The sequence below is a fragment of the Salmo salar genome, chromosome ssa28, assembly GCF_905237065.1.
Source record: "Salmo salar chromosome ssa28, Ssal_v3.1, whole genome shotgun sequence".
NCBI classification, from domain to species: domain Eukaryota; kingdom Metazoa; phylum Chordata; class Actinopteri; order Salmoniformes; family Salmonidae; genus Salmo; species Salmo salar.
Window position 1 is genome coordinate 1,225,121 of NC_059469.1, and position 72,089 is coordinate 1,297,209.

Genomic DNA, 72,089 nt, shown 5'->3' on the forward strand with positions numbered 1-72,089 from the left:
AGTTGTGGATCAGACCTGCACAACAATCAGGAGGAATTTTGGACCATTCCTCTTTACAAAACTGTTTCAGTTCAGCAATATTCTTGGGATGTCTAGTGTGAACTGCTCTCTTGAGGTCATGCCACAGAATCTCAATCGGGTTGAGGTCAGGACTCTGACTGGGCCACTACAGAAGGTGTATTTTCTTCTGTTGAAGCCATTCTGTTGTTGATTTACTTCTGTCTTTTGTGTCGTTGTCCTGTTGCATCACCCAACTTCTGTTGAGCTTCAATTGGCAGACAGATAGCCTAACATTCTCCTGCAAAATGTCTTGATAAACTTGGGAATTCATTTTTACTTCAATGATAGCAGCTGTCCAGGACCTGAGGCAGCCCCAAACCATGATGGTCCCTCCACCATACTTTACAGTTGGGATGAGGTTGATCTTGGTGTGTTGTGCCTTTTTTTCTCTACACAGTGTTTTGTGTTCGTTCCAAACAACTCAACTGTAGTTTCATCTGTCCACAGAATATTTTGCCAGAAGCGCTGTGGAACATCCAGATCCACTTTTGCAAACTTCAGATGTGCAGCAATGTTTTTTTTTTGGACAGCAGTGGCTTATTCCGTGGTGTCCTCCCATGAACACCAATCTTGTTTAGTGTTTTACATATCGTAGACTCGTCAACAGAGATGTTAGCATGTTCCAGAGATTTCTCGAAATCTTTAGCTGACACTAGGATTCTTCCTAACCTCATAGAGCATTCTGCGCTGTGCTCTTGCAGTCATCTTTGTAAGACGGCCACTCATAGGAAGAGTAGCAACGGTGCTGAACTTTCTCCATTTGTAGACAATTTGTCTTACCGTGGATCTATTTAGAGATACTTTTGTAACCCTTTCCAGCTTTATGCAAGTCAACAATTCAAGAGGCAATGCTTCTTGTGAATAGCACTCAAATTTTGTGAGTGTTTTTTTTATAAGGCAAGGCAGCTCTAACCAACATCTCCAATCTCATCTCATTGATTGGACTCCTGGTTAGCTGATTCCTGACTCCAATTAGCTTTGGAGAAGTCATTAGCCTAGGGGTTCACATACTTCTCCCAACCACCCCTGTGAATTTTTAAATTATGTATTCAATATAGACAAGAAAAATACAATAATTTCTGTGTTATTAGTTTAAGCACACTGTGTGTGTCTATTGTTGTGACTTAGATGAAGGTCAGATCAAATTTGATGACCAATTTATGCAGAAATCCAGGTAATTCCAAAGGGTTCACATACTTTTGTATTTACTTATTTTTAAATTGCAAAAAATATTAAAACATGTTTTCACTTTGTCATTATGGGGTATTATGTGTAGATGGGTGAGAGACATTTTTTAAATGTAATCCATTTTGAATTTGTATGCCAAGGCAGCGGCTACTCTTCCTGGGGTCCAAACACATCAAAGTACCCACATTACATGTAAAACAAAAGATAAAACAGTGAACCATGTTTGTACTGAATGAGCTAAAGATAAAACAGTACATCATATAACATCCCTACACCACCACATATCCACAACACAAAATGTTCAATACCACCATACAACAATATCACAGTATGCATGTGTCTGTACCTTTGTGTGTGTCTCTTCACAGTCCCTGTTTGTGGTGTTACGCGTTAATAACATTTAGACTACGTTACCCAGCAGGCTATGCGGGAAGCAGATGGTTAAAGAATGCCTTGCATGGCTAAACTTGGAGTTTAACTTGGAGTTTAGCTGAAGTATATGTTCATTAAAAGTAGTTAAACTTACGCCCCGGTTTGTCATTATATAAGGAATAAACATAACATGGTGTCAGATTGGTAGTCGCTATGACGAGACAGAGAAAATAAAGGAGTAACTCTGCAAATTTCCGCGACGAAAATTGAACATTCTACCAGAAGTCAAGTGAAGTGAGTAGTCGAAGATGCTAGCTTGCAAGAGCGAGGGCAACGAGCCGCAGCAGCGAGAGTGACAGCAGCGAGAGCGAGGCTGCATTGCAATCTGTCGACGAGCAAGTTGATGAGCAACATACTGAAGTAAAAGGAATTGACACTGTTCCTGTTCTCCGTCATGGATAGGCTTAGTCCTCCTACTCCTATGCAGTTAACAGGCAATCTAGCTGACAGTTGGAAACGTTTCAAGCAGAGATTCAATATCTACCTAGCAGCCAGTGGTGCAGGGGGACAAATTGAAAGCTTCCATTTTTCTGCATGTTATTGGAGAAGATGCATTGGACATTTACAATAGCTTTCAGCAAGACGAGGCAAACTTGACATTGACTGTGCTAATGGCTAAATTTGAGGAGTACTTTTCTACCAAGCCAGAACGTCACGTTTGACAGATACAAGTTTTTCTCTCATGATCAGAAACAGGTAGTCAGTTTACCAGTATTTGGCTGAGCTGAACACACTGAGCAAAACGTGTGAATTTGAAAATCTGAAAGACTCACTAGTGAAAGACAGGATTGTCTGTGGCGTACTTGATAATGGACTCAAGGAGAGATTGCTGCGTGAGCAAGATTTAACTGTGGATAAAGCAGTGAATGTGTTGAGCAGCTGAAACCACCAGAACACAAGCTAAAGAGCTGTGCAGGGATGAGACGTCAGCGTATGCAATAAAAAGGGAGGAGCACCACACACAACGCCTTACAAAACAAAAACAAGCAAAAGAGAGAAATCACAACACTACATGTGGAAAATGTGGATTTATCCACAAGCCAAAAAAATCCCCTGCATATGGCAAATCATGTAAATCATGTCACAACGGTGGGAAAAATAATCATTTCTCAAAATGCTGCAAAGCTGAGGCTACAAAGAAAAAGGTTCACGCAGTCGAGGAGATGGAAGAATTCTTTTTTGATTCTGTGGAAATATGCAATACAGTAAATGCTGAATATTGACAGTTGTTTTGTGTTTCTTCCATTTGTGAATAATCGCACAAAATGTTGTCACCTTCTCACCAAGCTGCTTGGCGATGGTCTTGTAGCCCATTCCAGCCTTGTGTAGGTCTACAATCTTGTCCCTGACATCCTTGGAGAGCTCTTTGGTCTTGGCCATGGTGGAGAGTTTGGAATCTGATTGATTGCTTCTGTGGACAGGTGTCTTTTTTTTACAGGTAACAAGCTGCGGTTAGGAGCACTCCCTTTAAGAGTGTGCTCCTAATCTCAGCTCGTTACCTGTATAAAAGACACCTGGGAGCCAGAAATCTTTCTGATTGAGAGGGGGTGAAATACTTATTTCCCTCATTAAAATGCAAATCAATTTATAACATTTTTGACATGCGTTTTTCTGGATATTTTTGTTGTTATTCTGTCTCTCACTGTTCAAATAAACCTACCATTAAAGTTATAGACGGATCCTTTCTTTGTCAGTGGGCAAATGTACAAAATCAGCAGGGGATCAAATACTTTTTTCCCCCACTGTATTATCCTGACCAACTTGCCCTCCAAATTCACCTCTGCTGTTTTCAATCCGGATCTCAGCGATCACTGCCTCGTTGCATGCATCCGCTATCGGTCCGCGGTCAAACGACCACCCCTCATCACTGTCAAACGCTCCCTAAAACACTTCTGCGAGCAGGCCTTTCTAATCGACCTGGCCCGGGTATCCTGGAAGGATATTGACCTCATCCCATCAGTTGAGGATGCCTGGTCGTTCTTTAAAAAAAAAAACATGTAAAAATGTCAAAAGTAATTTCCTCACCATCTTAAATAAGCATGCCCCTTTCAAAAAATGTACAACTAAGAACAGATATAGCCCTTGGTTCACTCCAGACCTGACTGCCCTTGACCAGCACAAAAACATCCTGTGGCGGACTGCACTAGCATCGAATAGTCCCCGCGATATGCAACTTTTCAGGGAAATCAGGAACCAATACACGCAGTCAGTCAGGAAAGCAAAGGCTAGCTTTTTCAAACAGAAATTTGCATCCTGTAGCTCTAACTCCAAAAACTTTTGGGACACTGTAAAGTCCATGGAGAATAAGAGCACCTCCTCCCAGCTGCCCACTGCACTGAGGCTAGGTAACACTGTCACCACCGATAAATCCACGATAATCGAGAATTTCAATAAGCATTTCTCTACGGCTGGCCACCCCAACCCCGGCCAACAGCCCCGCAACCCCCGCAGCTACTTGCCCAAGCCTCCCCAGCTTCTCCTTCACCCAAATCCAGATAGCAGATGTTCTGAAAGAGCTGCAAAACCTGGACCCCTACAAATCAGCTGGGCTTGACAATCTGGACCCTCTCTTTCTAAAATTATCCACCGCCATTGTTGCAAACCATATTACCAGTCTGTTCAACCTCTTTCGTATCGTCCGAGATCCCTAAAGATTGGAAAGCTGCCGCGGTCATCCCTCTCTTCAAAGGGGGTGACACTCTAGACCCAAACTGTTAAAGACCTATATCCATCCTGCCCTGCCTTTCTAAAGTCTTCAAAAGCCAAGTTAATAAACAGATCATTGACCATTTCGAATCCCACCGTACCCTCTCCGCTGTGCAATCCGGTTTCCGAGCTGGTCACGGGTGCACCTCAGCCACGCTCAAGGTACTAAACAATATCATAACCGCCATCGATAAAAGACACTACTGTGCAGCCGTCTTCATCGACCTGGCCAAGGCTTTCGACTCTGTCAATCCCCGTATCCTTATCGTCAGACTCTACAGCCTTGGTTTCTCAAATGACTGCCTCGCCTGGTTCACCAACTACTTCTCAGACAGAGTTCAGTGTGTCAAATCGGAGGGCCTGTTGTCTGGGCCTCTGGCAGTCTCTATGGGGTACCACAGGGTTCAATTCTCGGGCCAACTCTTTTCTCTGTATATATCAACGATGTCGCTCTTGCTGCGGGTGATTCCCTGATCCACCTCTACGCAAACGACACCATTCTGTATACATCTGGCTCTTCTTTGGACACTGTGTTAACTAACCTCCAAACGAGCTTCAATGCCATACAACACTCTTCCGTGGCCTCCAACTGCTCTTAAACGCTAGTAAAACCAAATGCATGCTTTTCAACCGCTCGCTGCCCGCACCCGCCCGCCAAACTAGCATCACTACTCTGGATGGTTCTGTAAATGTGGACAACTACAAATACCTAGGTGTCTGGCTAGACTGTAAACTCTCCTTCCAGATTCATATTAAACATCTCCAATCCAAAATTAAATCTAGAGTCGGCTTCCTATTTCGCAATAAAGCCTCCTTCACTCACGCCGCCAAACATACCCTCGTACAACTGACTATCCTACCGATCCTCGACTTCGGCGATGTAATTTACAAAATAGCTTCCAATAGTCTCCTCAGCAAACTGGATGCAGTCTATCACAGTGCTATCCGTTTTGTCACCAAAGCCCCTTATACCACCCACCACTGCGACCTGTATGCTCTAGTCGGCTGGCCCTCGCTACATATTCGTTGCCAGACCCACTGGCTCCAGGTCATCTATAAGTCTATGCTAGGTAAAGCTCCGCCTTATCTCAGCTCACTGGTCATGATAACAACACCCACCCGTAGCACGCGCTCCAGCAGGTATATCTCACTGGTCGTCCCCATAGCCAACACCTCCTTTGGCCGCCTTTCCTTCCAGTTCTCTGCTGCCAATGACTGGAACGAATTGAAAACAAATCGCTGAAACTGGAGACTTATATTTCCCTCACTAACTTTAAACATCAGCTATCTGAGCAGCTAACCGATCGCTGCAGCTGTACATAGCCCATCTGTAAATAGCCCACCCAATCTACTTACCTCATCCCCATATTGTTTTTAATTACTTTTCTGCTCTTTTGCACACCAGTATTTCTACTTGCACATCATCTGCTCATCTATCACTCCAGTATACATTTTCTAAACTGTAATTACTTCGCTACTATGACCTATTTATTGCCTTACCTCCTCACACCATTTGCACACACTGTATATAGACTTTCATTTTTTTTTTGTGTGTTATTTACTGTACGCTTGTTTATTCCATGTGTAACTCTGTGAGGTTGTTTGTGTCGCATTGCTTTGCTTTATCTTGGTCAGGTCGCAGTTGTAAATGAGAACTTGTTCTCAACTAGCATACCTGGTGAAATAATATATATTTTTTAAATAATGTGTAATAATATGGTCCAATAATGCACATATAAAATTGTATTGCCAAACCCTGTATTGCTTCAATCAACACAAGAAATACATGTTATAGCCTAACTTACAATAGGTGTAACTTCAAAGCTCACTGACTTTGAAAATTGAAAATAAGTGGGTCAAGATGAAGGATCAAAGGCCTACAGTTGCGTAGTTGCCTGGCGACTCATCCTAAATTTAATTCCGCTGCTATATCAATCGCTCCGTACATCGTGGAGAATTGTTATTATTAATAGTAGATGGTCATTTTCCATGATGAAAGACTGTATGACTTGCTTCATCTCTTTAAAATTAGCCTGAATATGTGAAAGTTGGTTTGGTGTCTCTAGCTTGAACAGTTCAAGAGTTACTGTTGATGGGTTATTTTATGATAATTTATATAGCTATAGTTTATAAACGTTTTAAAGAATGTTAAGTTAGAATAGCCTGAACATGTCAAAGTTGGTTTGGTGTCTCTAGCTTGAAGAGTTCAGCAGTTAATGTTGGTGGGTTATGTTATGCTAATTTCTGCTCATTTGTTTAGGCCAAGGGGCAGGACCATTTTGAATAGCTACCTCTGGGGCCGTAGGTTGCCTAGCAGTTAAGAGTGTTGGGCCAGTAACCGATAGGCTACTGTCTCGAATCCTCGAGCTGACTAGGTGAAAAATATGTTGATGTTCTGTTGTAAGTCCCTCTGGATAAGAGCATCTGCTGAGTGACAAAAATTTGTAAAAATGTATTCTTATGGATTTCTTTCAAAATCATGTTAATTTATGCAAATGTTAAGTGGTTATAGTTAAAAAAGTATATACAGTCCATTCGGAAACTACTCAGACCCCTTGACTTTTTTCACATTTTGTTACGTTACAGCCATATTCTAAAATGGATTAAATTGTTTTTTCCCCTCATCAATCTACACACAATACCCCATAATGACAAAGCAAAAACTGCTTTTTGGCTGAAACCATGGTATATCAGATTGTATACCATGGGTATGACAAAAAATGTATTTTTACTGGTTTGGTTATGTTGGTAAGCAGTTTATAATAACAATAATACACCTTTGGGGTTTGTGGTATATGGCCAATATACCACGGCTAAGGGCTGTATCCAGGCTCTCTGCTTTGCGTCGTGCTTAAGAACAGCCCTTAGCCGTAGTATATTGGCCATATACCACACCTTATCAGGCCTTATTGCTTAATTATACATTAGTTGCTTCAACACAGCGCACCCTATCAGTCCTCTAGTATATATATAAATCATTGGATGTAGATGGGTAGCCAGGCAACTAGCCCAAAGTAGGCTTTTATCATAATCTCTCCATAGCATTGCTATGTATGTATGTACTGGCTATGTACAGTAGTGCTGATGCCCCCCTACTAGCAATATGGCTTACAGACCGAAAAGGGACCTGAGGAAGCGAGGAAGTTTCAGTGATCGTTTTTTGGTTGGTGTTTTCTCATAAATATAGGATAATTAACATTTGGTCGGAAGACACGTGAAACTATTCAGCAATTTAGTTACTGATTGAAAAAGCTGCAATTACTTTGTCTCCATTGCGTAGTATAGCGAACATCTCTTATTTTACGTGGAGATCCAGCAGCTCGCGCGCCAAATTATCATCTGACCTGTGCTGCACCAGGTGTAGATAACCTCCACTGCAGGTAGGCCAAACAGATTGTATCATGTCATATCCAGACATAGCGATTTCTGGGTAACAATGTGTTGTATTGAGCACTAGTAACCTACACATTAGCCTACAGTACAGTGTTTGGTGGAGGGATGTCCACTCAGCAGGCCTATAGTAGGCCTAAACAATGTTGGATAAGACATTCCATCGGAAACATAGAGACATATTTCTACATTTGATGTAGGGTAGCCTATTTACTCTATGAAAATAATCTCTGCAATCTCTGTAGAATTTATTATCCACGTATTTTACTCATGTTATGAGCATGCATTAATCTCAGTTAGTTGAAGAGTAGACCTGAGCAATGAAATAGAGTCAACTGTTACCAAAACATCACCAGTTATCTATAGCCTGAGTGTCAGTCTTTCTCTTTTAGCCAAGTCCTTTATTGTGGTCCAGAAAACAAGGTGTATGTATGACAATAACAAAGGAGTTGGCTAAACCAGATTCTTCCACCCATGCTACCCGGTATCACCATATTAACTGGACTCTAATAGACATTCTTGAGGTTGGATGCATACAACCAGAGACTTTGAATAAGCTGATGTGACATATGATATAACAACTGAAGAACACTATTCAAAGGAAGCTTTAGTCACCTCATGCTCCGCCCCATTTTTGTAAATATGGCTTTGCATTAGATGCACACACGGAAATAGTTTTGGTTTGAGAATAGTACGGTACAGGTGCTGTGTGAGTGTATGAATGTAGTGTGTAAGTATTCACAGTCTTTCATTTCAAGCAGTGAGCTGTTACAGTATGACAGGGGTCAGGTCTACACAGATACTATAACCTTTCACTAAAGTATAGCTCTGATTTACTGTATCAAAATTACAATTGTCTGAAAATTCTTCTGGAACTTTGAGAGAAGGATGGGGACAGTCTCTGATGACATTAGGAGGCTTTTGGAGGGTAATGTTATTTATATATATATATATATATACAGTATATATTGTCTGTTTATTTTAAGCAGTGTGATGTAATGTACTATTATTGTCATAAAGATGTAGTACTCAATCATATACTTAGTGAGCTTTTCGATATCTTTGACATTCTTACGTATAACTAGAAACATTGCTCATAAGAGCAGTGGTGGAAAAAGTACCAATTTTCATACTTGAGTAAAAGTAAAGATACCTTAAAAGAAAATGACTCAAGTAAAAGTAAATGTCACCCAGCAAAATACTACTTGAGTAAAAGTCTGAAAGTATTTGGTTTTAAATGTACATAAATATCAGAAGTACAAGTATAAATAATTTAAAATGTCTTATATTAAGCGAACCGGAAGACATGATTTTCTTGTTCTTAAAATTTACGGATAGCCAGGGTCACACTGACATAATTTACAAACGAAGTATTTGTGTTTAGTGAGTCTGCCAGATCAGAAGCAGTAGAGATGACCAGGGATGTTCTCTTGATAAGTGTGTGAATTAGACATTTTTCCTGTCCTGCTAAGCATTCAAAATTTAACGAGTACTTTTGGGTGTCAGGGAAAATGTAAGGAGTTAAAAGTACATTACTTTCTTTAGGAATGTAGTGGGGTAAAACGAAAAGTTGTCAAAAATATAAATAGTTAAGTAGATACCCCCAAAAATTACTTAAGTAAAAATACTTTTAAGTACTACTTAAGTACTTTACACCACTGCATAAGAGGACATATTGTATAACATTGCTGCTATATGTAGGCCTACTGAGTGTTTTGAATTGTTAAAACAATGCCTGTTAACATTATGATGTGCTGCAGAATTCAGTGATCTGTGTTAAAACTCATCAAACTGTCTGGATTTATATTACACTATTATCTACAGTGGCGCTGTGAACTACTATTTGTGTGCCTTACTGTATTTCACATTCTATGGTCTTTATGACAAAAGAATGTTGCAAGTTCCTTATGGTTAGCCGTCATAGATTTCAATCTGATTCACCCTGTAGTGACAACTGTCAATGTTCCCAAACAGGAATACTGGCATTTGTCAAATTTGCATGTACTAGCAACCAGAGCAACCTGACTTGGCCCTCTGATCAACATTTGCATATGTAAACGCCTTTATGTAATATTACAATTAAAGGAATAAAGAAATCTGAAGTTCAACTTGTTTTTCCTGTGTGAACATGAAAGAGAACATTATTTCTGATATGCTCGTGACTTGGAATACAGTTTGTGATTAAATGTGCCGGTGGAAATTGTAACAGAAAATGGTGTACATTTTCGGAAGAGTTAGATGCTCTAGGTAATGAGACACAAAATATCTGAATTGGCTACTTAGATTATGATGATCTTTTATATAATGTATTTTCAGGATCGTGATGTACAGATAAAACATCTTTCCTCCTCTTATTAAATGTGTGACTTGCCTGACTTGTCTTTCAGACTGTGAGCTCTTTGTATCAGATATCCTACAGGACGAGAACCTCAGTAAACATGCCAGAGAAACACGGGACGTCCTACTTAATAACTTCAGGGTGGTCCACTCCAGGTATGTGGAAGTGCTGTTCCTCCCAATTGGCCCCCTTTATCTCCCAATAAGAAACTTGTGTCACTTAAATCTTACATTAGATGTTCACATTTCCTGAGGCTTTTTGGATGATAGAAAATATAGATTTTAGAGTCTTGTTTGTAGCTAGGTTTCCATCCAATTGGCGACATATTTTCATATGAATATTCTAAAATCTGTAGAAAGAAAATATCCACATTTTCCAACCAGTGGTGTGTTTCCACTAAACGGACTTGTTGAGGATAAAAATCTGTTTGTGATTATGTAGTGCACACCAAATGTACTTTTTAGCTTAAGTTTTCTTGTACCGAATAAAAATCTAAATTTCAATGTGTTTCCATCGCATTTTCAAATCTACCGATAGTTTTGTCACAAAACCTATTGCGTTAAATAGCGAATCTACTCTGTATACTCTGGTTTTGGCACGTGTGCTCTAGCCAACAGCTTGCAGATACCGTCAATAGTGTGCATCTGTAGCCCGCAATTCGGGGCATTCTGCATGTGGGCATTCCCGCATCTGCAGGAACGTCCCCCTTCGAGTTATCTCATTGGTTCCTGCATGACCCCCCCCCCCCCTTGAGCGCCCCATTGGTTCCTGCATACATTTTTTTTATGTGGGTCAAAAGGGAAATAATACTTTTATCTGAGTTTTTTTGCCCCCGCCTACCAGAGTCTTCCTTGCTATCTAGTGGGAGCCGGTAGACAGTGTCCTTCGCTCCACCTGCCCTCACCTCAGAACTGAGGGAAAACAGTGCCCGACAGGCAGGGGCGAAGGACACTGTCTACCGGTTGTCCCCACTAGCACAGCAGATGGAAGGCTAGGGTGACACTGTGTACTAGCTAGCTTGCTAGCACATGGTGTCGCCCTCACCTTCCGCATGCTGTGTACCAGAGTCCTCCTTAGGCCTAGCTGGCTAAGCTAGCAAACAGTGTCCTTCGCTCCCGCCTCCCGAACACCTGCCGTTTGCCGCCATTAACAGAAATACGGGAAAACAGTGGCCGACAGGCGGGGGCGAAGGACACTGTCTACCGGTGTAAGGCTAGCTAGCTACGGTTGTCGCCCCTTCTTCTGTCAGTTTTATCGGCGGCTGGCATCCAACGTTATCGTGCATTAACACCACCTTCTGTGCTGGAGTCCTAAATTAAATTCACCAACAGAAGTATAAAGTCTTCCACCGCCATTTCTCGCATAATTCATTTTTACCGACACAAAAAGATCCCACCATGACAAACGAGCAAATGACTTGTCCGCGTTTGTAAAATTGAACCTAAATTTCCATCACAACTTTTGTGATTTTTTTTATTTTTTATACAGTATGACTTTACTCGCATAAAAACTGGATGGAAATGTGGTTTGTGAAACCAAAATATGTGTGAAAGCAAGCACGAGAGGAAATTAATAGATAACTGCAATCTGAGATATCTGCACCAGAAACTAAGCCTTTGAGCTCTACTCTGTGCACGTTGCACTTGTTTGCAAGAGGTTGTCTTGTGGTCTGTGAAGCAGGAAGCCAAAGTAGGGTGTTTGAAGCAATTTAAAGAACTATAAACACCCAGAAAACCTTACAACCTAATTGTGTTATAATTAATTTGCAGTCTAAATTTAACTAATTTCCAACTTTTATTTTGCAGAAATCCTCAGGAGTTTCCTTTCAGATGTAAGTGACTGCATATTTTACATCATAAAACGGTTGAATCCTTACTTGAGGTGTAACTTAGGCTATTTTGTGTGCACTGACATGAATTCAAGCATCTAATACTTTTGGCCATAGTATTTTTTTATTTTTATTTAACCTTTTATTTAACTAGGCAAGTCAGTTAAGAACAAATTCTTATTTACAATGACGGTCTACCAAAAGGCAAAAGGCCTCCTGCAGGGACGGGGGCCTGGGATTAAAAATAAATACAATATAAATATAGGACAAAACACACATTACAACAAGAGAGACAACACAACAATACATAATATTAGGGCATTTCCTGTTTGCTTTTGAAAGTTCTCCCACTGGCTTCCTGACCCTGATTTTGTGTTGGTGCCTTTCTAGCTGAGTCCAGACAGGAAGACAGTTCAGATGACAACCAGAGCTCAAGTCTAGGCCGCTCGGCCCCCTCAGACGACCTTTCTGTGGCCTCTGACTACCAGGACGAGGGCTCTCCTGAGTGTGAGTAAAGGCTTGGTTTGTGTGTGTGTGTGTGTGTGTGTGTGTGTGTGTGTGTGTGTGTGTGTGTGTGTGTGTGTGTGTGTGTGTGTGTGTGTGTGTGTGTGTGTGTGTGTGTGTGTGTGTGTTTTTTCAATGCAACGTGCATATGTGTTTAAGGCCCAGTGCAGTCAATTTTCCCTGTGTTTCGAATCATTTTGTACAACAGCTGATGAAACTAACACTGTACAAGTGTGAAACAACGTGATTAGACTTATTTCCTGATAGTTGCTGGTTGAAAATGCAATTTACACAGGACCTTCCAATCAGCAGGTTTTGCATGGGTGGACTTTTGGCTTGCCTGGAGACATCACCAGGCGGTAGAAGTTAATAGACCAATAACAAAGAGAATTTCAAACCTCTCTGCCAACATCAGCTAGTTTTCAGTTTACTTATCCATTCTATTAGGTCCCTCACTCAGACCACTCCCAGACAGTCCTAGCAAAAATCTTGCATGAGAAATAGATTTTTGCAGAAAATCTATTTTTGTTTCTTTTTGACAATTTTAATGGGAAAATATTACAGCAAGGTACTTAATTGTTACCCACAAATGATTTGATATCGAGATAAAAACAGCTGCATTGGGCATGTCAAGAGGGTGTTTGCTACATTATATTTGCCATTTGTAAGGGGAACATAAAGTTAAATTAAATAAAACATAGGGACTCTTGCTGTGCACTTTACCTAAATTATGTCAGGACATAAAATGGGTGTCAAGTAACAACATGCCCCCTAGTGGTTGGCTCTGCTGCATGAATGGGGTGTTGGTGGGAATACTAAGGGTGTGGGGATTGTTCACACAGAACTGATAGGTGACCAAGAGCTCTCAGTGGGGAGAGTAGTCTGGAGCCCTCAGTGTATCCATCCGTGTGTACCGGGGGAGGCAGAGGTGTTAAGTCAGTTTCTCTAAGATCAGCCCACACGAAGTGTGCTCTGTAGCTCAAGGCGAATGAGGTGATTGATTAACCCTTACCCTGCTCTCCATTCCCAACTCAGTTTGAAATACAACACTGTAGCTGAGAAGCCATGTGTGTTCCATCTCTCTTCCCTTTGTCAGTCTTGCTCTCCATCTTCCTTTCTCTCTCTCTCTCTCTGTTTCTCTATCTGTCTCTCTCTCTGTCTCTCTATCTTTAGTTGTATGAGACATGGTAGTACTTGACTGGTTATTCAGAAGTGGCACAGTGACTCACCTAGAGCCTTGGGTGCCCCATGCACTCAGTAGGGGGTTATGCCATGACATAGATGATGGGCATCTGTTTCTGGATCGATTTGGAGGTGGAGGGTCCGTCGTGGTCTGGGGCGGTGTGTCACAGCATCATCGGACTGAGCTTGTTTTCATTGCAGGCAATCTCAACGCTGTTCGTTACAGGGAAGACCACACCAGATACTGACTGTTACTTTTGATTTTGACCCCCCCTTTGTTCAGGGACACATTATTCAATTTCTGTTAGTCACATGTCTGTGGAACTTGTTCAGTTTATGTCTCAGTTGTTGAATCTTGTTAAGTTTGCTGAAAATAAACGCAGTTGACAGTGAGAGGATGTTTCTTTTTTTGCTGAGTTTACAAGGGATTGAAAGAACTGCAGGAAGGATATATAGGAAAATGGATGTTATGGGTTCAGTTGGTTCCCCTATGTAGAGGAGACCCATGACACTCAGTAGGTATTTGACATGGGAATTTGACTGCCTCTATTTCTCTGCTCCCTAACCTGAGTGTTGAATAAGTGCATTCGATGTAGTCGCCGACACAGCGCCCAGTGTTGTTTCACTAAATGGCCTGGCCTGTTGTCTCCAGTGGACTGGCTGACACCAGATTTGTAATGGCTGACAGGAACAGATGGACCCTCTATTGTTTGCCTCCATGTGTCTGCATGGTAATTTGAACTGCGTTTCACCCGCCGACCACACAGTTGACCTGACCGTGCCTGCAGTCTCACCCCAGCCCGGTTGACAACAGCCCCCATCACCACCCAGCACTCCTCCAGTGTGAGGAGGACTTGGGAAGCGGAGGGAGGGAAGTAGGAGATGGGGGGCAAGGTACTATGAGTCTTGGCATGTCATTTTGCAGGGTCAAGTTTACGATCTGTCTTAAAAGAAGTATAGGGATATTGGTTGGCAGCCGAGGCGATGAAAGTATTTGCATCAGACCATTGTATCAGGAGCGGCCAGAGGAGATTGGGTTTTGATACTGTATCTCTGCTTCCGCAACATTTTTGTAGTCATAATGATTGTGCTCATATATTGTTATCTCCTGTATTTCTTCAGGTGTGTAGAAAAGGTGTGATTATTCATTTAGTAAAACATCTAACAATATGTTTCATAGTGGACATATTTGTTATTGAACGCTTACACGACCTGTTAAAGCTGAAACAGACACCAACTCTCAAACTGACATCTCACCAGATGATTAGTGTCTGTTTATTGATCCCATTGATTGCTATGATCTATTGACGAACATGTCTGAGTGGTGAGAAAGGTCTGTTCGTTAGAAGCAGGGGTAGGCAGGGCTATTGTGTGGTATCAGAGAATGCAGGTAGCCTGGGCCCTTGTGTCTGCTGACTGATAGATATCGGAGACAATGGGCAGCAGGCTCCAGCTCTGACAGTGCCAACACTATTTCCTGCATCAATTACGGCCAATAAGAAAAAGGCCAAGATAAACATTTTTGAATTTGAAATAGTCATTTCAGATAAATTGTATCAATTTTTTTCTTACATTGGGTCAATATAATGTAAATCTAGAATTTGAATTGCCAAAGAGTGTGCTAACGTAACATTTTTGTGTTTTGATTGGTATAATTTAGTTCGGAAAGAGTTTGCTTTCAATTATATTATGCTATCAGTTATAAGAATGCTAGTAGTATACAGTAGTATACAGTATCTAAAGATGCACCTGCCCCAGTCAAAGATAACGCAGGACTAAATAAATAAAGAGATTTGTGGGGTTGGGCTAGACCTTGAATGGCCTCTGTATAGTAAGTGGTTTTAGTGGAGGAAGCTGTTAAACCTCAACTTGGATGGAAAATTACTGAGGATAATAGCAGATGATATTGCCACTCCTATTTGCCATATCTTCAATTTAAGCCTACTAGAAAGTGTGTGCCCTCTGGCCTGGAGGGAAACAAAAGTCATTCCGCTACCTAAGAATAGTAAAGCCCCCTTTACTGGCTCAAATAGCTGACCAATCAGCCTGTTACCAACCCTTAGTAAACTTTGGGAAAAAATGGTGCTTGACCAGATGCAATGCTATTTTACAGTAAACAAATTGACAACAGACTTTCAGCACGCTTATAGGGAAGGACATTCAACAAGCACAGCACTTACACAAATGACTTGATGATTGGCTGAGAGAAATTGATGATTAAAAGATTGTGGGGGCTGTTTTGTTAGACTTCAGTGCAGCTTTTGAAATTATTGATCATAGTCTGCTGCTGGAAAAACGTATGTGTTATGGCTTTACACCCCCTACTATATTGTGGATAAAGAGTTACCTGTCTAACAGAACACAGAGGGTGTTCTTTATTGGAAGCCTCTCCAACATACTCCAGGTAGAATCAGGAATTCCCCATGGCAGATGTCTAGGCCACCTAACTTTTTTAAATCTTTACTAACGACATGCCACTAGCTTTGAGTAATGACTCAACACTAGTCAACGACTACAGCGACTGAAATGACTGCAACACTTAACAAAGAGCTGCAGTTAGTTTCAGAATGGGTGGCAAGGAATAAGTTAGTCTTAAATATTTCAAAAACCTAAAGCATTGTATAAGGGACAAATCATTCACTAAACCCTAAACCTAATCTAAATCTTGTAATGAATAATGTGGAAATTGAGCAAATTGAGGTGACTAAACTGCTTGGAGTAACCCTGGATTGTAAACTCTCATGGTCAAAACATATTGATACAACAGTAGCTAAGATGGGGAGAAATCTGTCCATAAAGCGCTGCTCTGCCTAGTTACTGTAACAACACTATCAACAAGGCAGGTCCTACAGGCCCTAGTTTTGTTGCACCTGGATTACTGTTCAGTCGTGTGGTAAGGTGCCACAAAGAGGGATTTAGGAGAATGACAATTGGCTTAGAACAAATGTACACTGGGAGCTAACATTAATGATATGCATGTCAATCTCTCATGGCTCAAAGTGGATGAGTGATTGACTTCATCACTACTTGTTTTTGTAATCTGACAAGCTGAATGCACGAGCTGTCTGTTTAAACTACTAGCACACAGCTCGGATACCCATGCATACCCCACAAGACATGCCACCAGAGGTCTCTTCACTATCCCCAAGTCCAGAACAGACTATGGGAGGCGCAGAGTATTACATAGAGCCATGACTACATGGAACTCTATTCCACATCAGGTTACTGATGCAAGCAGTAGAATCAGATTTAAAAAACAGATAAAAATACACCTTATGGAACAGCGGGGAATGTGAAGAGACACACACACACACACACACACACACACACACACACACACACACACACACACACACACACACACACACACACAGGTACAGACACACGCATACGCACACACACGCTAGCACATGCACTCTACACACGTGCACATTGTAATATTGTTGTATGGTGGAATTATACATTTTGTATTGTAGCTATGTAGTGGTGTAATAATGTTATATGATGTACTGTTTTATCTTTTTGTTCATGTGTAATGTAAGTGCCTTAATGTGTTTGGACCCCAGAAAGAGGCAGTAGCTAATGGGGATCGCTAATAAATACAAATACAAAAATACCTCGGATACCGATTATCTTTATTTTAGCTGGTACTTTGCTGACTCTGCTACAGTACTTAGAAATTCTGTGAGAAACAGACCTGGCTCTCCCTGTGAGTGGTCATGTTGTCTATCCACTCAGTGAACTTCTGACCCCTGGCCTCTTGGCTGGTCAATCTGTGACCTGTCAGAACCCAGTAACCTTGTCTAGAATATTGACCTGGCTGCCCATAGTAACTCCACAGATCTACATTTCTTTTGACTTGGAAATACCCACCCTTCAGAAAACATGAGCTGCAGGGAGATTCCTTTTCCAGTGTTCATTGGTGCATGGATTTCAAGCCACTCATGCTACTCATTTGCAGGATGCACAGAACATATTAATGACCATGTTCTTTTATCCTTTCTCCTTCACTCTCTCCTTTTCCCTCACTCTTCTCCTCTGCTTTAGTCAAGAGACACATTACAAGACTGGAACAGGCTCGGCATGATGCTGGCCCTGCCATCAGGGTTCAAAAGTTCACGCTATTCCCCTGGGGCTACTGTGCTGCTGCAGATGCTGATAGTTTTTCCTTTCTCCCCCTGCTCCTTTTCTCCCCCTCGCTCTCCTTCTGCGCCCTCTCTCCCTGTTTAGACTATTCATCTCCAACACTCTCACTCTCTCATGCTGCCTGGCAAGAGGAGAGGACTGCTTGAAGGGGGGATTTGGATGTCTTTAACTGAAGGGCATCCATCACTCTTGTCTCCTCGTCCCCACTACAACCTCTGCCATGTTGTTTTCTGGCACCTTCTGTAAAAAGCTATTTTGTTTCAGCTTTCTCCTTAATTTCCTTTGTTTAATTGTTTTTTTCTGGTGTAAGTCTTTGGTAAAACACACAGAGAAAACAGGGCTGTGAGAATGTCAACGTGTAACACTCTACATTAGGAGTGTCAAACACATTTTGCCCCGGGGGGCCGCATTCGATATTCGACGAGGTCCAGAGGACAGCACTGAAAATGTCTTATATTTCCTCGCCGTCAAAATGTGAAATAAATTGTTCTCTATACATTGTTTTGGAAATGTTTTTTGCTCCCTGACTGTTTGGTGATTTTTTTTGCGAGCTGGACACAGTAGAAAAACTGTATGAATGTAGGTCCATAATCATTTCTGCACAGTTTCGATTTGGTTTTAGTCATTTAAAAGTAAATTGAGTGTATTTTTTTTTTTTAATGATTTTTTACTCAAATCCCCGTGGGCTGGACTGGACCCCATCATGGGCCAGATCCGGCCCGTGGGCTGTATGTTTGACACCCCTGGTCTACATAGACAGCATGTAGAGTGGGAAGCCCGGGCTGGGTGGTTCTAATCTCCCCTTTAGCTTTCAATGACAAATAGCAAAACTATCACATGCACTAGGTTCACCCAGAGGTTAGGCTTCCCAGGTATCTCCTGCGTTCACTCCCTTGCCTCTCCCCCCTCCTGTCTTGCAAATGAGAATTAGATTTTTTTTCTCCACTTGAATCCATTTCTGGAGATCAATCAAGTTTTGATGCCAAGCCAAGGTGGCCCGCTGATATCTTAGGGTAATAAATGGAGAGTAGAGAGATGTGTTGGCCTGTGCAAAGACAGTGGCACAACAGCTTCCAAGACCTCTGGGATTCCTTTGTTTAATTGGGGCTTTAATGTAGCACTTTGAGGTCATTAACATGCCCTTGTGGAGTTATTTGAGGACACTGAATTCGATGCATCCCTCTTGTTCATCAGGGATACCTCTGGAGAGCCAATCGCACTGTGTGTGTCAGCGTGACAGGGTTACCTCTGTGTGGAACCATGTGCCTGTACTTTGTGAGCAGATTGCTTATCTACAATGGAAATGATCTCCAACGATATATTGTAGCCTGTATTGTAACTTAGCCTTATCTCAGGGAAATAGTGTGGGAACACTGTGTGGAAAATAACACGCTCAATCTTGTAAAAACACAGTAGTTAATATTGTCAAAAAATCTAATCTAATTTTATTTGTCACATCTGCCGAATACAACATTTTTACATTTACATTTAAGTCATTTAGCGGACGCTCTTATCCAGAGCGACTTACAACAGGTGTAGCCTTTACCGTGAAATGCTTACTTACAAGCCCTTAACCAACAATGCAGTTGAAGAAATAGAGTTAAGAAAATATTTACTAAATAAACTAAAGTTAAAAAAATTAAATAAAAAGTAACACAATGAAATAACAATATTGAGGCTATATACAGGGGTACCTGTACTGAGTCATTGTGCGGGGGTACAGGTTAGTTGAGGTAATTTGTACAGCGAGTAGAAGCAGTGTAAAAACAAAGGGGGGAGGGGGTGTCAAAATAAATAGTCCGGGTGGCCATTTGATTAATTGTTCAGCAGTCTTATGGCTTGGGGGTAGAAACTGTTGAGGAGCCTTTTGGACTTAGACTTGGCGCTCCGGTAACGCTTGCCGTGTGGTAGCAGAGAGAACAGTCTATGACTTGGGTGACTGGAGTCTTTTACAATTTTTTGGGCCTTCCTCTGACACCACCTAGTATATAGGTCCTGGATGTCAGGAAGCTTGGCCCCGGTGATGTACTGGGCTGTACGGACTACCCTCTGTAGCGTCTTACGGTCGGATTAGATTGTTCTACTGATAATAGTCATGCGAGGATTAATCCTGAGTTTGGGAGTTTGTCCTAATGCAGATCTGTCTGTCTTCTTCTGAAAACAAAAACATTGTTAGCAATAGACCTCTCCCCTCTGAATAAACAGCTCATGGAAAATGTGTATATCAATGATTGAAACCACTTTGTGATTTCACTACATAATAGGCCTATGTAGATAGATTTGAGTTTGAGTTTATTTTTATTTTTACAGGGACAGTATTTGCCTCTGTGAAGTCTCCGGCCCTCTGCCACAGCGTTCTTTAACATGGGGCAGTATGGCTTGTATGTAAATTATGTCACAATGTCTGTTTTTTTGTACTTGCAGCCTTAAAGTCTTGGTCCTGTTTATTGAATCAACGTTTCAGTAAAAGTGCCGGTTTTAGCCAGCCAGCTAATTTTCAACCGCAATCCCTGGGCAGGTTATTAAAAACAATTACAATAACAATACAGACAATCATAGAGCAGTGAGCACACACAGAGCAACATAGGACAAGCAAGACATAGCACAAAAAGCAACAAGACAAAATCCATAAAAGCAACAAAGTGTTTCCATACCTCACAAGCTACAGACAACATGGAAAGCGGCAATACACAACTCGGGATTATGTTCACAAATCTGATTGGCCTTTAGCCATGTCTTCATTTTTTTTTTTTGTGAAAGTGTGATAGGTGGTGCAGTTATGTGTGTCTGATGGCAGTGTATTCCAAACATGGGAAGCTCTCAACATTATATTAATATAGTGTTGATCCATAAGTTAAATTGATTATCAAGCAAGTCAAATTATTAAATAACACTCATCAGCAAGCACACCACAATGCAAATAATAATGGGCTAAATCTAATCATAAAGTGAGGCGTATTCTATCCAAATAGCAGATTACTTTATTGGACTTTTGGCACTAAATTACCTCAGTGCCACTGATATTTTCAATTCTTGTTATTTTTGTTGTACAGTGCCTTGCGAAAGTATTCGGCCCCCTTGAACTTTTCGACCTTTTGCCACATTTCAGGCTTCAAACATAAAGATATAAAACTGTATTTTTTTGTGAAGAATCAACAACAAGTGGGACACAATTATGAAGTGGAACGAAATTTATTGGATATTTCAAACTTTTTTAACAAATAAAAAACGGAAAAATTGGCCGTGCAAAATTATTCAGCCCCTTTACTTTCAGTGCAGCAAACTCTCTCCAGAAGTTCAGTGAGGATCTCTGAATGATCAAATGTTGACCTAAATGACTAATGATGATAAATAGAATCCACCTGTGTGTAATCAAGTCTCCGTATAAATGCACCTGCTCTGTGATAGTCTCAGAGGTCCATTTAAAGCGCAGAGAGCATCATGAAGAACAAGGAACACACCAGGCAGGTCCGAGATACTGTTGTGGAGAAGTTTAAAGCCGGATTTGGATACAAAAAGATTTCCCAAGCTTTAAACATCCCAAGGAGCACTGTGCAAGCGATAATATTGAAATGGAAGGAGTATCAGACCACTGCAAATCTACGAAGACCCGGCCGTCCCTCTAAACTTTCAGCTCATACAAGGAGAAGACTGATCAGAGATGCAGCCAAGAGGCCCATGATCACTCTGGATGAACTGCAGAGATCTACAGCTGAGGTGGGAGACTCTGTCCATAGGACAACAATCAGTCGTATACTGCACAAATCTGGCCTTTATGGAAGAGTGGCAAGAAGAAAGCCATTTCTTAAAGATATCCATAAAAAGTGTTGTTTAAAGTTTGCCACTAGCCACCTGGGAGACACACCAAACATGTGGAAGAAGGTGCTCTGGTCAGATGAAACCAAAATCGAACTTTTTGGCAACAATGCAAAACGTTATGTTTGGCGTAAAAGCAACACAGCTCATCACCCTGAAAACACCATCCCCACTGTCAAACATGGTGGTGGCAGAATCATGGTTTGGGCCTGCTTTTCTTCAGCAGGGGCAGGGAAGATGGTTAAAATTGATGGGAAGATGGATGGAGCCAAATACAGGACCATTCTGGAAGAAAACCTGATGGAGTCTGCAAAAGACCTGAGACTGGGACGGAGATTTGTCTTCCAACAAGACAATGATCCAAAACATAAAGCAAAATCTACAATGGAATGGTTCACAAATAAACGTATCCAGGTGTTAGAATGGCCAAGTCAAAGTCCAGACCTGAATCCAATCAAGAATCTGTGGAAAGAACTGAAAACTGCTGTTCACAAACACTCTCCATCCAACCTCACTGAGCTCGAGCTGTTTTGCAAGGAGGAATGGGCAAAAATGTCAGTCTCTCGATGTGCAAAACTGATAGAAACATACCCCAAGCGACTTACAGCTGTAATCGCAGCAAAAGGTGGCGCTACAAAGTATTAACTTAAGGGGGCTGAATAATTTTGCACGCCCAATTTTTCAGTTTTTTATTTGTTAAAAAAGTTTGAAATATCCAATAAATTTCGTTCCACTTCATGATTGTGTCCCACTTGTTGTTGATTCTTCACAAAAAAATACAGTTTTATATCTTTATGTTTGAAGCCTGAAATGTGGCAAAAGGTCGAAAAGTTCAAGGGGGCCGAATACTTTCGCAAGGCACTGTATGTTTATTGTTCTCATAAATGATCAATTATGTTACTACATTAATACATTGATTAAAAATCAAATGCTTTTATTGTTAATTCAGTAAAGCCCATATAAGTGTCTAATAAATATTGATATTCTATAACCAATAAAAAAATGACAATGTACAAATAATCAGACACATAGGGAAGGTATTCAGTGCCAGTTCCAAAATGCAAAACTTAAATGCTCAATTGAAATGCACAACATTATAAATGCATTTATATTTTCATATAACTGCACATGATTCATGCCACAATGATAATCGAAAACGGTTAATGGTAAACAGAAAATGGCAGATGATTAACAGAAAATCGTAAATGCAAGGTGAAATGGAAAGTGGCTGTTTTCATTTTCCAACTGCTCTCTTTTCACTTTCACTTTCAAAGTGTATGCAAATGATTTTCCTGGAGGCGTGAACCAGAAGAGAAACACGGCACCACCATGTAGTTAGTTGTACATCCTAGACATGTCACGCTGGCTGTGCATTGATCTTAGACTAGTGTAACCACCGGGGTTTGAATCTGGTGTTTTGTAAACCAGAAGAACATATTAGCCTGCTAAACCAAAGTTGCTCAACAAAAGGCAAAGTTATTCATCACATGTGGGTTGTGGGTAGTCACCGAACCACTTCTTCCTGGTTAGTAGTTCGCATGATGAGTAACCTTGAATAGTTACCTGAATAGTTGCATTGGCTATAGGCTTTGGTTTAGTGGACTAATGTGCTCTTCTGATGTGCAGAAGACTTGTTCAAACCCTGTTTGTTATATTTGTCCTGTGGCTCAGATGGGGCTCTGTGAGGAGGACGAGGTCAAAGGATGGTGAATTGTAACTGAGGTGATTCAGTTACCACACATGTAGGCCTAACCTTGCCTGAGATCTGAAGAGTTGCATTTGCTCCCCGAATCAATGCTAGGCTTCAGCTTCAAGTCTATGCTTTTCTGGTTCGCAGGAGACCTGGGTTGGGTTGGTTCGCAGCCTGTGAGTTGGTTACACTAGTTTAAAATCCATGTACAGAAGCCCGGCATGGCTAGGATGTACAAGACGGTGTGGTATTGCTCTCTTGGTTCACGCCTCCAAGAAGCAGTTTGCATACACTTTGAAAATTAAAATGGAAAATGAAAGAGAAAATGCTTAATTGGGTAGTTGGGAAAGGAAAACAGTCACTTTCAAATTCCCTATGCATATTGCATTTACAATTTTCTGTTTACCATTTCTCATTTTCCTTTTACCATTTACCATTTTTATTAAACATTTCTGTTTACCGTTTTAAATTTTAATTGAACCATTTTCTATTTTCATTTTAACTTTGCAATTTTAATTGTGGCATGAATCATTTGCACTAACATGAAAATAGAAATGAATGGATTATTTTCACATTCCTAGTTAGCAATTAAACGTCCACACCAGTAGAAAGAAAAAAATTTCGAGCTGAAAGACGATGGCCAGAGCTCAACCATGATGTTGCACAACGATTTAAGTCAATAAGTCATCGTTTTAGTCAAAGTATGATATATTTGGGCTTGAAGTGACAAATCCCGAACTGCCCACTTCATGCAAATGTGTGTAAATGCAGTGTCTTTTCCTATGATGTAAAAAATATTTTCAGCCTACGTTTCGTTTCAAGGCTGGGTTTTATTTGAATGTTACCACCCACAAGCATTGTTTATTAATCAGAAACAGCTGCAAAGTTATTCCTCTTCACGACTGAGATGAGCCAAACAGCCTTGTGTCCACTTGAGCCATAGAGCATTTTTTTTAAATATATATATAATTTGTAATTTTTCACTTATTTTTTCTGTATATATAATATATATATTATAAATTGTATAATTGCATGATATGATAGCATTTTGCAAAACCTGCTTCCCCGTCGCCCCAAGATGAATGGTTTTGACCACTAACGTTTTGCTTCACTACTTGCTCTACTGCTTTGATTGGTGTAGCGTTAGCTAAAAACCACAAGTGTCTATCCAGCTAATGAAAAGGCAGCCACAAAAGAAAAATCAAGGAACTTATTGTTACATGTCATTTGCGGCATGCATGATCAGGCTAAACTGACTTTGCTCATATTTTTTCACTTCTCCTGTGAGAACCATGAGCGCGGATGACTTGGCTTTGCTGTACCTCAGCCAAAACCTGCCAGTAGCTTACCTACCAAAGGTTGCATCATGTCCATTACAATATAGAAAAAAGCATAGCAGCTATCTTTCAATAGTTATCCATATTACCGGAGCCTCATCTTATACTTTCTAACTATTTCTATGGCGGATTCGCAATTTATGGAAGATGTAAAAACTTTGGAGATAACAATAGATGCTGAAGTCAAAGATATGCAAGTGGTTTCCATCTGTGGCGAAGTTTTCCCTAAATCAATGCTTATGACAAATCCAGCTCCAGAAACAGCCTTAGAGCCAGGTTGCTAATCTTTTGAATATGGTGTAGTTAAAAAAACAGCAACAACAGATTAGCTAGCTAGATATAGGTTAGTGTGCTAGCTAGCTACACTGACAGCTGTCAGTACCCTATTTGTTGATGTTTATCAACTCCATGTGGAAATTACCACACCCTATACGTGAAAATGTTTAAGTAGTCTTCGTCATTCTTTGGAGGTGGAACCTAACTGTGCATTTCCTCTCTAAGAAAGGTAACTTCCTCTGGGTTGGGTGGTGGGAGTACTTTAAGCATTGCATTTTTGAACTGTCACTGATCACCCACCATAACTGCAAGGCAGCAGTATTATAATATGTTTTATTCTGTACAGACTTCCTTCTTTTCACTCTGTCATTTAGGTTAGTATTGTGGAGTAACTACAATGTTGTTGATCCATCCTCAGTTTTCTCCTATCACAGCCATTAAACTCTGTAACTGTTTTAAAGTCACCATTGGCCTCATGGTGAAATCCCTGAGCGGTTTCCTTCTTCTCCAACAACTGATTTAGGAAGGACGCCTGTATCTTTGTAGTGACTGGGTGTATTGATACACCATCCGAAGTGTAATTAATAACTTTACCATGCTCCAAGGGATATTCAATGTCTGCTTTAAAAAAACAATCCCATCTACCAATAGGTGGTCTTTGGGAGGAACTGGAAAACCTCACTGGTCTTTGTGATTGAGTCCATGTTTGAAATTCCCTGCGCTACTGAGGGACCTTACAGATTAATTGTATATGTGGGGTACAGGGATGAGGTAGTCATTCAAAAATCATGTTAAACACTATTATTACACAGAAAGAGTCCATGCAACTTATTATGTGACTTTTTAAGCACATTTTTACTCCTGAACTTATTTAGGCTTTCCATAACAAAGGGGTTGAATACTTATTGACTCAAGACATTTCAGTTTTTCATTTGTAAACATTTCAAAACCATATTCCACTTTGACATTATGAGGTATTATGCATAGTCCAGTGACAAAAACAATCTATATTTAATCCATTTTAAATTCAGGCTGTAACACAACAAAATGTGGGAAAAAAATCAAGGGTGTGAATGCTTTCTGAAGGCACTCTATATGCAGTATATATGGCTCTGATTTCAACTATGCGGTAAGAATGATTGTGTAGGCAAACATTTACATATTTCTGACAGCGGACAGGTTTTGATTTTCTTATATTTTTCTTACATTTTCCTTCTGCAAATGCTAGAAATATTCCCTCATTCTGACAGTATACAGTATTGGCCTACTACAACAATCTACTTACAAACTGACATGCTACATTCGATATAATATAATAGCCCATTCATTTTGTTTTGAAATATGCTATTGATTTTACTAAATTGGTCTAAATAGAAGGTCATCCTTTCCATGTTGGTGAAAAAAACTCTTGTTTATTTGCTATTTTATGTGGAACAATGTACAATGTCTTCCACCAGTTTTAGCCCTTGTTTCTCATCAAATAAAATGTATCGGTACATTAGAATGGCTAATAATGATCAATATTTTCCCACAAATTGACGAATCACTGAGGTTTTCCTTAGACCGATGACATAATCAAGGAAACACTAAAGTTCTAGACATTTCCCCCCATGTTGGCTGGCTGATAAATCTTAATTTAGATTTGTATGTAAACAAAAAAAATAGATATTATGTTATATTGCATGTCTTATACTCAATCAATTTCGCTACAATAGCCTCTATCAAAACAGACAATTATTATCTTATCCAAAATGGCTTTAATTGTACTTTTTTACATGATCAATTATACATTAATCCCAGGTTTAGCTTACTTAGAATTTTGTGCTGCTATTTCTCAGTTCCCACAATGTTAGCACAAAACAATTGTACTTTGCTTCCTGATGTAAATGAGGCAACTGCCAATATGTATGCCATCTGAATCCCTATTTTAGTTTTTATTCCCACTCTATACCGACCTAGATTTATACATTTTCATCCAAAACTCCCTCATTGGTTTGCTGTTGTATTCAGTGTTTTATCACAGATAGACAAACTTTCCTATGGGCTGTGCTCCGCCATTGTTGGTATTTGTATCCCGACTGTAGTTTTTCCAAGTGTCAGTGAGGCGGCTGAAAGCCATACCCTGTGATTAGAGGATAATTGTATCTGCAGTTAAGCATTTGAATAGTGGTTGTAAATCTATGAGAGGGAATTTAGGGCGATGTAGAGTCACTCCTTATGGATGCCCAGGGGGAACCCGATGTCACTTAAGATTTCTCCCTCTGCCCCTGAACACTGGCACAGGGAATGGGAAAGCAGCAGAGCCTGGCAGGACTGACACAATATTTTTCTCCTGCACAGAGGCACAGAAAGGCAAGCGATCTGCTCCCTCTCATAGCCATTGGCCTACACAGAGGCTAATATTTGACCTCTCGTTGCTATCACAATACCGATACATACCATACTGTACATTCTATTTCCATAAATAAAACATGAACCTCTACTAATGTAATGTATGCTTTTGCTCAGAAGCGTACATTACAAGATTGATTCTATATGCTCTGTGTATCGATGAGTAAAATCCTAATCAGATCAGTGGCTGGAGTTGGGTGGCAGGGAGGACATTTGGCCTTTAACCTCAGAGCCTCTCTGTCTCTCTCCTACTCCCCCCTGACGGTGGCTTTGTGGAGGGATACACACACAGGGAAGAAGGAGGCTCTCCTACTGTAATGAGGAGAAATGTATCCATTTAGCCTGGGCTGTGTGCAGATGGAGTGCTGGGCAGGGTGAGGGTGCACTGAGTGGATCCTTTTTCCTAATTAAGGACAGTGTCGGAGGGGGTCACACTGTCGCTCTGTCTTCCAAAGCAGCATTCCTCCCTCTCACTCCGTCCCCCAGGCCTGGGGGGGGCCACCCTCTGCCTTCTGGTTCACCTCATCACCAGGGTTCACACGGAGGTCAGGTCTTGGCCCTGTTTTATCTCTACTCCGACTCAATGCAGTATCTTTCTCAGCAAAAGACACAGGAAAGAGGCTAGTGCTAGGGATCCAAGGACTACTGAGGAGAAACAATATGGTTCCTATCCTAATCCTCTCCCGGTAAGAGGTATGTCATCAATTCACCTGCTCTACTAACCCACCTGACCCAGCTTGAACAGTTCCAGGACACAACCATTTTGGCTCACCTAAAACTGATTAGGAGAATGTCCACTCCTGGATCAGATGGTTAGCAGCCCTCCAGGTAACGATGAGTAATTTAACCCAGGTAATGTTGACACCTACCCAGGGTAGTTCCACATTGAGCTGACACACTGAGTCTGGGCAGCACCCTGCACACCAGGCAGGCTACCTTGAGATTTTTATGTTACTCAATGTAAATCACTGACAGCCTCTTTACACCATTTATTGTTTTTATAACATATTTGTTGCGTTATGGCAATATAGATATAATATCATGTGTTTGTCCTCCCAACTACCATTTGCCTTCATTATGATTCACTCTCTAGCCAGCCTTGGATTGACTTGCAGCATAACTAAAGTGGATTTTAATGGGAGAATACATTAACTCCTTCTGGTCATTATCGCATAAATCAAGAGATTTTTGTTGGATCAACTGCTGAGCTCGTAACACCATGCTGAGACTAAGGGTGAATAACCAAATGAGAGAGAGTGGCCATGACACTGCTATGGCAGCTCACATGCATCATATATCACTTTGGTTTAAGGGTTAACATGAGGTTTTTGTAGGTGTATATCTGTTTAATTAATAACTATATAAATGATATGAATGACACTAATTTAAACAGGAAAGAATGAAAATAAAGGAGATGCATAGCGCTGAATAATTAACAATGCAATTTACGATTGATAGAAGAACAGCTTCCATCTTGAATTTGGAAGAAGCCTTCAATAGATGGTGCTCTTAAGTTTAGGGAAAATATAATCTCATTGCTTCTTTATGTGTCTGTGTTTTAAGAAACATCCCAATTGAAACAAATTGGATTCTGTATGGTTTGTGTGAATATACATGTTTTTAATAAATATTTTCACATTTTGGCTCAAACCAAGAGTAGATACATTGCTATAGCTGTTGATAAGTATTTTCATAAGACGAGGTATTGCTTGCTCTCAACCAATCAGAATTTGTTATACAGAGGGGTGGGATAAAAATATGTCAGGGGAGTAGGATTTCTGAATGTACAGTATGTGAACTTTAAGGTTACACTGCTACCCTGTGATATAACCCTGGACCAATCAAAAATCATTCTAAATCCCCAGCCCCTTAATTGTTGGTGAATTTTGTCCTCAAGCTGTAAGAGCAATTCCTTGACTGTTGCGATATATTTTAAATCCAGTATGAAACACATCCCTGGTTTAAACCACAAGGCCTGGTCAAGGAGCTCCCTTTGAGGGTGAGAAGCCATTGTTCTGTTGTTTACTGATTCAAGCAAATCTAACCGTCCCTTTTTGTTGACTTTATATCTCCTCAACTATTAACTGGGAAAGACCTTTGAAAAGGGAAGGAAGTAGATGGATGAGGGGATTAAAAGGTGCCATGACAGGGAAGCAGGCCTGGAACAGAGCACTCGATGGATGAGGTGACTGGGCTTTTGTTATGATAAATAAGGTACTCTTTTTAACCAAATTGTCTGTAGCGGCGTAGCGCTAGCTGCCGTATTTTTAGTGACACGAGTCAGTCGCCCACAAAGCAGGTTGATATGTGAGCGGGGTAGTGTCATGAGGTGTCTCGGACCGCACTCTGAGCTGACCGCCAGTGACCACCTTTTCTGTCAGTAGAACCTGCGAGGTACAGCGGCCAGTGCAGCGTTTATATGTCACACACGCACAGGATGGGATTATAACGTGTTCCTTATACGACATTCAGATATGACTTTGATTCCATTGCACTCTGGACCAGGTTCATTTGCATACAGTAAAACAACGGGGGCAGATAGCTGCTGACATTTTGGCTAGGGGAGCTCTACCAGTGCAGTCTAGAGGCTATCAGCTCTGTCTCTTCCTCTCTCGTGTTTTGGATTTTGTAATAAATGAGAGAGACGCTCCTCTCCGCTGAACGTTGGGGGGTTTCGTCTACTTTGTTTGGACAAGAAGACTCAGTTGTGGCGCAGTGTGTTTGGTTTTGTTCGTTGAAAGTCAAGGTCTGGTTCAAAGGGGATGGATTGATTCCAGGCCTCTTTCTCTGTCATCAGTGGTCCGAATTGAATTAAAGGTCACCCAGACTAGTATAAATGGGCTTTAAATAACTCCTGCAACCCAAACCAAAGGGGGCCACCTGTTCCCCCATCCTCTCTCCTTGGTAACTAGGCTCAAGCCTGATGACAGGTTAATTGAAAAGTGGTTGGGATTGAGCTTCGTTTTGTCATGTATGTTCAGGAGGACAGGCACTTTGGTTGAATTCCATTCAACTGTGGAATCCTAGATGGAGTCGTAAAGAGAGACAAATAATGGCCATTTAAAGTCAAAATGAAGATGTAGTGGATGTTTAAATCAAATTCAATGGTATTTGTCACATGCTTCATAAACAACGTGTAGACTAACAGTGAAATGCTTACGGGTCTGTTTCCAACATTGCAGAGTTAAAGATTTTAAAAAATATATATAAATAGTGACATGAGGAATGAATACATATTGAATAACGAATAACAATTACGAGTAAAAAATAACATGGCTCTATACAGGGAGTACCAGTACCGAGTCGATGTACAGGGGTACAAGATAATTTTAGGTAGTTCTGTACATGTAAGGAAGGGGTAAAGTGATTACTTGTGTAGTATTACTTTAGTGCCGTGTTGCAAACAGGATTCACATTTGTGAATATTTTGATTCTGTACAGGCTTCCTTCTTTCCACTGTCATTTAGGTTAGTATTGTGGAGTAACTACAATGTTGTTAATCCATCCTCAGTTTTATCCTATCACAGCCTTTTAAAATCTGTAACTGTTTTAAAGTCACCATTGGCCTCATGGTGAAATCCCTCCGGGGTTTCATTCCTCTCCGGCAACTGAGTTAGGAAGGACGCCTGTATCTTTGTGGTGACTGGGTGTATTGATACATCATCCAAAGTGTAATTAAGAACTTCACGACGTTCAAAGGGATATTCAATGTCTGCTTTTTACATTTTTTACCCATCTACCAATAGGTGCCCTTCTTTGCGAGGCATTGGAAAACCTCCCTGGTCTTTGTGGTTGATTCGGTGTTTAAAATTCCCTGCTCAACTGAGGGACCTTACAGATAATTGTATCATGTTAAACATTATTGTTGCAACACTGTCCATGCAACTTATGTGACTTGTTAAGCACATTTATACTTCTGAACTTATTTAGGTTTGCCATAAAAAAGGGTTTGAATACTTATTGACTCAATCAGTTTCAGCTTTACATTTTTAATTCATTTGTAGAGTCTAGTGTGTGTGCGGAGAGTCAGTGCAAGACAGTTAGTGCAAAGAAGGGTCAATGCAGGGAGTCCGGGTAGCCATTTGATTAGCTATTTAGCAGTCTTGTTTAGCAGTCTTATGGCTTGGGATTAGAAGCTGTTCAAGGTCCTGTTGGTTCCAGACTTGGTGCACTGGTACCGGCTTGCCGTGCGGTAGCAAAGAGAACAGTCTATGGCTTGGTTGGATGGAGTCTTTGGCCCCAGTGATATTCTCACCTCCCTCTGTAGTGCCTTGCAATCGGGTGCCTTGCAGTGGTCGTACCAAGTGGTGATGCAGCCAGTCAATATGCTCTCAATGGTGCAGCTGTAGAACCTTTTGAAGATCGGAGGGCCCATGCCAAATCTTTTCAGCCTCCTGAGGGGGAAGTGGCGCTGTCGTGCCCTCTTCACAAATGTGTGGGTGTGTGTGGACCCTGTTAATTCCGAGGAACTTGAAGCTCTCGACCCGCTCCACTACAGCCCCATCGATGTGGATGAGGGCGTGCTCGCCCTTCTGTTTCCTGTAGTCCACTATCAGCTTGCTGACGTTGAGGGAGAGGTTGTTGTCCTGACACCACACTGCCATGTCTCTGACCTCCTCCCTGTAGGCTGCCTCATCGTCGTTGGTGATCTGTCCTACCACTGTCATGTCATCAGCAAACTTGATGGCTTTGGAATAGTGCGCAGCAACGCAGTCATGCGTGAACAGGGAGTACAGGAGGGGACTAAGCACACACTCCTGAGGGGCCCTGGTGTTGATGGTCAGCATGGCGGATGTGTTGTTGCCTACCCTCACCGCCTGGGGGCGGCCCATCAGGAAGTCCAGGATCCATTTGCAGAGGGAGGTGTCAGGTCTCAGGGTCATGAGCTTGCCCTGATTTTATACTGCGACATGTGTAACACAGTGTGGCTCTCTGTACCACATCTGTTAGATGTCAGTTAATAGCACACACCTAAAGGCCTCTGAGGTGCAGAGTCACTGTATGACTGAAGCTCCAGACCAGGGGGGAGTTATACAGAGACCCTTTCTGTTCATTCCCCACTGCATTGTTGGTTAAAGGGCTTGTACGTAAGCATTTCACTGTTGTATTCGGCGCATGTGACAAATTGTTTCATTTGATTTTGCAGTGGGAGCAGATGTACTGTATCTGCTGCATCGCTAATCTGCAGCACCAAAATTGTTCTGTCATCTCAGTACATTTACAGAAGTGCTGTAAATGTATTGATCCCAGTTTCCCCTAAGCTAGCAGTGGGGTATTTGATCCAGGGACAGCTGGCAGTGTGGCCTGTTGCTGCTTCCTGCGTATGAGAGAACCATCTTCAACATGGAGTCCATGACAAATACAATAATAGACCAACATTTTTCTGTCATCTTATATGTATCCTACTTTGTGATCTTCTACAGACTTTGAGGAGATCCAAATGGTGGCAGCCCAGGATCTCAGTAACATCTTGAAACAAGGCTACCTGGAGAAGAAACGACGGGGTACTAAGATTATGGAGTCGATTATTATGGAAATATGGAATGTTGAGTGCTCATTTAAAGACGTGTGGGAAGAATGACATTTGTTATTTTCATTACGTTTTCCATTTAGATCACAGCTTCTTCAGCTTAGAATGGCAAAAGCGATGGTGTGTCCTCAATAACACAATATTCTACTACTTTGGGAGCGACAAGGGTTGGTTTGATCCCTTACATAACACTAAGACATACAATTTACCCATGTAGTTATTTATGCATGGTACTCATACATGTGAACATTTTGGTGAGGAGGTTGAGTTGACACTTCTTCCTTCAGACAAGCAGCAGAAGGGTTCCTTCTATATCAATGGCTACAGTGCAGAGCTGGTGGCCAACCTACGTAAAGACTCCAAGAAGAATGCCTGCTTTGAGCTGAGTGCCCCTGACCGACGCTCCTTCCAGGTGGGTGTACAGTACAATAACAATACAACTGACTACTAAACAATGGGATCGAATGACTGTAATGTTTCATAGCATACCAGTCTGACCTAATGATCATACTTTATGATGGTGTCTATCCTCCCCAGTTCACTGCTAGCAGTCCGCGAGAGGCCAGGGAATGGGTGGACCATATCAACTTTGTCCTGAAAGGTATATCAACATAGTTCGAAAGCGATTTCAAAGACACAGTAGTAGAAAATGATATAGTGAGGATTGTGTACGTTTTCTTGTCCTCTGTTAGATTGGTGTTGCCTCACTGCCTTTTTGCCTGAAAGGGCAGAAAACAAACCATTTTATATCCATTCCCAAATATATCCATCTCCAAAACAACCAATCAGACGCCTTCCAAACCTCCTCATCCGCTACGTCACAAGGCATTCATGTCATATGTTGTCCCCCCCCCCCCCAATAATTTCCTCCTTACGGGAAATTGATTGGTAGTTGTTCTGGTTATCTTCTAGCGGCATTGATTTCTGCATGGCCTATGGTGTATCACAGAGGACCTGATACCCTGTGTTGCAGTGCCCAGTCGTCAGCAATCACAGCGCTGCTCCATCTGAGAGAGGCGAGCTGCACCGGCTGCTCTTAAATGGTCTGATTTGCGGGATGTAACAGACACCCCATCATTTGTCTTGTCCTCTTTTACTACTAAACAAGATCCAGATAGACATGGAGTTCGAGGCGAAGATTTTGATCTCTGTTGCTTGCTCTGGATTTATGCTGGGTGGATTTTTCCCTTTTCCCCGCCAGCTGTTCATCAAAGGAGTCCACTAATGTCCAATAGAATGACTAGATGTTTCACAGATATCTTTTAAAATATAATCAAATGGGGAAGTCAGTGGATGCCATCTTCTACTCTGGGCCCTTTTGGATACTCAATTGGTTATAGCTCATGCTGTGAGTGAGTGAGTGAGTGAGTGAGTGAGTGAGTGAGTGAGTGAGTGAGTGAGTGAGTGAGTGAGTGAGTGAGTGAGTGCTCATTATTTTATGCCATGTCTGCGTCCCATGCAGATTTGAGTTCCAGCTTCATCCCCTTTGATGACGATGAGGAAGAGGAGGAGGAGACCTATGATGACATTGAGGGGGTGACCGGGGCGGCCAGCCCTCCCCCTCGTCCCACCCCCGTCCTACCCCAGCAGGCCAAAGCCTCTCTCAGTAGCCAGGAGGAATGGAGGCCCAAGCAGGGGGGGCAAGAGGGGGGGGAGGAGGAGGAAGAAGAGGAGGATGATATCTACGAGGTGCTCCCAGGTATGAGAACACACACATTCTCATTACCCCTCAGAGATACATCACTATCACTGTAAGTCAAAGACTAATTACACATTATAAATCATTTTACCTTAATAAGAGTGTCAGAGGTCTGGTTGCTGTACAGAGGAAATACAGGACTGTCCCACAGGCAGGCGGGTGGCTAAAGGGATCCTGAGAACGACCAAAGGGGGCGAATTCTCAGTGTCATTATCCATCACTCCATTTAAGATACATCAAGATTCTGTTTCCCCTTTGCCGAAATCATTGGTTGGAGAGATATGTGTCTTGCCTTTTCACCATAAAAAGCCATCTGGGATGGGTACAGACCCTGACCACAGATGGTGTATCGAATGTCTTTTTCTTTCACTTTCTCACTCTATCACCTATCAATCTCTCTTTCCCTCTTTGATCGCTCTCAGATGTTCTTAAAAGGCACTGGACGTAGTACATTGATTACAAACCTTGTTCTTTTCACATATTTATTTTAAAGAAAGATATTTTCCTATTATTATAATTATTGTAACAAGTTAACTTTTGAATGGGTAACCATGGCTATTAAGTTGGTGCAGTAGGTGTATTGGTCAGTGGTGTGTGTGTGTGCGTGTGCGTGCACATGTGCATCTTTGTGTGTGTGTCTTTTCCCTGCTGTTACTGGAAGCAGAGGGCAGGTTGCTCTGGAGGGTGTATAGGGTTGCTGGCTGGTGGCTTTACTGTCAGACTGACAGCGTGACGATGGATGTAGGAGACAGAGAGCAGGGATATCACTGTCACCTCTCAGACCACGAGGTGCCACGCCCGTAATCCATGTCACATCTACCTCTATAAGGCTAAAGAGGTTGAGAAATGTCCCCTTTTAGAAATTTGGTTTATGTGATTCAAAATTAACAGTAGCATATGTTAAAAGTTTAAAACTCTGTTGTTCATTGAAATGTGGTAAAGTGCACATCCCAGCTTGTCTGGGCAATTGATTAGCACTGTTAAAACGTAAGGTAGAGTAAGTGCCCTATTGGCTGTGTGTAGGCAAGGCCAGCCGGCTCAATAGGCAGGATTAGGCGGCCTCCTACGGCGCCAGCATTTTCTGAGCTAAACTGACCAAGACGCACCTCCAACAACAACACATAAAACATCACATAATTCTGCCCAAAAACAATGACAATTTCTTCCAACCAGTGGCATATGGGCTTTTTAGGTGAGCGCTGATGACACCCTGTGATAAGCAGTGCCCATGTTGTCAAAGGCAGGGCTGCAAAATATTTGTATTGTCCATTCCCAGCGCACACTCTCCAGGGTGTTATTGGAGAGACGCATCGCTGTGGCACTCCACCAACGTTCTGTAAAAAAAATGATGTAGCATAAATCATGTAGCAGATATAGGATATAGCAGATATAGGATATGGTAGAAAGAGTATGTGGCCTTTTCTGTAGCCTACAGGCTGGAGATAAAATGTATGACAATGTAATGAGACGGACACTTTTTACATCATGCAGGTTTCTCCGATCAAATTGCCAAACCTAAATGGCGCTCAAGCTAATAATAAATGCACTGTCATGTTAACAAACAACATATCCTAAAAATAGGACAGGTCAAAGTAAAATGGACAATATCGAATGGACAATCACTACTGTTGTCCAGGAGTTTCACCCTGTTGTTATGATCAGTGATTTCAAGTTTGTATCCTTACATTTTTGACATGTTGATCATAGCGAAAAATAAAATACTTCTGCATTTCCTGCTGTGTAAACAAATTGCAAATAGGTTCACGATAACTCCTGATAAAGTCGGGTAGCTGATATTCAGTGCTTAAATAGCCAAATTGATTAGTCACAGGAATCAGGACTAATAAAGCCAATGCAATGGCCTGTTTTACAAATGGTGGGCATTCATAAAATTCCATTGCGGGCCGACATTGTAGGCTACACCCCATTAAGCACGAGACGACGTCTTTTGGTCGTCTTTTTTTGGTCCTGTCCGGACGTCTTTTTTTGTGTTTTACAAGTGGTAGGTTTACTACATAAATGGGCATTCATAAAATTAAATTTCAGGCAGCACTGTAGGCTACACCTCCGTAAGCACGGACCGTCGCCGACATCTTTTTGACGTCTTTTTTTGGTGCAGTCCGGACTGGCCTTGATTTCCACATCAAAGAACATTGGTTTGTGGTCCGGTCCGGACCAAATCTGAACCAATGATAGACGTCTATGTTTGGTTCAGATTTTGTCCGGTCTGGACCAGTCTTGATTTGGCCTAAACATAGACGTCTATAAATTACTTATTTTCAACTTTCATTCAGAACCAAAAATTTGCCTGATTTTTAATATCTGGAAAAGACATATTTTTTACGTCAGGAAAATACTTGTTTTCAACATCCGGAAAGATAAGTATTTTTCACTTTCATTCAGAACCAAAAATGAACCTGATTTCAACGTCTGGAAACACGTATTTTTCCATGTCCGGAAAAGATGCCTTTTCAAAGTCCTGGAAAATATTTATATTAAACATACGGAAAATACCTTTTCACCTTTCATTCAGAACTTAACTTCTACATCTGGAAAATACGTATTTTTGATATCTTTTCAACGTAATTTTGCTTACTGTGACTATTCTAGTTTTGCATGAGGGCGGCATTTTTTGGTCTTGCCTGGGGTGGCAGAACGGCAAGGATATGCCCTGGTGTAAGTATGTAGTCGTGTCCAGGGCCAAGGGAGGTGGTGGGAAGACAGGTGGTACCCACATCTCCACAATACAGAAAGTGCATTATCTTTTTCAGGAAAGGTCTTGGAATTTCTCACCTCTTGTTTTCATTCCATTTTCCAGACGATGACTTTCCAGAACCCATTGAGGAGATCAGTGAGAAGAGCACAAAACCAGGTCTGAACCCCAAAGAGCATGCATTGACCAGCAAAATATGAAAGTAAAAAAATGAATGTATAAATGTTGGATACCCTTTCAACAGTCTGTATCAACTTTTCATCTTCCACAAAGTCCTCTTTGTCAGCCTTTGTCAGCTGTTTATGTTAATACAAGATAGATGAGGGTATGAAGGAAATGACATATCAGCAAGCTGCTGTTCTAGAGAGGAGGTGTGTAGGAGTGACTTCTATAGAGTTAAAGATAGGGGTATTACTGACATATTTTAGGTAACAGCATTGTGTGTTTTTCCTTAGTCTGGTCCATGGACTATGCCAACTACTACCAGGGCTTGTGGGACTGTGAGGCAGACGAGCCTGATGAGCTGGCCTTCCAGAGAGGTGACCTCATCTATATCGTCAGTAAGGTCAGCATCAACAACGCCAGTCAAAGTTCCTTCATACATTTCATCAACATGCTACATATAGTATGTTCTATTCTAATTCTATTCTATTCTGATATTTTCAAAATAACGCCTCTTTGTAACACTTATTTAACTCCAACCCATCCATTGTCTATTCCAAGGCCAGTGGGGGGGGGGGGGGGGGGAATGCCCATCAGATGTTCAGTAATGGGAGTGTGGTTCATTACTGAGTCTGTATCTGTATCATGTGGGTTAATTGAGAGAGCAGCCATACGAAACCCCGCTGTGTTCAACACAAATTGCAGGTAAAGCATCCTGCATCTCAGTTTTTTTCCCCTCAATCTATTTCCCTGTGTTTTATGGCAATTGTGTAGTAACATGCAGTCTATCTACTTGTTACAGCCACTCTAGTGGAAATCAATGTGTTGTAATTTGGGCACCGCCGCCCACTAAGCTTTTCAGGACCTTGTTCGCAGATTGAAGCTATTTTGGAAGGCTTGGATTTGTGTGTCATATATCCTGTTTTTACAGTATGTACAAGTGGTATTTTATAGGAAGAGTTAAGAATCATTTTTAGTTGAACACAGTGGTCTCCTCAGTATCAGATAAAGGAACATGTATCTGTGTGTACTAGTTTATAAGGGAATGTCAAACAACCCCACTCCATTTTTTCATAGAAGCATAATAATGTCACCTGCTCTGAATCTGTTGGAGGTGGATCAAGAAGACGTTACCAGCCTTCAAGTGTTTTAGGATTTCTACAGCATTACCTTTCAGTGTAGGTGTTGGCTTTACCTAGCTTTCACTGTAACAGACCAACTGTTAGTGGCTGTAGCTGTACCACCTGGTACACGGCTATAATGATACAGATGACTCGTTTTGTCAAGCCCATAGACTACAACAGAGCATTCTAACGGTCCCGTAACGGATTGAAAGTGAGGGCCTCATTGTAATTCATTTAGAGGTGACTCCTTCCTGTCTGTTTCTGAATGGAAGCCTTTGGTTTAGTGTGACACTAGTCCACCCGTGTCCCACTCACACTCATAACCTTGTACCACATTTTCCTCATGAATTACATGAATTACATGATTAGGACCCTACGTGGCTATGTTTGTTTTAACGAGCCTTAGGGCAATCCCTGTTCCCTCTCTGGTGCGTCAGTAGAGCAGTCGATTTAGTTTAACAGGGGTTTCCTGGGAATCCTGACCTCTACGAATGAAATACAGGCCCTTGGCTGCAACTTAAGCCTAGCTCTAACTGGGGAACACAGACATAAAATGGCCATAATAAAAACTAAGGCCCATAAATTCTCATGAACAGAGGCTTGGGGTGTTGGGGGAGGCTGGGTGTATGGGCTCTATGTCAACACTGCCCATAATTACAAAGTAATAAGGACACGCTCTAAGTGCTAAATCAATGGTGCTAACAAACTGTTATTTTTAAGGCCGAGGCTACAGATACTGAGTTTTCCCCCACGTCCCGCCCGCCCCTCTGGAAACCTCTTTCTTAAAGCTTAAGATCCGGATCACATTCTGCGCATGTGTTATTTTATGCACACATTTGTTTTTCTAACTTAGCTGCTGCTCACCCTCTTCTGAACCATGAAGATGTAGCCTATGTCTCTGCCTCCTATTTCTGAACAGCTGAATCAAAAAACCTGCGGTGATTAGAACAAACATTCCAAAACATATATATTATGAAGGCTCCAGCTGAATATTCTAGGCAGCTGAGAGTGTATTCAGACCGGTAAAAAAAGTGTTTTGCATCACCCTGTGCCATAGTTATACCATACAGTGCATTCGGAAAGTATAAAGACCACTTGAATATTTCCACATGTTGTTACATTACAGCCTTATTTTAAAATGGATTCAATTGTTTTAAAAAAGAAACTGAAATATAACATTTACATAAGTATTCAGACCCTTTAAATCAGTACTTTATTGAAGCATCTTTGGCAGCAATTACAGCCTCGAGTCTTCTTGTGTATGACACTACAAGCTTGGCACATCTGTATTTGGGGAGTTTCTCCCATTTTTCTCTGTAGATCCTGTCAAGCTCTGTCAGGTTGGATGGGGAGCGTCGCTGCACAACTATTCTTAGGTCTCTCTAGAGATGTTCGATCGGGTTCAAGTCCGGGCTCTGGCTGGGCCACTCAAGGACATTCAGAGAGTTGTCCCGAAGCCACTCCTATGTTGTCTTGGCTGTGTGCTTAGGGTCAGTGCCTAGTTAAATAAAGGTTAAATTTAAAAAAATAAGTATAAAAAATGGTCTTCGCCCCAGTCTGAGGTCTTGAGCGCTCTGGAGCAGGTTTTCATCAAAGATCTCTCTGTATTTTTACCGTTCATCTTTCCCTCGATCCTGACTAGTCTCCCAGTCCCTGCTGCTGAAAAACATCCCCACAGCATGATGCTGCCACCACCATGTTTCACCGTAGGGATGGTGCCGGGTTTCCTCCAGATGTGATGCTTGACATTCAGCATTCCAACATTTTCATTTTGTTCTACCTTTTTTTCAATTTACATTTCTTTGTATACAGTTGAAGTCGGAAGTTTACATATTCTTAGGTAGGAGTCATTAAAACTCGTTTTTCAACCACTCCACAAATTTCTTGTTAACAAACTATAGTTTTGGCAAGTTGGTTAGGACATCTACTTTGTGCATGACACAAGTAATTTTTCCAACAATTGTTTACAGACAGATTATTTCACTTATAATTCACTGTATCACAATTCCAGTGGGTCAGAAGTTTACATACACTAAGTTGACTGTGCCTTTAAACAGCTTGGAAAATTCCAGAAATTATTTCATGTCTTTAGAAGCTTCTGATAGGCTAATTGACATCATTTGAGTCAATTGGAGGTGTACCTCTGGATGTATTTCAAGGCCTACCTTCAAACTTAGTGCTTCTTTGTAGACCTCCACAAGTCTTTTTCATCCTTGGGAGCAATTTACAAACACCTGAAGGTACCACGTTCATCTGTACAAAGAATAGTACGCAAGTATAAACACCATGGGACCACGCAGCCGTCATACCGCTCAGGAAGGAGACACGTTCTGTTTCCTAGAAATGAACGTACTTTGGTGCTAAAAGTGCAAATCAATCCCAGAACAACAGCAAAGGATCTTGCGAAGATGCTGGAGGAAACGGGTACAAAAGTATCTATAGCCACAGTAAAACGAGTCATATATCGACATAACCTGAAAGGCTGCTCAGCAAGGAAGAAGGCACTGGTCCAAAACCGCCATAACAAAGCCAGACTACGGTTTGCAACTGCACATGGGGACAAAGATTGTACTTTTTGGAGAAATGTCCTCTGGTCTGATGAAACAAAAATAGAACTGTTTGGCCATAATGACCATTATTATGTTTGGAGGAAAAAGGGGGAAGCATGCAAGCCGAAGAACACCATCCCAACCGTGAAGCACGGGGGTGGCAGCATCATGTTGCGGGGGTGCTTTGCTGCAGGAGGGACTGGTGCACTTCACAAAATAGATGGCATCATGAGAAGGAAAATTATGTGCATATATTGAAGCAACATCTCAAGACATCAGTCAGGAAGTTAAAGCTTGGTCACAAATGGGTCTTCCAAATGGACAATGACCCCAAGCATACTTCAAAGTTGTGGCAAAATGGCTTAAGGACAACAAAGTCAACGTATTGGAGTGGCCTTCAAAAAGCCTCAATCCAATAGAACATTTGTGGAAAGAACTGAAAAGGCATGTGCGAGCAAGGAGGCCTACAAACATGACTCAGTTACACCAGCTCTGTCAGGAGGAATGGGCCAAAATTCACCCAACTTATTGTGAGAAGCTTGTGGAAGACTACCTGAAATGTTTGACCCAAGATAAACAATTTAAAGGCAATGTTACCAAATACTAATTGAGTGTATGTAAACTTCTGACCCACTGGGAATGTGATGAAAGAAATGAAAGCTGAAATAAATAATTCTTTCTACTATTATTCTGACATTTTTCATTCTTAAAATAAAGTGGTGATCCTAACTGACCTAAGACAGGGAATTTTTACTAGGACTAAATGTCAGGAATTGGGAAAAACTGTGATTAAATGTAGTTGGCTAAGGTGTATGTAAACTTCCAACTTCAACTGTACATCCATAAAAAATATTTTGACTGGCTGAGAAATGCTGCCTGCCCCTCTCATCCAGACTCCTGACCCCTGCACGTTCATTACTATGGGACAGTTTGAAATCGATTTGAATACGACGGTTTATACAAATGTAATGGTCTGGGTGTAGCTGGTGCAGAGGAGTCAGGCGCAGGACAGCAGAGATGAGTAATAAAAGTAACTTTACTCAAAAATCACCAAATACATGTAGATATACCAAGCCCACACAAACGGACCGAAATACATAAAACAAACACGGACATTAACCATGGGGAAAACAGAGGGGTTAAATAATGAACATGTAATTGGGGGAATTGAAACCAGGTGTGTAAAACAAAGACAAAACAAATGGAAAATGAAAAGTGGATCGGCGATGGCTAGAAGGCCGGTGACGCCGAACGCCGCCCGAACAAGGAGAGGGACTGACTTCAGCTGAAGTCGTGACAACAAATCTCTGCAGTTGAAAACGAAATGTTAATCTAGAAGAAATGTGAGATGTCTAGATGCTTTTTAAAGTGGAGATCAAGTTTATAACTTCCTTGCCTGGGCTGATGAGACAGTGGATTGCACAGTCAGATGGAACAGAGTAAATAGGCATTTTAACGTCATAGATTTAGCCGGTGGTAACTTGTGGAATAGACACCGGCTCGAATGTGGTTTATCCAATCAGCGTTCAGGATTAGACCTACCCATTGTATAAATGCTGATATCGTGGCAAGTAAATATTTTACAGAAAATACATTATCAAAATGTTCGAACGAACTTTGTTGTCAGTATTACAAACATAAGCATGACAAAAACAGGCAGTCTTAACGATTTCATGAAAAACATGAACTCGCTAGACTGCGTGTTTGTGTTGTGCTTATGTTTGCAATACCGCCAACAATGTTTGTACGAACATTTAGATAATGTATTTTACATGTCAAATATGTAAATAGCTGCATGTAGCCTCCTCCCATCCTGAAAAAAGAACATGAAATCGCGCTTATGCTTACTGAGGCATGGAATCCAATAGTTTGAACAATTTTGTGTACAACATGAAGTTTGTAGGCTACACCAGTGACCAGACAAAGGCGATCAAGGAGGGGGGTTTGGCGGCAGTGGAGCACTCAGCACAGCAGCTACGTAGGCAGCAGTGGGCAATCAGCTACAAAAAAAAAAAATCATGCACACTGGCAGAAATATCAACAAAAAAATTCTAGGCACGTTGGCATACAGAAACTCTGTGATTTGATTGACTGCCTGAGTGTAGACCAGGCTAAGGGCTGGCCACAGGCACGGTGTCGTATGGCTGTGAACTGAGTAGTACATGACGATTATACAAAGAGCCCCCATCAATCATTATTGATCTAGCGAGATATTACTGTAAAGAGGAGCATTTTTACAGTATTTGTGTTTTCTTTTTTATTGGATAGGTTTTTTACTGTGTTTGGAAAAAAGTGGGGAAGTGTGTGTGTGTATGACATTTTAGAGCATGGCATGTTTTTAGCTGTTATAGATTCTTCTGATAAACATTATCATACTAATATCATACCATTTTACTCTCTACCATTTCTATATTCTTTGGATATACTACTATCCTACGTATGCATACGGAAATTATAACTTTTTCGAGTTCTTATTTTCAGAACTGACAGGTTAGGACTATGTATTGCACATATACAATCTCTAGTGAAAGTCGATACACCCTTTCTTCACATTTTCCCATTATAGCTGTGAATTATTTTGCATAGGATTCTACCAACAACTCTTAGGGCAACATTTATCCACTGTTTTTGCCAAAATTGCTTGAGCTCAGTAAATTTGGTTGGGAGTCATTGATGGACAGCAATATTCAAACCTTGTCTCTGATTTTTAAGCAAATTTAAGTCAGGATTGAGACATTTAACACCTTTTTGGTGTGTCTTTGGCATATACAATTGTGTAATTGTTTGCCTCTAACTTTTTATTAGTGTTTACTCTATATTTATTTTGATCCTGACAAACTCCCGTGCCGGTGACAAACATACCCATAAAATAATTCTGCCATCACAATACTTGAAAATACAGAGGGATTCACACTGTTGTATTGGATTTGACCCAAGCCTGTAGTTTTTAATTTAGGCCAAAAATATAATTTCTTTGCAAACAAAATTGATTATGGAGTGGATTTTTTAACACAGGCTTCATTCTTATCGTGGTAGCAGCAACATGTCATGCTTTTCACCGGCAGAGACTGGGGAGTTTGTCAGGATCAAAATAAATATGAATGGAGCAGTCCAGATAAAAAGTTAGAGAAAACCCTGCCTCAGTATTCTGAATACCTAACCCTGGGATAGAGTTTTATTTTTCAGTGGGACAATTACACTAATTTCAATGCCAAAAGACACACCAGAATGGCTTCCCAATAGGCGTTGAGTGTTCCTGAATGGTCCAGTCTCAGTCCTGACTTAAATCTGCTAGAAAATCAGGTATAAGGTTTGAATATTGCTGTCCATCAATGACTCCTTACCAGTTTTTTTGGAAGTCAGACCAGTGGTGCTGACATGGCTCGTTACAGCTCCTTTGAAGCCTTTGGAGATGCAGAGAAGATGAAGGATACCCGGCCCTTACATGATAAGGCCTTTGTTCATCAGACAGTTGTATAAGTTTCTGTCACAAGGAGTTTCCTGGTTCAGTGTTGGTCAAGTCTCTCTAGGGTCCCTCCTCCAAGGAGTTCCTGAAGATGTTTGAGTTCCTCACCTTCCAGATGCCCACCTCCAAAGTGGAGGATGAGGTGCCGGGGATTCTCAAAGACTAGGGATATCCATTTGCACTCTCTAAAAGTGCCATGTTCTCTGTGGGAGCTCCACATACCTGGCCACAGGTGTTAGGGGCTCTGACCTGGCTCACTGATACTTGTAAGATATTTTGCTGAATGAGCAAACAACAGGATAAACTAATCTACGTTTTTTATGATGGCAGCATGGAGATCGAGGATGGTGTTGACTTCAATAAGCTCTTTCTAGACTACACTGCTGAAACCGACCACAGGTTTATGCAAGGAGCAGACACATTTGAAGAGGAGGACAAATAATGCCTTGCTTATTTAAAGGAACTGTACAATGTGGACGAAGCTCTTCTGGTGTCCATGGAGAGGTACAGAATCCTGTGTGATAAGGTTGAGCGGCTGGAGAAAGAAAGTCAAACGGACAGATTTAAAGTCTTAATTAACGAGTGGAGAAAGTGAAATGTACGTGGACCTGCAGAAGCTTCAGAGCTTTCGCAGTGAACTGACATCATTCAAAGCCAACCTCCTCAGGACTGTCTGAGGCGGTGGGAGTATCGGGTCTGCAGGTGATGACCCTGAAATAGGAGCAATTGAGGGTCCAATGCGTCCTGTCCACCCAGAAGTTCACCCCAGCAAATATCGAGAGGATCAACTGGGAGAAGTGTGGGCTGTAGCAGACCATCAACAGCCTGACCAAAAACCTGGAGCAGGCTGAGCAGCACATGTGGAAAGAGGAGATCTCTCTGGCCAAGGAGACAGCTGAAGTGAAGGTAGCTGTGTACCACAAGCTGGCCTGTAAATGTTATCAGGATCACAACAGAATACAAACCATCGACTATGGTCCAATACAGAACACAGATTCAAAATCCACTTAGGAAAATGATAAATGATGTGAAAGAAGAGTGTATTCGCAGGGTGGACCATCAGCTTGAACACCACATGCAGGAGATGGCCGGTGAAAATCAGAAGTTGGCTGCTGAGATTGAGGATGCGCAGAACCACCACAAGCCGCTGGAGAAGAAGGTGACCTTGGGATATGACGACGCCGTGGAGAAGCTGAAAGCTGCAAAGCAACAGTACGAGATTGTTCTGCAAGAAACCAAAAAGGACTAGCGGACTCTGGCGAACAACCTAGTCAGTGTGCTCACCACAACTGTCAACCACCTGTCTGTCCATTGTGGAGAAATTCATGGACGACCAATAGTGGCTTGAGTCTACAGGCAAGCCCTTCAGGAGGACGAGACGGACCTCCTGAAGCTAAAAGGAAATTATGGAGAGCTTCATTGCTAAAGCCAACAAGTGCTGTGCTGAAGAGTGATTTTTAACCCTACCCTGTGTTAATATTCATGCGGTGTAAATAAATAACATATTTTTTGTGGGGAAAATCTATTTTTAAATTTCATTGTAAAGGTCAGCAAAATGTGAAGACTGTAAAGGGTGTGTAGACTTTCACTAGGCACTGCATATTATGAATTTCCTGATAAAATGTCTGAAATTAGTAAATGCGATCTTTTATTTTGCTCCCAAAATGTCTAAAATGAGTAAATGCTATCTTTGCTCTCCTAACATCTGTATTACTTATATTCACTCCTAAGCATGGTTCTCACTAATCCGTCGGGTTGTCCTGCATTCCAGGACTGTAATTTATGTAGCCGGAATCAAAAGACATGGCTCCACAGGTTAGCAGCCACATTCCGATATTCCCAGAGGCACTCATCTGGAATGGTGGAATGGAGTGGGAGAGATTTACGATGTCAACCCATCTAATCTCCTTTAAACTCTTGCTAACATGTCCATCTCTTAGATAGATAGATAGATAGATAGATAGATAGATAGATAGATAGATAGATAGATAGATAGATAGATAGATAGAGAGAGAACCAGAGAGAGAACCAGAGAGAGAGAGAGAACCAGAGAGAGAACCAGAGAGAGAACCAGAGAGAGAACCAGAGAGAGAGAGAGAACCAGAGAGAGAACCAGAGAGAGAACCAGAGAGAGAGAGAGAACCAGAGAGAGAACCAGAGAGAGAACCAGAGAGAGAGAGAGAGAGAGAACCAGAGAGAGAGAGAGAGAACCAGAGAGAGAGAGAGAGAGACCAGAGAGAGAGAGAGAGAACCAGAGAGAGAGAGAGAGAGAGAACCAGAGAGAGAGAGAGAGAGAGAGAGAGAGAGAGAGAGAACCAGAGAGAGAGAGAGAGAACCAGAGAGAGAGAGAGAGAGAACCAGAGAGAGAGAGAACCAGAGAGAGAGAGAGAACCAGAGACAGAGAACCAGTCCAGAAGTTGGTTGTGACACAACTCCAGACACTGCTGTTCCATGCATGTCTCCAGAACATGGACACTAGTGACACCTAGTGGCTGACCTCTGTGCGTTTCTGTCTCAGCCAATAACTGAGTAATTAATACTGAGAGTGTTTAATGGTTGACAGCACACACACTCTGAGACTGATTTACACTAGTAGGCTATATCTCCCTCTTAAATTAACATGAACTTTACCCTAAGTAAATAACTATGAGTTATGTTTAAGTTTGCAGTGAGGAGAAAAAACAAACCATTTAGAATTGATTAATTGAATTAAAAGCCTATATTCATAAATGCAATCAAAAGGTATAAACTCTTTCTCTCTCTCACACACAACACCGCTTAACGCTTCAGGCATTCTAAATGAGTGTCACTAAAGGAAAAAAGAACTGTCTCCATGGATACAAGGAACATATTAAACTTGTTGAAGAATGTTGTGAAAACATTGTAACCATCTGTACTGTTCAGAGAACTTTCAACATGCACCTTTTTTCCCCTAAGAGTGTATCTAGAACCTAAAAGGGTGCAATGCGCTGCTGAAATAATTCGGTTGTAATATAACAATATATTCCACTCATTATCTGGATTTCATTGATACACTGTACGCTGATAATTTTAGCTGGTGAAACTGTAGCAGTTGCAGTAATGATGTAAGTCACATAGAAAAGTTGATCTTGTGCAATACATCCCATAATATCTGATCATTTCTTCTACATACAGTGCATTCGAAAAGTATTCAGACCACTTGACTTTTTCCACATTTTGTTACGTTAGTCCTACTCTAAAATTCATTAAATCGTTTTTTTCCCCCCTCATCAATCTACACACAATACCCCATAATGACAAAAGCAAAAACAGGTTTACATTTTTTTGGCTAATTTATAATCAAATTAAATACTGAAATATGACATTGACATAAGTATGCAGACCCTTTACTCAGTACTTTGTTGAAGCACCTTTGCCAGCGATTACAGCCCAAGTTGTTTCGGGTATGACGCTACATGCTTGGCACACCTGTACTTGGGGAGTTTCTCCCATTCTTCTCTGCAGATCCACACAAGCTCTGTCATGTTGGAAGTGTCGCTGCACAGCTATTTTCAGGTCTCTCCAGAGATGTTCCATCGGGTTCTAGTCCGGGCTCTGGCTGGGCCACTCAAGGACATTCAGAGACTTGTCCCGAAGCTACTCCTGCATTGCCTTGGCTGTGTGCTTTGGTTCGTCGTCCTGTTGGAAGATGAACCGTTACCCCATTCTGATGTCCTGAGCCCTCTGGATCAGGTTTTCATCAAGGATCTCTCTGTACTTTGCTCTGTTCATCTTTCCATCAATCCTGACTAGTCTGCGAGTCCCTGCCGCTGACAAACATCCCCATAGCATGATGCAGCCACCACCATGCTTCACAGTAGGGATGGTGCCAGGTCTCATCAGACGTGACGCTTGACATTCAGGCCAAAGAGTTCAATCTTGGTTTCATCAGACCAGAGAATCTTGTTTCTCATGGTCTGAGAGTCCTTTAGGTGCCTTTTGGCAAACTCCAAGTGGGCTGTCATGTGCCTTTTACTGAGGAGTTGCTTCCGTCTGGCCACTCTAGCATAAAGGCCTGATTGGTGCAGAGATGGTTGTCCTTTTGGAAGGTTCTCCCATCTCTACAGAGGAACTCTAGAGCTCTGTCAGAGTGCCCATCGGGTTCTTTGTCACCTTCCCGAACAAGGCCCTTCTCCCCTGATTGCAGTTTGGCCGGGTGGCCAGCCAGCTCTAGGAAGAGTCTTGGTGGTTCCAAACTTCTTCCATTTAAGAGTGATGGAGGCCACTGTGTTCTTTGGGGACCTTCAATGCTGCAGAAATGTTTTGGGACCCTTCCCCAGATCTGTGCCTCGACGCAATCCTGTCTCGGAGCTCTACAGACAATTCCTTCGACCTCATAGCTTGGTTTTTGCTCTAACATGAACTGTCAACTGTGGGACCTTATATAGACAGGTGTGTGCCTTGACAAATCATGTCCAATCAATTGAATTTACCACAGGTGGACTCCAATAAAGTTGTAGAAACATTTCAAGGATGATCAATGGAAACAGGATGCACCTAAGCTCAATTTCAAGTCTCATAGCAAAGTGTCTGAATACTTATGTAAATAAGGTATTTCTGTTTTTTAGGGGTCTGAATACTTTCCGAATGCACTGTATGTACGTAATAAGGATACTGAAACTGTAAGACTGACATCTTGCTCTAAACCTTATTGGAACAATTTTTTTATCTTTTTTTATATGATTTGCAGTAAACTTGGAAACATTTTACATACTGGTACATAGATAAATACTGTATGGAACATTTGATTTAACCTTTATTATTCCTTCTATTCAGCACTTCAAAAAGATCCGTTTTTAAAATTGCATCATGTCTTTTTTGCTATTGGATTACATTTTAGTTCAAACTAAACTGTGAGTTTATTATTATTGGATGTATTGGTGACTAAACTAAATGTTCTCATGGGTGAAAGATGCGTGGAACTCCAATGAATGCTCAATCAAAGGTTCTGAACATAAAAGACAGGGGGCATTACAAGTGTTTGCAGTTTTTACTGTTGTACTAAGAGTTTTTTGAAAATATACCACTTACATCTGAACAATTTGCCAATGTGATTGAAAAAAAGATGTAGCTTGTATTTAATTGTATTTTCTTAGTATAAATAATGTTAGTATCTTATTTCCACATAGGGTCATATTCTCATGTCCTCAACTGCCTTAAGTCCATAACAACCCCAGTTGGCCCATTGCAATAGGTCACACCATGTGAATGTGCCCAAAGAAAAGGGAAAGGGAGGAAAAACAATCAGATGGAGATCCCTTTATCTCTTTGTGTGAACCCTTAATCCCCCCCCTTTATCGCTCCCTTTCTTTGTCACACACCCCTTTAAAGCTGCTTTTGTGGCTATAGACACCAATACCCTATAGACAGGGCAAGACATCCTATTTACCACCCAAAGTGGTAGGGGGTGAGTCTGGAATTTGGGGTCATCTAGGAGGCGGTGGTCATGTCCCGGTCAACTACAGTAAGGTTATTTTTCAGACCCATCCAATAGCCCAGAACTGTGCCTGGGCAACCCCTAAAAATCTGCCTAATTATTATAAATGAGGGGCAGCGTAAACCGCTATCATTACAGACACTCAGCGGCATACACAAATCCACTTTAAATTGCTATTAAGTTAAAGAACCATCCATAATCCCAAGGCGGCTTTCGAAGAGAAGCAGATTGTTTGTTCCTTCATAATTTAGACCGCTCTCATGCTCAGTCATCTCTCGACTTTGAATCTATCTCGTTGATTCAATTAAAAGATTGCCTGTTTTATTAAACAGATCTAAACAATTTAAAGAAATCACCAAGCCTAAAACCAATGTGTCCAAATCTCTAAATAGGCATTGCTAGGACTCCCTTTAAATATTCATATCAGGCAAAATAAGTAGACATTTATTTTGCAATGGTCGGATACGTGTCCATGTGCAAAAATATTTCTAGAACAGCTAAGGCAGTCCAGTCCACCTGTGCGAGCAAAATTCTTTGACTAGAATTGTGGTCAAATAGACCAGGAGCTGCGGCTTGTAAGAGGTGTCCATGTTTCATTGTTTGGATGACTAGTGGAGAGAGACGCAGCGCTGCAGTGTGCGTCTGATGACTCTCCTTGTGGATGAGAGCGAAACAGAGAGGGGGATTGGTAGCTAGAGAGAAAGAGGGGGAGATGAAGGGAGGGCAGGGAGAGATTGTAACACCCAGACGGCGGGTTCAGCGGCAGGGCAATGAGAGACTTCCTGCGCTCCATCACGCCCAAGGTCTGCCTTATGGGTCAGTCTTATTAACACTCCTCCTGCGTACGTGTGTGTATGTAGGTGTGTGTTTTGTGTTTGTACTTGTGTGTATGTAGGTGTGTGCATCTGTGTATGTGAATGTATGTGTTTTACGTGTGTATGTATTGCTTATACATCAAGAGAAATAGTGAGAGCAAAAATACAAAGAATGACAATGGAACGTGAGCAGAACCTGATGTTCTACAAAAAGGAGTGAATGTATAGCTCAAGGAGGAGAGTGGGAATCGGGTAGAGCAGCTGTCACGGTGACCTGGCATGGCATACAAAGTGCTCCTTCTCCTGCATCCTGTTTCTGTCATTCACCCTATGAGAGACAGTCAAGCCAACCTCCTCCCTCTTCAGGCATCGTTAGCTGTCAATCTGTCCTCCTGCCCAAAGTGAGCGATGGGCCCATCCAAATGTCACCATTAGCCAGCCCCCTGAGTGGTAAATAAACGATGCTACTGGTGTACTGCAGGTGTTGTCATGGCAACTCGCTCAATCCCCCTCTCTCCCCGTGCCAGCCCCGCCCACGTTCATTTGCACCCTCTCAATGGAGGAGTCATGGGGAGGTCAACGAGTCAACGCACCGCCACAACATGGCGCTGTTCTCTCCTCATTCCACCTCCTCCCACCATACACGGTTATGAACCCAGGCCACACAAAACATTCCAGAGTGCCACAAAGGGCCACTTGATCCTTTTTTTTATTGAAGGAGAATGTCTTGGTGTGGAAATGGCATGGCATCCTTGGCACCCACAGAAAGGTGTTATCCATTGTATTTTCTCCTGAAACTTAGTCCTACTCCAGTCTCCTTTTCATTTAACACCTGATTTAGTTAACAAAAGTCACATCTCAATAGGTGGTCCACTGGTATCCCCATCACATGAAACAAGTGTTTGGGGGGGGCTCCCTCTTTTGTTCCTCAAGCACGGGGGGAGGCCGATGATGTCACAAAGTGACCATCAGACCAACCATCAGTGTGTCGAAAAAACACTATTTTGCTCAAAATATAGATTTTTTTTTTTACCCTTTAGTGAGTGTACTTTATTGTATTTATATCACTTTTCAACAGGAAAAGTCCCCCCAAAAAATCACTGGAAGATCATCATATCCAAAAGTCTGATATGCATTTAAACACCAAATGAAAGGAGAAAAATCAGAAGGAGGTAGGAGAGATTGTAGTTAGGGCATTGTCATTGGAATACATTTACTCCCTATGCTTCTCTACGAGACCTCCCCTTCCAGCAGGTGTACTCTGTATGAACCCGTAGTAAGCTTCGAGGAAGATGGAGTTGGCATGCTCGACAGACCTTTGCTGCCATTGGCACACTGTGGCGAAGTAGCAAGCGTATTCAAATGGTGGCGTTAATAATCAAAAAGGGCTTTCTCAGGGAGGACGTGAGACTGGCTGCACAGATGGGCTTGGGGAGATAAATACAACTTTCTGTCACTGTGGTTGGAGGAATGGAGCTGCAACAGCCCCGGGGGAGAGAAACTGTTTCCGTTCCTACTCTCTGATGCCCCAGTCCGTCTGTTTCTCTCCTTTTTTGGATTACTATTCAAGCTAGCTTTCCACAACAAAACATTTTCGCTGTATGTTTTTGGTTTTGAAGATGGAAACATGGGTTTTTATTACTTCAGATATTAGGGCCATGTGTTGGAAATCACAGGGACTACAAAATGTACCTTTCCTGAAGAAAATGTGCGTGCTTGCTTCACTTGTCTTAAAGTCAGCAAGCACATCAATTTGCCATTTTGAGTGGAGTATTCCACCTTCAATCACTCTGTAATTGCATTGAAACAGTCAGTTCTCAGTGCTCTGTGTAGGCGAGCAGACAGAATGATAATGTTTTCTCTGTTCTGCACATCCAGATGGATGAGCTGCTTATCATGACCTGCTCTAAGAACACTTCAGGCCTGGGCCATCACTCTGATCTGTGAGCTCTAACTGGCCAATACGTCATCTCTGTCCAGACACAACTTATATGTTATCTCTGTCCAGTCACCAGTCATTAGGAGTAGGTCTGTTTTTCATTCCTCTGGCTCTATAGTGAGGTGTCAGAACTCTCTGTATGATAGGATGGGCTGCTGACTGAGGATGTGGGATCTATCACACCAGTGGCCAGAGAGACAGCCAGGAGAGGGAGAAATGGTTCTACAAACATGCATTCTACACGTAAACCTCATACAAATGGTTTGATCGATAGATATAAGATAGCCTTTGGCTTTCAGATGTTGTACCCAGAGTGCGAATTACACCGTGACATTCAGGGGTTCTCGCGCCATTTAATGAATGGAAAGAGACATCTGTTACAAAACACCAAAAGTGTAATGACATTAAGTGATTGTCATTGGGTCTACACTCTTGTAGCCTGAATTAATTGATGTGCCTTTCTGACTGACAAAATGACCTTTTTTTGTGGTAAGAAAAGTTGGGACACCTGAAAAGAGGCTGAAATATGGGACTGTCACGGGATGACAAGTGCAGCCACATGGGATTATTATTTTTTTTACCATGTGGGAGTGTTCGTTTAATTTGGAATAAGCTTTTAATTTAATATTTACCACTGTAGCAGTACAAATTGCATTTTAAACAAATAGGACAATTGTTAAATGAGCATTTTTTAGAGCCCTCCCCCCCAAAGTTAGACTTTTTTTGCATCATGACTCATTCAGGGGGTCTGAGACCCTCCTGGGCCCCTGGTAATTCTCAATCTGCATGTACCCCATAAATGACAAAACAAGGTATCAAGAGCCATTTTGAGGCAATGCTAAATTGTGTTATAAACCTATGATGACATAGTCTACTGAGCATAGTTGTGCTTGTTCCTCCTCACCATACTTGTGTCTCTCTGTGTTCCAGGAGTATAACATCCATGGCTGGTGGGTCGGAGAGCTAAATGGTACCATCGGTATCGTCCCTAAAGACTTCCTCCACCCTGCCTACATCCTCTGAGCTCCAAGAAGTACTGGATCACTCTCTTATCATTAAGATTATAAAATAATTGAATGGATGTAATGTAGCATAACAGGTCTCCTGACACCCATTGAGCAAGCCATTGAGAGAGCAGGAGAGGTGTATATTCACAGCGCTTGACCGACCATTTAAGACATCTGGTGGCTGAAAGTAGAACTGCTTGGGAAATTGAATCAGCATTATAGACGGGTTGGTTGTTTAGCAACAAAACCGACGCGTGCGCAACTATGGGGCAAAACAGACGAGGCTGGCTTAGATTGTTGACGGCATGTAAACTATATTTAGTCTCTAAATGTTTATTGAACATGTAAATATATTTGCACAATGAGCACTTGTTGTTTCTCAAATACATAGTTACAGTTGTTGGTTAGCTAGCTAATTAATTTTTAGCCATATTAGCGTAGACGTGTCATGAGTCAAAACAAGACATGGTATCAATAACAAGATGCAATGAGCTGAAACGAGCCACCTACAATTCCCCACATGGCAGCTTCTTCTCAATGTTGCTAACTATCTGACCATCCAGAATCATTACACCACATGGCCTTCTGCCTCATCGTCTTTTAGTGACGTTGTCAGCTAACCCGTCTTATAGATACTGATTTGCTCAGTAATGCTTAATTATAGCGTCATTGACATCATCATTGAATTGGGGAAAATGATTCCAACTATACGCCATAGAAAACATATATCATGCACTATTCTACAGGAACTGTATGTTACACGTTCCGCTCTGATGATAGTTTATATTTGTATTATGCCTTACTTCTACAGTTGAGTGACGTGACTGACTGCGTTCCCAGTCCCAAACAATGAACACTTCGAGATTGATGACAAACTGAGATATTTTATTATTTCGTAATATAATGTAATGCAATGCTGTTAGTGTAAGGTTTTTGTGTTATGTTTTTGTAAAGATTGACTTAATTTCCATGCATAAATGACATTACCTTGGTCCTTCTGAGGCCTTTGATCTACACATTGATTTACGGATCATGTCAAAAGGTTTCCTCTATCCAATTGTTTCCAGTGCGCAGTATTTGTACCCATGTGTGTGAATGGAAATGGACAGATATTAATGAAACATTATGCCCCTGTGACTAAAATAGGAAATCCTCACCTCTGAGTGAACTGGGGCTATTCGACATTACAAAGCATACTAACTTGTGCCTTCAACAGACTTGTGTCTGAAGGAAGGCTTCAGTGTGTGCTATCTTGATGCTGACATTAAGATATTTATAGGCAACAAGGGTTCAGGCTTGCTCCACGATCTTGTTCCAATTAAGAGTTTGAAATTGGAATACCTGATAATTAACAATATCAAGAAAAATATCTATATTTTCATTTTGAGCTTGTACAAATATATTTTCTTAGGCTAAAGGTTGTGTTTTTCTTATGCTTTGGACCTACTGGCCTTTTATGTCCGAGTGAATTGGGTGCTTATGCTTTGACATCATGCTGTTTGTGACTGCTGTCTTTCTATAGGCTTTTTGTGTTTTACAAAAAGTGCACTCTCCTACATCAACCTGGTCTCATATCATTTCATATTATTCTGTATGTACATCCAGGAGACTCCATTTAGTAGGATGTGTTACGTTTCGTATGGTATGTATTCATTTGTGGATGTCCATCATCCATTTCATATATGTTACAAATTGCAATTCGTACAATATGTTGCGAATTGCAATTTGAAACAATATGCTACACATTTGCAAAACGAATATGTTACGAATTTGCAAAACTTATATGTTACGAATTCCAATTTGTTGTGGCTACTTACCCATACGGAAAACTAATATATGGCAATATATGTATATGTTTTATATGGGTATACCAAAAATTAGGAACACCTACTACCATACCCCGTTCAAAGGCACTTACATTGTTTTGTCTGGCCCATTCACCCTCTGAATGGCACACACACAATCCAAGTCTCAATTGTCTCGAGGCTTAAAAATCCTTCTTTAACCTGTCCTCTTCCCCTTCATCTACACAAATTAAAGTGGATTTAACAAGTGACATCAATAAGGGATCATAGCTTTCACCAGGATTCACCTGGTCAGTCTATGTCATGGAAAGAGCAGGTGTCCTTAATGTTTTGTACACTCAGTGTATATGCCCATATACAGTATGCTTGTATATGTATCCACACATATAAGTACGTATGTCATATACTGTATATGTTGAAATATACAAGAATTGGCCGTTTTCATTTATGTAACATTTCTTACTTTTATACACATACAGTATATATGCATATATTTATAATACTTAAATGCTCATACTGTATATGTATGAAACATAGTATTCAAATGTTTATTACATATATGCCCTTTGTATGTCACAATACTTGAGTGATAATGCCCGAGAAGCCGGTGTTTGGAGGATACATTGGCATGGGTGTTGTTAGGCCCGAGACGAGGGCCGGCAAACTGTGCCAATATATCCTCCAAACACTGGCTTCAAGGGCATTTTCACTTTTATACAACAGGTTAACATGTTCAAATAATGCTTGACATATTTTCATTCAAAAATGTATTTTGATGAATTTATTCATACTATTTCATCCTTCCACAGGATATAGTCCCGAAACAAATCTAGGGTTGCTCCCCAAGCCGGCTGGTCGTTCGTGCTATCGGTTTGGTTGCTAGAGATGTTTAGTCTTTTTGTTCTGTATCTATGGACAGAACAAGTTGTTCGTTCTAAATGCTCCATTGTCATGCTCGCTGACAACGTTCTTATCCCTTGCTTGCTAGCTAGCCAACTACGGCTAACTTACAGTCACGTCAAAAGGTGTAGCCAGAATAACAGCAAAGTAGTTGCATTTGCATGTGTTTAAGCTGTTTTCTAGTGACATTTATTTGGATACATCCATAACAATGAGCTAATTAGGTGCGATTTCACCTGGCATAGAAAATTTGCTCACTCGTCAAGACACTGTTGTTCTGAGGAGCTAGCCAACAGCACAGCTAACACAATCACTTCAAACTGAAGCTGGAAAGACTGCAAACTAGCTGCAATTGAGATTACTTTGTATACGTATATATCCATAAAAATGATGCCAGCTGATTCATGATTTCGACTGGCTGAGAAACGCTGCCTGACTGTTTGTCTCATCCCGACTCCCGACATGTTCATCACTATGGGACAGCTGGAGATCGAATTTAAATATTGAAACGATGTTGCAAATGTTGGAGAGACAGACAGCAAGGTTTATACAAATCTCAGCTGTTGAAAACTAAATGTTAATCTAAAAGAAATGTGAGAATGTCTAGATGCTTTTTATAGTGGAGATCAAGTTTATAAATTGCTTGGCTGGGCTGATGAGACAGTGGATTGCACAGTCAGATGGAACACAGTAAATAGGCATTTTAACGCCATAGATTTAGCCGGTGGTAACTTGTAGAATAGACACCGTCTGGAATGCGGTTTTAACCAATCAGCATTCAGGATTAGACCCACCCATTGTATAAAGGGAAATAATGTGTTAACATGTACTGTATGTTACGGGAGCATTATTTCAGTAACACTTGTAGCTATGGTAATAAAACATTAGAACAAATGATACAAAACACTACACTTAATCCTAGTCATTAACTTAAAAAAAATATATTTTACTGTTTTAAGCTTGTCCCTTTGTCCCACTTGTCCCTTTGTTGCACCAGGGAAGCACATCATGACAGCATCTGTGGGGGAAAGCAACACATAAGATAAAGAGCACAGAACAGTTAGGGTTGGGTTTGAGGCCATAAATAAATAAAAATATATATAATGAAAAAAAACATTGTGAAAAGCTTATCAGACTATCAGAAATCCTTGACCATTAATGCAATGATTTGTTAATTCCATTAAGGGATAGTTCACTTTTTTACTCCTTATAGTCAGCCAGATGGTTCCTTACCCTGAAAGCAGTCCATGGGCCAGGAGAAACTGTAATCCATGATTCAGAGTTGTCTCAATGGCGCTGCCCATGCACTCACAGACGCCATAATAAGAGAGATACAGTACATCTCTGCGATCTCTAACCGGACAGAGAATGAGGACGTGGCTAGAATCTTGTTTCTTATGATTATCAGTCAAATTAGCTCATTTATAAAATATCGATTACTATGTATAGCTATGTAAGACTATAAATTACCAACCACACAGCTTTGGAGTAGTTAGAAGTTGTATTACCCAGAGAGGAGCTGGCTACTGTGGGAGACTTCCAGTAATTGCGCAAAACTAACGATATGCTAACTTCAATAATCTCCAAACTGCAAGCAAAGACCTAAAAATGGGTTTCCGTGAGTTCGTCGGACTCTGGGTAAGTAAAAAAACGACCTAAATCTCGAAATCTCGCAGTGTCCTTTTAAGCCATGTCAGTGTCTGGAATAATATTCACCATTATTTCTGCCATGAGTCATTTATGAGTTATATTATTTTTATAACAATATCAGGACAATACCCGCACACTGTCAAATGCTCATTTGCAATCAATGAACAAAAACCTTCTCACCAATTACTGTCACTTTTTCAGGATCCTTTTTTCTCCTCATCTTCTCCCCTTTTAGCTAAACCATTGTTCAAATGAAATAACGTCAATGTGTCAAATGATTATCCAAAGTCATAATGACACAGCCAGATATTTAAATTTGAGTTAGGTCTGAAGATGACTCTGACTAAGCTGTACAATGCTACAAATAATACATACATATAGCCAGGGGTGCAACTTCCACTGGGGACAGTGACATGTCCCCCCATTCTAAAAATTGCATTTTTGTCACCCCCAGTTTTATCATTGGAATGTGATACAAAACGAGGCATCGGTGTGCTTTAGGACCATGGGGACACCTCCGAGTGGTCGGCTAGGCTGTTTGGAGTGTTTATCCGACTGGAAAAAATTATCTATAAAATAAATGTCCCCACTTCTAAAACCAAAGTATGGCAATATGGCGATTGTCCTATAGAATCTGAAACGGTGTTGGTTTGAGTGAACAGCAAGTAGCCTCTTTTCATAGGCGATGTATCTCCGATACAACACCTGTTATCCTTATATGTGCATTCTGTGTTGGAGACCACCCAAAAATGATCCAATGTGATTAGATCTTCTATGAACTAAATTCTATTGCGCCTGAGAAAGCTACTCCCTAGCCCCCATGGCCGAGTCCCACCTAGCCTTGATCTTGACAAAACGGAGCTGCTCTTCCTCCTGGGGAAGGCCTGCCTGCTCCAAGACCTCTCCTTCATGGTTGACAACTCCACACTACAGATGTTCTTTGGGACAGTAAAGTTTGAGCCGGGGTGAATTTTGATCTGAAATATAAATAATCCACTCAGATGCTGTAAAAGACTAGAAAGTACAATAACTAAGTACAGTAACATACATCCTCTGTATTTAAAATAGTCATACTAGCTGATACAGTGACTTGTATTTAAAAATATACCTCAGTATTTATCTCAACCTAAGATGAAAAAAAGTTCAATAAAAAGGAATACACATTAGGAAGCAATACTGAGCCAGCTAACTGTAGCCGTTAACCTAATAGCAACCCAATTCTCTAAAATGACGTTGGAGGTGGCTTATGGTAGAGAAATTAATATTCAGTTCTCTGACAGGCTAGCGTTAGCACAGTAAGCTTAGCGTATACAGTGTTTCTCTAAAAATACAACTCTGTAACATAACACATGGGTGGGGAGATGTCAGTGCCTAGACCATATAAACAAAGTAGAATATTACCTCAGAGGAGCTATACATCAATACATTCAAACCAAAATATCTGGCACCATTTATCATCTTATTCTATGAGCTAGTCTTACCTAGCTACAACCCTAATCTCTATGTCAAGATCGCTAACAGTTTCAATCAATTTACACATTTACATTCTACAATTTCAACATAAAAGGTAAGTATCACTCAGATAACCATTTAGACTAACATTTTCTATAGAGAATGTGCTTGTTTACACCACATACCTGTTTAAGAGAACAAAGAAAAAAGAGACAGGAGGAGAAACGGTTAGAGTTGTCACAGCCTCTGAGTGCTGTTGAGGGGAGAGGGCAAACCTCTGTGCTCCAGCGCCCCCTGCAGGTGGCAACAGACAAACAATTCTCAATGGAAATCCTTGGACTCAGCCCAAAATAATAGTGGGTTACAACCTATACAGTCATTGATAACAACATCTAAACCACGTTTTATAAATATACTGAACAAAAATATAAACGCAACATGCAACAATTTCAATGATTTTACTGAGTTTACAGTTCATATAAGGAAATCAGTCATTAAATTCATTAGGCCCTAATTTATGGATTACATGACTGGGCCTATGCCCAACCACTGGGGAGCCAGGCCCAGCCAATCAGAATGAGTTTTTCCCCCACAAAAGGGCTTTATTACAGACAGAAATACTCCTCAGTTTCATCAGTGGCTGGTCTCAGACTATCCCGCAGGGGAAGAAGCCGGGTGTGGATGTCCTAGGATGGCGTGGTTATACGTGGTCTGCGGTCGTTGGACGTACTGCCAAATTCTCTAAAATTACGTTGGAGGTGGCTTATGGTAGAGAAATTAATATTCAGTTCTCTGACAACAGCTCTAGTGGACATTCTTGAAGTCAGCATGCCAATTGCCCACTCCCTCAAAACTTGAGACATATGTGGCATTGTGCTATATGACAAAACTGCACATTCTAGAGTGGTCTTAATTGTCCCGAGCACAAGGTGCACCTGTGTAATGATCATGCCGTTTAATCATCTTCTTGATATGCCACACCTGTAAAGTGGAAGGATTATCTTGGCAAATGAGAAATGCTCACTGACAGGGATGTAAACAAATTTGTCCACACAATTTAAGAGAAATAAGCTTTTTGTGCATATGGAACATTTCTGGGATCTTTTTTTTCAGCTCACGAAACCAACACTACATGTTGTGTTTATATTTTTGTTCAGTATACAATGTGATTCTCTACCCTTATGAGCAGCCACAACTATAGTGTTCGAAAATAAACATTCACACTTAGGTTTCTGTGCCTTTTCAAAACTAGTACATCATAAATTATAAACCTACAATAGCCTACACCATCTCAATTTTAATCTCAAAGTGGGGTTGGCAAGTATCATTTACAATAGATACAAACAAAGTAGTCATAAGGTTGCCTAACAGTAAATGCAAATATAAAATAATTAATCCTTGCGTGTGAGATTTATGTATTGTGTTTAAATTCCATGTAAAAAAAGATTCTGGAATACATTTCAAAGCAATAAATGCGTTGAACAAAAAAATACGAATGCTCTAAGTACATTTAGCATGATGAAAATACATATTCCTATTATTTTTTAATTAGGGTTAGGGCCGAGTGTCTGCAGATTTTTGCTCCACCCTTGTACTTGATTGATGAATTAAGGTCACTAATTAGTAAGGAACTCCCCTCACGTGGTTGTCTAGGTCTTAGATAAAAACAAAAACCCGCACACTCGTCCCTCTGTGGAATGAATTTGACATCCCTGGGTAAGGGGAAAGGGTTAGCGAACATGCTAAGTAGCAAGTAGTTGAAAAGTTGCTAATTAGCTAAAATGCTGAAGTTGTCCGTGATCAGATTCAAAAACAGTTTGCGTTATAAGACCAACCACCCTCCTCATCGTTTTTGCCTTAAGTAACCTGTCTTATCGAACTATACCAAACATAACATACATACGAGTATCTTGGATTTTACGTTTACTATGTTACGTCTAGTCTATGAGACCAGGCTGCCTACATGGAGCTCACTGGTATTGAGGTCGCTGTCCTTTCAGCATCATGAGCCTGTCATACACATCCTTTGACGTGTCACTGTTGTCTTTTTTGGTGATTGTGTGATATTCCGCGTTCAAGTGCTATTTGAAACTAGTAACCTCTGAAATTTCCGACTTGCAAACTGGTTGTAGTTATACACGTGCCGCGTTCAACGAATCAGCAAGTCTGAAATGCACAAGTTTCTTATTTCTGTGTGAGTGGCAGTCCGAAGTTTGGCTCAGTCTCAGGCCTGTTTGATTCTGTTCAGCACATTAAGTGATGCTATGTTTCTGTTATTTTTCTTGATTCGAGTTTGGTACAACATCTTGGAATATTTTTTCCCCCCACTGAAGGCTTAGGTTCAATATCCACGGTTCGCCACTGCGCAAACATGTCTCTAATAGATATAAAGACTGCTCTTACTATCCTCCCTCGTCTCCCTTTACTAATAGTGGGCGTGCAACTTTCAAAAGAATCCCCCCACTCTTCCCTACCAGCAAATCAAGATTTTGACGAGCACGACAAAGTTTGAGCATATTTTTAAACGAAAGTAAAGAACAGTAATGTTACGAGTAAAGTAGGATGCCCAGGTTTCAATAGTTGATAACATGTTTCATGAAATAAGTGTATATACAGTGCATTCCAAAAGTATTCAGACCCCTTCCCTTTTCCCACATTGTTACGTTACAGCCTTATTCTAAAATGTGTTAAATACATTTTATCCTCATCAATCTACACTCACAATACCCCATAATGACAAAGCGAACAGGTTTTTAGAAAGGTTTGCTAATTAAAAAACATACCTTATTTACATAAGTATTCAGACCCTTTGCTATGAGACTCGAAATTGAGCCCAGGTGCATACTGTTTCCATTGATCATTCTTGAGATGTTTCTACAACTTGGGAGTCCACCTGTAGTAAATTAAATTGGTTGGATATAATTTGGAAAGGCATACACCTGTCTCTATAAGGTCCCACAGTTGACAGTGAATGTCAGCACAAAAACTAAGCCTTGAGGTCGAAGGAATTGTTCGTAGAGCTCCGAGACAGGATTGTGTCGAGGCACAGATTTTGAGAAGGGTACAAAAACATTTCTGCAGTATTGAAGGTCCCCAAGAACACAGTGGCCTCCATCATTCTTAAATGGAACAAGTTTGGAGCCACCAAGACTCTTCCTAGAGATGGCCGCCCGGCCAAACTGAGGAAATCGGGGGAGAAGTGCCTTGGTCAGGGAGGTGACCAAGAACCCTATGGTCACTATGACAGAGCTCCAGAGTTCCCCTGTGGAGACCCTTCCAGAAGGACAACCATCTCTGCAGCACGCCACCATTTAGGCCTGTATGGTAGAGTGGCCAGACAGAAGCCACTCCTCAGTAAAAAAAAAAGGTACATGACAGCCCACTTGGAGTTTGCCAAAAGGCAACCAGAGGTGTCTCAGACCATGACAAACAAGATTCTCTGGTCTGATGAAACCAAGATTTAACTCTTTGGCCTGAGTGCCAAGCGTCACGTCTGGAGGAAACCTGGCACCATCCCTACGGTGAAGCATGGTGGCAGCATCATGCTGTGGGGATGTTTTTCAGCGGCAGGCACTGGGAGACTAGTCAGGATCGAGGTAAAGATGAACAGAGCAAAGTACAGAGAGATCCTTGATGAAAACCTGCTCCAGAGCACTCAGGACCTCAGACTAGGATGAAGGTTCACCTTCCAACAGGAAGCACAAAGCCAAGACAATGCAGGAGTGGCTTTGGGACAAGTCTCTGAATGTCCTTGAGTGGCCCAACCAGAGCCCGAACTTGAACCTGGAAAGACCTCAAAAATAGGTGTGCAGCGACGCTCCCCATCCAACCTGACAGAGCTTGAGAAGATCTGCAGAGAAGAGAGAAACTCCCCAAATACAGGTGTGCAAAGCTTGTAGCATCATACAAGAAGATTCAACGCTGTAATCACTGCCAAAGGTGCTTCAACATTGTACTGAATAAAGGGTCTGAATACTTATGTAAATGTGATATTTCCGTTTTTTATTTTCAATACATATGCAACCATTTCTAAAAACCTGTTTTTACTTTGTCATTATAGGGTATGTGTATAAAAAAAAAAAACTATTTAAATCGATTTTAGAATAAGGCTGTAACATAAAATGTGGAAAAAGTCAAGGGGCCTGAATATTTTACGAATGCACTGTATTCGGCCTGGCGAAGCGATATTACAAGCTGAATGATAATTACTGTATGATTTTTGTTTACTTCGCTGGTCTCGGGAAGAAAATAGCGAGTACTCATTGTCCAAGACCAATTAAAAATGTGTCAGACCCCGAGACAAGACTGAAACACTCAATATGTGGTCTCTAGACCGGTCTCGAGTACTACTACACTGCAATGCATACCAACTTGTGCTTCCAACAGTCTTGTGTCTGAAGGAAGGCAAAAGTGCTTGTTTTTTTTTGATGCCGACATGAAATATGTAAGCCACAAGGGGTCAGGATTGCTCCACTATCTTGTTTCATTTAAATTGGAATACATGATAATGAATAATATTAAATCATTGTTTTGATTGTTGTGCTTGTAAAAATATATTTTCTGTTAGATAATAAAAATGTCACACTTATGTACATATGAACTTGCTTGACTGTGCAAGTCTGACAAATGTCTAAATGTCATGCATTAAAATAGACTCATGGATGCAAAGTTCAGGTGGGGGGGAACTATCATTTTATTTCCAATTAAAATTTTATTAAAAATAAACATTGTCAATAGGTGCATTCCTAGGTTGTTGTTGACTATTTTAGATTGGTATAATATTGCCCTTGTAAATCCAGGTGTCTAAAATACATAAAATTGAAAATCTAAAACCATGTGTCCGGGAACCATCTACCACTTAAAATAACTAATGCACCTGTTAAAATGCAGAATATGAGAACAAACATAGCCAGATGAAAGAATCTGGGGAAGCATGATACCAGAAATGTCACCAGACAATGTGGTCTAACAGAAGGTTGGCTAAAGTTAAATCTGCACTCTATGATTCCTCATGTAGTCCACCCCACATCATGTTTCACATACCCAGTAGAACAGTGATCCTGTCATAATTTCAAATGCACTACAAGTATCATGACCAATTATATCTAATGTAGTTGTCGACCCACACAAAACATAAAATACATGGTCCCTTTTCTCAGTGTTGAAAAATACAAACAGCTTGTCTTGAAATAAAATAAGTATCCCTGTGAAGACACTAAAAGCATATGTTAGCTCGGACTGCATTGGTGTAACATGTTGACAATTTACAAAGATACCAGTGTTGACTACCGTTTACTATACTATAACTAACTCCACCCCGAGGACAGACAACTTAGTAAAGCTAGTGTCCATGCAGCCTTCGGCTCAATTGGCTAACATGGCAAGCCATCTCAGATGGTTCTGAAACAGTTTGTGTAATTAGAAATAGATAAGCTTAGCATTCCTGCAACATTATTTTGTTGACATTTAATCTGACAAAGTAAGCTAATTGATTGCACCCAAATTGGCCCCTAACATTTACATCATATTCAACAAATATAGTACAACATCCAATTTGAACCAAACTTCTTCCTTTCTACCATTATGCAAGACATGAAGAATCCAATAAAGTGGTCAAAAGCCACCAGTGGAACCCCCACACCTCTTCCACCCCAACAACCAGTATCAGTTAAGTCTGACAAGCAGTATGGAGCTGCAGCTTGGAACATTACTTGTTGTGGGGGGGGGGATCCTGATCCCGCGAGCTTACAGTGAACATACATATCCATACAACATTTAATGTAAGCTCGCGGGATCCGGCGGCTTTGCAAGGCTAGGTCCGTAGGAGGCTTTTGATCATTTTATGGGATTCCTCATGTCTTACTCATTGTTAGGAGGAATTATGGTCCAAATTGGATGTTAGGTACTATATTTATTGACGATTATATAAATCCAATAAATTAAAATGGCCAATTTGGGTGCAATCAATTAGAGTCCCAGTGCAGTCAAATATATGAGGTCAGAATAATACACTATGAGGTTGGAAGAACACTGGAAAATGATAATGGCCTTTTAGTGTAAGAGCTGTTTGAAAAGACTACCTGAAATTTCTGCCTGGGATGGAGTTTTGGCCTGCTTGGTGACGTCACCAGGCGGTAATTAAGATAATAGACCAATAAGAAAGAGTTCCAAACATCTCTGCCAATAACAGCTTGTTTTCTGTTTTCCCCTCCCCACTGGGACCACACTCCAAATTCTTGCTTGAGAAATGGCTCTTTGCTAAGGAGCTATTTTTGACCATTTTAATTTAAAACAATCACAGTGAGGTACTTAATTGTTACCCAGAAAATATTTTATACCGAGATAAACGACTGCATTGGGCCTTTAATTTCTCAGATATCAAATTATATTTCAACAAAATAATGTTTCAGGAACACTAATCTTATCTGTTTCGATCTACAGAAACTATTACGACACAATCTGAGATGGTGGGTGTCGAAATCCTCTTAATTGTGCTTTTTGAGGTGGAACGACCCTCATCCCTGTTTATTCAAGCTGAACTAAGAAACCACCCACAACAGCAAAGGGAATGCATGCAGGATGACACTTTTTGCTGGAAGTTATTAATAAAACGCAGTCAAAGTTGATTGCAAGATAGTTTTGCAAGACAACTTTTCATGGACTCCAAATATGTATTCACGACTTTACTGCGACAGTTATGATCACACAATAATAATAAATTACATTTGTAAAGCACTTTTCATTATACAGAATAATCTCAAAGTGCATAAAATAAATTTAAAAACAAATATAAAAATGTTTTTTTTTTGGGACAACTAGACCAGGCAACTGACACAAAGAACACAGCTGACGCTACAAGGGACAAAGACAAGCCCAGCTTTCTTTATCTAACTTTGCATTGTTGGAAAAGGACCTGTAAGTAAGCATTTCACTGTTAGTCTACACTTGTTGTTAACGAAGCATGTGACAAATAAAATTTGATTTAAAAGTCTTCCTAAAGAGAAAGGTCCTTAGGCCCATTTTAAAGGAGCCCAGAGGCTGTAGTGCCTTCAGGTGGTCCGGGAGGGCATTCCAGAGGCTGGGGGCGGTCAAGCTTAAAGTCTGATCCCCCAAGGAGCTGAGCTTGGTCCTGGGGGCGTGGAGTCGCTTGTCCTAAAGGGTGCAGGTGGGGTTATGGAGGGAGAGTAGTTATTTTAGATAAGGAGGGGCATTGCCATGAACACACTGGAATGTCCGCAGGAGGGTTTTGAATTCAATCCGTAATGAGATGGGGAGCCAGTGCAGAGAGATGGCGCGATGGGGTTGATGTGATGGCGTTTCCGCACTCTCATCAGGATCCTGGCAGCGCCGTTCTGGATGTACTGGAGCTTCTGGAGACTCCTGCCTGGGTTCCCGATGAAGAGTGTGTCGAGGTAGTCCAGCCTTAAGGCGATAGAATGACGCTTTACGCGGTTGTTTGACGAGGCTGTCAAAGGTCAGGGAGGAATCAAGCTTTACACCCAGACTGGAAACTCAGGGGGAGAGAGGCGTGTTTCTGTCCTGCTATGGTGAGGTGTGTTATTGGTGAGTGCTGGACCTGATAGTGGGTGCCAACAATGCAGGGCCTCGGTTTTGCTGCTGTTCAGTTGAAGGAAGTTTTGCTTCATCAAGGCAGGTGTTCAGATGGGCACATGCATCAGAGGGACTTGGGGCAGGTTGGGACACGTTCGCCCCTCATAGTCAAGCATACAGCATTAAGGCATGTGGACTAACGGACAAAATAATTGTCACATTAATGCCATTGGGGCACCACAGCCGGTTGAGTAAAATGGACTAATTCCCTTATAAGCCCAAGTTCACAGGGTATACAGAGTTCATCAACGCAAGCGAAGCAGAGCTCAGCTGGGGTGTGAGAATAGGCGTGCAGGGTGAGTGAGAGACTGGTTATGTCTTTGGCAGAAGATATTCCACTATCCATTGTTCAGGTTCAGAGTGCATGAGGCAGCCTAATATCTAGGGCTCCATCTCTGGGCTCACAGTCTGGTTTGTAGCAGCAGTGAACGCATGGGCCTCCCATTCCTGGCTCACTTCTGAGGCCTCAGTATTACCCTCCTGGGCTAATGAGATGTCCTGCTCTGTACAGTGGCCCTCAAACTCCAGATGACTGCTCTCTTGGATCCTCATGTCCTTTAGCTCAACTCCATCACCCACTAGCTCTGAAGATTCATTCTCTAGGGTTTTCGCTGAGTAACTGTTGACCATGTACAAAATATCCCTGTCCTCTCTAACTTTGACACAATTGGTCCCCTGAGCATTGGGTACCTCAGTTGCGATTTCATCATGTGAGGGACCTCTGTTAGTTTTGGGAATTACAGTGTCTGGGTTGTTGCAGGCTTTTTCTGCCTCTGTGCAAACTGTTTGGTGATTTTCCTTCTCGGGAGCTGTCTCCATGTAGTCATTCGTCTCTTGTATTGCATTGTCGTTATTGGCAGAATCCTTGTTGTCGCTCTCCTTATGGCTACTCCCATCAGATGTTGTTGCCCCAACCAGCTGATCATCTACTTGTTGAATGTCCAAGGGAGCATTCTTCTTCTGGGGTGTCTCATCGCCACTTTCTACCTCTTGGGTTGCAACATCTCCACTTTCTACCTTTTGGGTTGAGTCATCAACACGTTCCAACTCTTCTGATGCGATCTCATGACACTCTTCCTCTGGGCTGATCTCTATGTGGTATTTAATCTCATCCATGTGCCCTTGGCTGTCCAGCTCAATGGCTGTTAGTGTGTCTTTGTTGCTGTCCCCTTCCGAGGTTGTCTTCTCATGACTGATGCTTTCTTGAGCTTCCTCCGCAAGGCTAAGGTCCTCTAGAACTGTCTCCCTTAGGCTATCTCCATCTCGAGGAGTTTCCTCATGGATGTGTAGCTCTGGGCTACGCTGTTTGGGAGGGATTGTCTCTGTAGTCGTGTCAGTATTGGCCTCTTCTGATACACACTCCTTCTCCAGGCCTGTGGCCTCTTCCTCAGGTGTCTGCTGTTTACATTCCCCTTGGTGGATCAGTTCCTCGTGGCTATCTGGGTCTAGGCTACTCTGTTTGGGAGGGATTGTCTCTGTAGTTATGTCATCAGCATGGCTCTCCTCCTTAATGACCCTCTCAGTCGTCACCTCCACTACACACTCCTCCTCCAAGCCTGTGTCCTTTTCAAAGTGCACTTCCACAGGTGTCTGCAGTTGACAATCACCTTGGTGGTGGATCATCGCCTCATGGTCGAGCCTCTCTGGAGTAGATTCTTCATGGCTGTCCCACTTAAAGATAGTCTCCACTGGGCTTTGTATCTCCAGGATGGCCTCTGCCTGGACTACATTGCGGTCCTCCTGGGTGACCTCTGGGGAAAGGGTCTCCACAGTGTCTATGTCATGGGTGTCAGCTAGGAACTTCTCAGTCCATAGGCCCTCTGGCTCACTGGAGGCGAGGTTCACAGGGCTGAGGGGCTCTTGACATTGCAGGGTAGGTAGATGAGGAGCAGGGCTGTGGGGAAAGAGAAGGCCATAGAGTACCACTACCTTTATATTGACATGTAAAACAGGTATGGGTAACAGATTGATGCTGAGAGTCAGATTTTTCACTTTAAAAATGCATATCAAACTAAAACCAATAATTGCAAAGTTAAGCAAACGATGCAACTATGCACAAGGACTACTTTTAACAATTTTCAGACATTTTTATAGACACATTTACTTCAAGAACAGTGCAGATGCAAAGCTTAGAAACAGAATAACACCTTGTGCTGTTTGTGCCGTCATTCTGTTACCAAACTTCTCATCTGCAGTGTTCTTAGAGTAAATGTGCGTTTGTCCAATCTTCCGAGATAATTGTTAAAAGTCGTCCTCATTCTGTTACCGTAGAATCGCATGCATCTGCAAAGACTTAGGCTGAAATTCAATCCGACCGGCCCTTTTTGGCTCTGCACAATTTATAGGCAAAGTTAACCTAACGTTCAAAGTAAACGCTGAAGATGTCGGATTAATCGGAAATTACCTTTACATGTCCATCGCGCTACAACGCGGGTCTTCCGCGGTCCAGATTGAATCCTGGCCTAAAACAATGTGTTAATTGAACACACTCAAGTCTATTCAGGAGCACACCAGGCGTTTAAACTGAAACCTACGCCTTATTTGGGCCCGTGTGTACAGTTTGACCTGCTCCAGTCTTACCTCTCCATGGACTCATAAGGAACTGGAGTGAGACTAGGCTCCTGGGTCGAGTCCTCTTCCTGAACCCAGCCCTGATTGGACGAGGCATAGGTGAGGATGGCCTCTGTCACAGTGTAGGGGGTGTGGCCCTGCACACAGTCTAGGATGTGACCAACCGGCAGTTGGGTTTGCAGGAAGAGGTGGAGCTGGCTGTCTGACAGACACACTGTCATGCTGCACACTCTGAAGAAAGATAAACAAGGTATGTCAATGCCACGCTCAATGCTGTGGTCTCTTTATCGTTGACTAGTCATGGTACCATTTTTCCTTTGTGCTCATTCTAGGTGTGACAATGACAAATAGAGGGAACAAGCAAGCACTATAATTGAAATGGTGAAGTCATTGCTAATTATTAACTTAGGAGAGGAACTGACTTGGCCAGGAAGGACTGCAGGCCTTTCCTCCTCTTCTCCAGGAAGTCCTCACCACTGAAGGAGAAGAAGGACTTGCTGGGCAGGTCTGGGACAGGTCTATAGGACAGACAGGGACAGAGAATAACCCATAGCTCCCAGAACAGGACAACTTCACATTGGTGTTTGTAATTATTTTTCAAACAAGCAGTTAAGCCAAGCACATTGGGGGAGAATGCGATGACTTACACCAAGCCAGTGTTTTTCTGCATCCTCTTCTTGAGCCAGACAAACTCACTGTAGCGCCGGCGCACACAGGACGTCTTAGCCGTGAAGGACTTGCTGTTGGTCTGTGAGTAAAAAGAGATGGTGCACCATTACATCCTGCGGATACAGACAACACCAATGGGAGTGAAAACATCAAGCCCAAACTAGAGAGCTGGGCAATATGGACAAAAAGTAATATTGCAATAAATTGACTTTCCATTAGTGGCAGGGCTCTAGACTAACCTTTTCCAGGCCAAGTAACACATGAAAGAAGTTATTTATCTTACATGTTCAGGGAATGCATGATGGATATTTTGATGTGCAACATGTCAAAATAAGACTCAGAATTATCCGATTTATTTTTGGCTCTTTAGAGATAATTTGCCTGCATATTTTTTGTGCATATTGGCCTAGGCTATATAATTCACCACTTGAGGAAGTGGGAACTCAAAACACACCAAATGTTATATTGCTGCTGGATAGCCATGTAATTAATCTAACAGTCAATTTAATGTCCTACAAAAAAGGTTTCATCATCTCAATTACATATTCTGTTTAGCGGTGTTTTTTCCTCAATACTCAGAGTAAATACTGTTATAGTTTTTTACACTCAGAAAGCTGTGACTCTCCTCAGTAAAAGTCATTGTTTAAAAACAGTGTTTTACATTTTGAAATGTTGCTCTTTTTTTTTATCATATGCTTGTGCTTATCAGAAAGCATCTCTCCCTTCACTCCATGCGCAAAGGGGGGAGAGGGAGTGAGAGTCGGCAGTGAAACGGGGACACGAAAGGGCAATTTTTCTTCCATTTTCTACAATGTTGCAAACTAGCATACACAATAACTCTGCAAAATGTGTCCTAAACGGTCGGGGAAAAAAAATTACGAACATAACACGCAGCACCCCTTCTTCTATGGGCATGTGGGGGAGGGTTCTTGAAATGTAACAGCCAATAAAAAAGCCAGAGGATCATTCTAGCAGTTTCGGCTAATACAAAATTCTCTAGACCTCCAAAGGAAGCGTAACAAACAATGTGATTTTGAGGTATGTATGGATGTGTGAGACTGTTGATCAAATGTGACCCGTTTCAGGAAACTAGGTGTATGTCGTGGGTCACTACTTCACAGGAGTCATTTGAAAGTACTTTTTTAATTTTTTTTAAATCAAAATAATTTTTTGGCAGAAGTGCCTCGAACATGTGCACTTTCATGTGCCTTAATAACAAACTTGTATGCCATCTGTAAATATGAATACAATTGTTAAATTACGAGCCTAGTTTTTTAAGTCACAGAAAAAGTAAGCAACCTTCCCGCTACCCATGATTGGCTGAGATAATGAGTGGGCTGGACATGCCGAGAATGGAGTTTGGATTGGTCTGCCATATAGCGTTTGTCTATTTGAGCTGGTCAGTTTGTGTAAGCAATCCAGTCTAACGCAGCTTTAAATAAATAAATAAATGTATTGCGTAGTAAAACTTAACAAAAAGACAACTATGCAAGTATCCATTTCAGTAGAAAGTCATTGCAACAACTGTTTCAGAGCACTCTCGTCTGAGTGTGCCAGAGCGCAGAATAACTGATGAATTTACCAACGCTCAACACCGGTTGAATTGCTGATGGGAGTAGTAGGGCGGTGCGATGTGGTCAAAATGTCAAATCACTATTTCTTTTACATTTTTGACTGTATTTTAT

At 41.4% G+C, this 72,089-nt stretch overlaps 2 protein-coding genes across 7 annotated transcripts in view; one reads left to right on the plus strand and one right to left on the minus strand.

Moving 5' to 3' along the window:
* The first annotated feature begins 7,267 nt into the window (after positions 1–7,267).
* Positions 7,268–55,163, plus strand: LOC106589283 (src kinase-associated phosphoprotein 1). Its single transcript, XM_014179048.2, has 12 exons — positions 7,268–8,704; positions 10,164–10,269; positions 11,920–11,945; positions 12,333–12,449; positions 32,708–32,788; positions 32,898–32,981; positions 33,102–33,226; positions 33,352–33,415; positions 34,277–34,513; positions 37,332–37,385; positions 37,682–37,791; positions 53,670–55,163. The coding sequence occupies exons 1-12, from the start codon at positions 8,665–8,667 to the stop codon at positions 53,760–53,762; spliced, it is 1,137 nt and encodes a 378-aa protein (XP_014034523.1). The 5' UTR covers positions 7,268–8,664; the 3' UTR covers positions 53,763–55,163.
* Positions 55,164–64,222: 9,059 nt separating this feature from the next.
* LOC106589286 (nestin) overlaps positions 64,223–72,089 on the minus strand; it is a 14,888-nt gene continuing 7,021 nt past the window's right edge. For all 6 annotated transcript variants that reach the window (XM_045710081.1, XM_014179052.2, XM_014179053.2 and 3 more), the window contains 4 exons: positions 70,383–70,483; positions 70,158–70,253; positions 69,745–69,966; positions 64,223–69,058 (listed from right to left, as the gene is read on the minus strand). In XM_045710081.1, the coding sequence (XP_045566037.1) occupies positions 67,546–69,058; positions 69,745–69,966; positions 70,158–70,253; positions 70,383–70,483 (1,932 nt within the window). In that variant the 3' untranslated portion in view covers positions 64,223–67,545. The remainder of the gene's footprint in view (positions 69,059–69,744; positions 69,967–70,157; positions 70,254–70,382; positions 70,484–72,089) is intronic.

Excerpts from the sequence above, each read along its gene's own strand:
- LOC106589283 (XM_014179048.2), top strand. The coding sequence starts at position 8,665 with ATGGGGACAGTCTCTGATGACATTAGGAGGCTTTTGGAGG. Across the intron at positions 32,982-33,101 it reads CTACTTTGGGAGCGACAAGG|ACAAGCAGCAGAAGGGTTCC; the intron begins GTTGGTTTGATC and ends TTCTTCCTTCAG. Across the intron at positions 34,514-37,331 it reads TATCTACGAGGTGCTCCCAG|ACGATGACTTTCCAGAACCC; the intron begins GTATGAGAACAC and ends TCCATTTTCCAG.